General features: G+C 43.0%; 2 protein-coding genes across 4 annotated transcripts; both read right to left on the reverse strand.

Moving 5' to 3' along the window:
- Positions 1–1,341: 1,341 nt before the first annotated feature.
- MMD (monocyte to macrophage differentiation associated) lies at positions 1,342–28,531 on the reverse strand. 3 transcript variants are annotated; one of them, XM_083727824.1, is made up of 7 exons: positions 28,059–28,531; positions 14,225–14,306; positions 10,883–11,043; positions 9,221–9,295; positions 8,044–8,145; positions 6,751–6,820; positions 1,342–4,180 (listed from the first exon to the last, which is right to left on the reverse strand). In XM_083727824.1, exons 2-7 carry the CDS (start codon positions 14,300–14,302, stop codon positions 3,980–3,982), a joined length of 687 nt encoding a protein of 228 aa, XP_083583950.1. In that variant the 5' UTR covers positions 14,303–14,306; positions 28,059–28,531; the 3' UTR covers positions 1,342–3,979. The 3 variants fall into 3 exon arrangements, with proteins under 3 accessions (XP_083583950.1, XP_083583948.1, XP_083583949.1); XM_083727822.1 differs by having other exon boundaries at positions 28,233–28,528; XM_083727823.1 differs by lacking the exon at positions 28,059–28,531 and adding an exon at positions 22,204–22,600.
- Positions 28,532–66,414: 37,883 nt separating this feature from the next.
- Positions 66,415–67,139, reverse strand: SMIM36 (small integral membrane protein 36). The gene has a single exon (XM_083717848.1). The coding sequence runs from the start codon at positions 66,851–66,853 to the stop codon at positions 66,569–66,571; it is 285 nt and encodes a 94-aa protein (XP_083573974.1). The 5' UTR covers positions 66,854–67,139; the 3' UTR covers positions 66,415–66,568.
- Positions 67,140–72,089: the final 4,950 nt, after the last annotated feature.

Consider the following 72,089-nt stretch of genomic DNA (forward strand, 5'->3'; position numbering starts at 1 on the left):
GAGGGAGGGTGGCATGATTTAAAAATGAACCCTTCATTAAGATCATTGCACATTCAATTCTAAAACCTCCACCCAAGCTAACTACCTGTTGAAGAGGTGGGAGAGCCTCTGGTCCTCCAGATGTTCCTGGACTCCAGCTTCCATTGGCCCCAGCACACATGACTGCTGGTCAAGGATGATGGGAGTTGTAGTTCAACAACATCTAGAAGACTAGAGGTTGACCCCTCCTTTTATGGGACTATTTTGGTGGCTTTAAATAGAGATTAGAGTAGCCTTTCTTAACCTTGGGTCCCCAGATGTTGTTGGGACTAAAACTCCCATCATCCCTTCTCACTAGGGATGATGGGAGTTGTAGTCCATCAACATCTGGGGACCCAAGGCTGAGAAAGACTGCTATGGAGCCTCATTTCCCCCCCTAGTACCATTGACTTAGCCGGTCTAGTTTATCTTAAAAAATTCTGTGTAATTAGAATACAGCTATACATAGGCTGCATCGAGACAGAATCCCACCCACAAAATAAGAGATCACTACATCAGATTCCCCAACTAAAGTGGATTCTCTCCACCCCACCTAGCAATTTTGTGGGAAGGAAAGTGACAGGAAAGTGTTCTGGAAAGTGTGGGATACTATCACTTGGTAAGTCACTGGTTTAATAATGAGAGGGACATTCAAACACACACTTTTAATAAGCACTTGAGACTTAAATTGAATGAGGGCAGCAAGCATCCTTTCCTGAGGTTAAACAAATAACTGTTTTGGTTACCATAAACACAGTGCCATCATGCCTGATACTGTATAGAACAGAGGCAACACAACCCAGGATCTTAAAAATCTATGAAAATGGGTTTTTAAAAGAAACTGAAATGATCTGAAGACAATATAGCAAGACTATATTGGCCCAGAACCGACAATGGTGGATAAATCTTTTTAGTGAAGGGATTTAGAGGGGATGTAGGCTAGCTTAATGACCATAGGGTAAGGTTGCTTTGAATTTTTTGGGGTGCAATTAGGGAAACAGCTGCAAGATGTTTTCAGTGGGGAGAATAGGGAGAAGCAGCAATTTGCCATATTGTACCGAAGTACTGGTGAAAACAGGTTTCTTCCCTTTAGAGGGGTTATCTGTACATTCAAAAAAATTAGACTTTGCACCTGCATAGATATTTTTGAATTTTCTAGAGCTAGTCTAGTGGTTGTGATCTTCATCACAAAACTAGTCAGACTGTGTATATGAAGTTGCATGGCTGTCTAGACTGGCCACAATCTTGATCAGGATGTATTCACCATGAGGAAAGAGCAGCAGTGAAGCCTTTTGTGACCCAATTTAACAAGGACAATACAGATTTCCAAATTGCACAAAATGTTTATTTGCATTCATCTAGTTACATTTAAACTTGTAGGAGCTAGACTGGATTCAAAGTTTTTTTTTGGCGAGTTCAGTTCTTTTTCTTCTTTTTTTTAACCAAAACACTTTCCACTCGTAAAAACAAACACATTAAAAAGACCACAAGAAATCATCATGAAGATAGCGGAATTAATTGGAGCAAGTTTCATAGTTTCTGACAAAAAACCAGAGCTTGAACACATTTCAGTGGTCTCAACAGTACTGCACTTGGACAGAATACAAGAACTCACAAAAAGTGAATATATTAAAGTCAGACACATCAGTTGAAACAAGAAAATAAGACGACAACAAAGACAACTGAGGCATTCAGATGTTCCAGGGCTGTCACAGAAAATATATTTTCTGTTTTGCTGTTTCGTTTGCATGCTGCTCAGAAGATATGCGTGGTCTACTCCAATTCAGGGATTCCAATATCCACATGAGATCTTTGTGTCAACTTCTCCATTCTCTTGCAATGATGCGGAACCTTACAATACTGACCAGAGAGGCACACAACAACCACTTTGCCAGAGCCAGATGCAAATCCTGGAGCCCTGAAGAATTTTGGAAGTGTCCCTGATGTGGGACAATTTTGTAGTAATCCACTAATACTGTGTGGAAGCCAAGCTTCCAACGCCCCACTTTAATCTGAGCATTTGCCCCTTCTTGCAAATTGTATACAAGTGCACCCAATTCTAATATATGTAACAACGCACCAGCAGATCTAGAAGAGAATTACATATTACCTTGGGGAGGAAGCCCCCATCCCCAGAGTACATATCTACTGGTCCAACAGACAAAATATCCAGATAAAATCTGAAAAAGGCAACATGTTCCGTTTTAGTTTTTAAAACACTGATATGAAAAAGAGCAAGTTAGAAAAAAAGAATAAATTCAATCTTAATATAAGACATTCATAATACAGTGGGACATGCTACAGTAACTGGACAGCAATCATCACAACGGAGATTCTAACATCTTGTTACTTAATACACAAGCTCTACAATCAAATTGCTACCACAGTTCATTGATCCAGATGCAGCAGCACATTTAAAGCCCAGTTTCGCTACCAAGTCCCTGACCGATGAGACCTATCTAGTTCTTCAAGCTTCCCTCCCTGAAAAGGCCATTTGGGTGTGTGATGAACCACTATTAATACTCAAAAGTTTATAAACAACTGTTAATAGGATAACTTTTAGAAAATGAGAGAAAGAGCAAGGTATTTGCTTCCCACAGTCTTCCTCTGGGAGTCATTTGCCTCAACTTGCAATCCCGAACACACTTGCTAGGGAGAAAGCCCCACTGAACACAATGAGATTTACTCTCAGCTTAATATGCAAATGGACTGCTCTGTAAGCCTCATTATTTAAGCACCAGTCTCTTAGGCACCTCCCAAAATTACCAACGCTTTACGAGTAATTTCTTTTTTTTTACTGCTAATTGCTAATCACCTGTATTACAAGAGCAAATTATTTCCAGAGTGCTTTCACATAAACACATGCATCTATGTCTAGAAATGGCACTGTGGGATGGGTTTTTTGTATTAGTTAGCACTATTTGTTTTTTTGGTTTTTTTAAATAAATCCAAATCTGATAATTAAATTAAATGTGGAGGGTAGCAGGTTGTTAGGTAAGAGCTTGCAATTTTGAACTTCATAATGATCATTCACACACTTTTAATAAAAAGCTTTGGAAGAGGTATATAAGGTCAGGACAGTATGTGGAATGTAGTTGTTTTCTTGCAAAGTTTCACTGCAGCTGCAACTGCACAACAGCAGCTGCATATACTTTTAAAATTATTTTTAAAAAACATTTTTATATAAAAAGTCGTATCAGTACAAGTGGTGGGGGGAGGAGGAAGCTTAAACTTATCTCTCCATGATTTGCGTTTTATTAAATTGTTTGTGAAAAAGTGGTAGAAAGCAACTTTAAAAAAGAAAAGAATTAAGTATTTGCTGTTACATCAACTTCCCCAATTCAAAACTGTCATTTCAAAAAGTTTATGCAGTTTAAAAACCGAAGAAATTAAACCCATTAAATACATCTTTAAAAAAAAAAAGAATTTGTAAACATCAGGCCACCAACCATTTTTACACTGTTTTCCCTGTTAATGTAGAATGGACTATTAATAATGCAGCATGGTGTTTTAAACCACAAACCAAAGTTAGGCATGCTTACACCCAATTGGCTTAAGTGCACTAAACTTTGTGTGCTGGAGTGCAGCTTCTGCTGACCGACAGCAGATGCAATACAAAAGGGAAATGTTTCTGTGGAAACCCCAGCTGAAAAGAATGGGCTTTGTACAGTGATTTTGCGCTTTTCCCATTCATTCCACAAGGGGCTTCCACAGGAAAAATGCTTGTGGGGACTGTGTGCCCAGGACTTGATATATGAACAGCGATTCAAGGACACATTTTTGTCACTTTAGTTCACAGTAAATGTGTTTGAAAAACTATCAGTCAGTGCATTCCCACCCACGCCCCCCCTGCCCTGTGCAATATTTTCCCCACTTCCCCAGAATTTCTTTTTTTACCCAAGTAATACTGAGTCGGAGGCATAGTGCAGCTCGAAGGTGTGCGTGTCTTGTGTATTTAATATCATAAGTGACGGATGATTTCTGCAGGACTTTTGTAAAGGTACTTCCAGATAGCGTAGTAATGAACTGCAGCAGCCGTGGCGACAAACAGATGCCAGATGGCGTGGGCAAATGGAATGATCCCATCGCTCTTGAAGAAGATCACTCCCATACAATAAATTAAGCCTCCCCAAGCAAGTTCTTGAAGTCCATCGGTGTTGTTCTGTGGATTAATAAAGATTTTATTTTTTAAGCACTCTTTGTGAGAGAATAAGGCTGGTCATAACATTCGACCCCCCCTACTGCAATATCACGCCTGCTGAGACTGTATACACAGACAAGCATTAGCTGTCAAACTATTAAGGAGTGTTAGCACAGAGCAGTTCCTGCAGCTTCAGGCGGAGTTGCCATGTAGTCCTGCATCCCGTTCCCACGGCAGCTGGCAAAAGACTTCTGGAAAGGCTACAAGCAGGCCTTGAACACAACAGCTTATCCTGCTATACCAGCAAACTGGTATTTGCTGGCATGCGGGCTCTGAACATGCAGGTTCCATTTAGCTATCATGGCCTTTAGAAAAATTCCAGAAGAACTGGCCTTACCCACTTTTAAAACCCATCTAATCCAGGAACCATCATCTCACCTAGCAGTAGAAAATTCCACAAATGAATCCTGCACTTTGAAAAGTAATTTTGTTTGTCTCTCCTAAATCTATTGCAAATATTGCTGGGTGACTCAAAGTCGTAATGCAATGGAGATAGAAGCACCACTTTATCCAGCCTCCACTGTATTAATTGAGGCTTATAAAGACTATTAAGTTGTTCCCTGTCTTTGTTCTCTCTTCCTTCCCCCACACTATGCCAAAATAATAAGATTCTATTGCTTTAACATTTTCTCTAAAAGAAGGTGTACCAACATTTTGACAGTGTTGCTTGCCTTTATGCATCTTTTCCAACCTGGATATCCATTTTTATATAGGGTAACTAGAGCAGTAGATAGTATTCAAAGTGCAGCTACATCCTAACTGTACAGAAAGGCATTGCAATATTGGCAATTTCACTTTTCATTTTCTTACTAATACCACTTGACACATAATTGGCCTTTCCCCCTGTCAGCATAGACTCAGTTGCTCTCACCATTAAACTATCTACCACTGTACCAAGATTCTTTTTCTGGAGAATGACGTCAACTCAGATCATATCAGTGCATATGTTAAGTTGGGATATATTGCTCTAGTGTGTACCTTTTTATATTTAGTTATATCAAATCTCATCTGCCAATTGGTTGACCATTCACTCAGGCTGAAGAGACCAAGTGGCAACTCTTCACATGCAAACATCTTTGGCGTGAAGCCACACACTGGGGGTGGGGATGGAATATTCCAACCTTTTTTCATGTCTACAATTTATATATATTGCACCAGTTTGCTACCCTTCTTGGCTGCACTTCCAGCAACATCTATTCTTAATCACATCCTTCTTATCCCAAGGCTTATAAGCCAAGCCAAACTGAAACCATTTCCAAAAGGGTAGCTGTGTTAGTCCAAATAATATTCCGTACGTGAATGTAATGGAAGTTTAATTGAATGGATATAAGAAAGTGAAATTAATTGCATCCGCTTTGTGTATCTGACCAAGAGTAATTTATCAATATACTGCTTAAAGGCCAATGAAAAAACATTACATGCTGCTCCATCAAACAAAAACCATTTCAATCTGCTAAGCGCACAAGAGTGGCATTGCTGGTTTATCTAGGCTATAGCAGCATAGTCGTACCTTGGTTGTCAAACGCCCTGGAACTCATATATTCTGGCTCCCGAACCCCGCAAACCCAGAAGTGATTGTTCTAGTTTGCGAATGTTCTTTTGGAACTCGAACGTCCGACGGGGTTTCTGCGGCTTCCGATTGGCTGCCAGAGCTTACTGCAGCCAATCAGAAGCCGCAATTTTGTTTTCAGACATTTTGGAAGTCGAACAGACTTCCAGAATGGATTCCGTTTGACTTCCAAGGTACGACTGTATATCCCAAATTCCATTGCCTTTACTGACAATACAGTGGTACCTAGGGTTACAGACACTTCAGGTTACAGACTCCACTAACCCAGAAATAGTACCTCAAGTTAAGAACTTTGCTCCAGGATGAGAACAGAAATTGTGCGGCGGCGGCGTGGCGGTAGCAGGAGGCCCCATTAGCTAAAGTGGTACCTCAGGTTAAGAACGGACCTTCAGAACGGATTAAGTTCTTAACCCGAGGTACCACTGTACTGCATATGTGGGTCAACACTGTTAATCTATAGACATTTGGATGGTGCCATATATAATCATTCTGCTATGTTAAACAGGATGCCTTAAGTTGGTGCCTGCTTCACTGGAGAATACATTTGCCAGCAGTGGTGGGATGGAGCCATGGTGTTATCTTCCCTACACCAATGTCACTGTAGCTTACCGAGGAGGGTCTGGGGCAAGGTTGGGGCTGCATGAACGAACCTGCATCTGATTGGTTCTGCCAGGGCATTAATGCGACCCCAACCTCGCTGCTGCTAGTTGGCCCCATCCAGGTAAGTTGCAGAGATACTGGGGTTGGGATGGCAGCTCCACGTCCACCACAGTGGGTGCTGCTACTAGTGTTGTTCTTAAGAGTTTTTTTTTAAATGGAGGGGAAAAGAAAAAGTTAGGCAACAGAAACACAGCAAAGATCTAAATGAATACAGAAGTCTTTTTTAAAAACAAACCTATAATAAGTATTAATAATAGCTCCCAAGAGTTAGATTTTAAAATTCTTTAGCAAGCATACTTACCATGGAGGTCACGACTAGAGCAGGAGAAAAGCCCATTGCTAGATAGAAGAAGAGCTCCACAATTTTATACCTACAAAAATAAAGTAAAGTAAGCCTGCAACCAAGCAAAAGAAACATGCATTCCCGCCTCAAAAAGACAGCAGTTTTCACTTGCATACATTTATCTCTCTCAGCAATACATTGCCAATTTTAGTGGCACATCTTTTGTTATACCCTCTACTGCACTGGGCTTCCACAGAATGGAAATAATTTTTTTTCGTTCAGCATTCCATTATCTGGAAAAACAAATGTCCAACAGATATCAAAAAGGAAGGCTTTATCCTTTGACGACCCAGTGTGTCCCTGCATTGGAAAGATATCCTCCAGAGAAAACAGAGATCTTTCGTGCAGCCAAAAGCAAAAAAGCTGGGAGGTGGGACGAGGAAATTTGGGTGACGTGAAAAGGAGCAGGGACATACGTTAAGAGAATCTGCCTTCCTCTTGTTGATGTGGCTAGAATTTTTACACCTATTAATCTTACTAGAAAATGATAAATATCAAATATCAGAAGCAGACAGTCTGTCTCCACTCGGTGGAATAGAAGATGGATTGCACCCAGAGTTTCTATTTCTTTGATAGAAATCCAGGTTCTTTTCACCCACTCATATTGAATTATTTATCAAAAAGAAATCTCACAAGTGAAAGGGAGTAATTTTCTACACTCTGGTGATGTGCCTGGTGCCAACATGTAATAAGACTGCCTGGCTATTAATTCAGCCTTTTCAGTCTGTGTTTCTCAAAAGAGATAAGAGAATACACTTATGTTAAAATTGTTTTGTTTTTCATTAAATAAAAATAAGCAAGATGACTATCTGTTCCAATTTTTCTTACACCACGTATAAAATAAATACACAAAGAAGAGGTGTCACTCCAAATGTAGAATGTTCCTTCACAAGTCACGATACCCTTCCATTTATGTATTTTTCCCATTTTCAAAATCGTAAGTTAAGTACACATATTAGAGTTCTGTGTTGACAACGTTTTAACCATGGTTCAGAAATCAGAAGCAGGCTAATGGGGATAAGGGTTCCAGTCTTCCTCTCTTCTATACTGCTTCAAAATTATGCCTGATCATTGCTAAACTCAGTTAAACATGTCCTAACTCTACTTATGGGAATGCTGGATTTCCAGCTCACAACCTTGGCCTTAACTTGAACTGGTCACAGTTCCAAAAACCAGGACTAATATTTACATCTGCACAGATTCCAAGTCTACGAAATGCCAATTCAAATACGAATCACAATGTTGTCTTACTTCTCATGGTAGAGAAACACATAAATGGCTCCACCAGCAGCCATCAACCAGATAAACCATCGCATATGGGAGGCCAGAGGTCCAAGCTCACGAAGATTTAACCTAAAAAAAATTAAGGTGATCAAATGAAATGCAGAACTGACGGCAGATCAAATCAAAGACGATTTGTATTCCACGTGCAGATATAACAAAAGGATTAAAACTACTCAGACAGAGATATTCATTTCTACACCATTCAATTCATGAAGTATTTTTTTCCAAATTAGTTCAGTAAATTTAAAATACTGATGTGTGCAAAGATGATACCTATGAAGTTTTTACATTTTACAGCAAATATTTCGTTTTAACCATCAGCTTGACAGCAATTTTTTTTATTTTTTACTCTTGACACTTGAGGTGGCTTACAACAACTTTAAAGAATTTACTAATAAAACAATTTGCAACAACTTTAAGGAATTTATTGCAACCATTATGCCCTCAGATATCCCACTGGTGCCTCCCCTGCACCCCGGGTTCTCGGTGTTTTGGTCCCTTTTGGGGTTGTTTTCTGGGTTGTTATTTTTTTTGGGGGGGGTTGCCGCCTGCTTTTTGTTTTTAGTTTTATTTGCTGTGGAGTGTCATAGGCTTTTTGTTTGTATGATGGCAGGGTTAGGTCCTGAGTATTGCCAGTTTTCCTTGTGTGAAATGGGTAATTTGTGGTGCCCACAACAATTACTTTGATTTTCAAATGCACCCCAGGCCCCAAAAGGCCGGGCCCTCCTACTGTAAGCAATACAAATGAGTAACTCCCTACATGCTATAAATCCTATTTAGATCACTGGTGTTTTGGGAGAGCAGAACTGAAAAGCAGTATCAGTTACTATAGTCATATATGAAACATCCAGGCCCCTGTACATCTGCAACACACCGTTTTCCATGCAGTTACCAAGAATGCAGTTGATGACTAAGGAGAAGCCTCCTTATGTATGCACGTTGTCCTTGATGGATCAGAACAGCTTTGTCAAAAATGCAAAGCCCTTATTTATTAAATGGAAAAAGGATTGCACTGCCCTGCTTCTAACTCTCAGCAGATTAGGCCATGAGCAATTAGTCAACCAATCCATTAAGTGGAAGCTGTCACTGATAATATGTCATCACCATTTCGTCCTATCAGTAAGTACACATTTTTAATCCTTACCATGGTGCATATGATGCTGCAATGAAGATATAGATCATCACTCTGTCACACATATGAAAGCAGTGCTCCATTGTCCTAAATGGAAAGGCAAACAAGGGAACAGATCACTTTTAAAAAATCGGTATGTTACTAGAAACATTCCCCAATATGAAACATTAATTCTAAAAAATCTAAAAGTAGGATGGTAGGCATGCCATAGAGTTCCTTTCCTCAGGAACAGGTAGCCCTAAATCTTAGTTTTACTGAAGGTACCGTATTTTTCGCACCATAGGACACACCGGACAATAGGACGCACCTTGTTTTAGAGGGGGGAGAACAAGGGGGAAAAATTCTTCCGCTCTCTGCCCAGCGCCCCTTCAACGAAGCGGCAGGAAGCGCTGCACAGAGAGTGGGAGAATTTTCCCCCTGTTTTCCCGCTCTAAAACAAGGTGCCGTTTAAGGTGCGTTCAGGCACCTTGGAAGCCTGGAGAGCGAGATGGGTCGGTGCGCACCGACCCCTCTCGCTCTCCAGGCTTCAGGTTCCTTTCGACCTGCTCTTTGGGGCTGATGGGGGGAAGCCCACCACCAGCCCCAAAGAGCAGGTCAGGGAGCAGCGGAAAGGTGCAGCGGAGAGGCTGCTGCCATAGTCATGCGTCATAGTCACGCTGGGAGAGGATCGCGGGGCTATGGCTTCTTTAGCCCCGCGCGCGCTCTCCTAGCTGGAGAGGTGACATGCGGCTATGGAGGCTCCTGCCATAGCCGCGCGTCACCTCTCCAGCCGGGAGAGGGTCACGGGGCTATGGTGTCTTCGCTCCATAGGACACAAACATTTCCCCCCTTCATTTTTGAAGGGGAAAAAGTGCGTCCTATAGAGCGAAAATACGGTATTTTGCTGTTCACCTAAGCCTAAAGAAGCCAATCACAATCCCAACATATCACATGATAGATATGTATGTAGATAGATAAGTCAGATAGACAGACACTTAGAAAGTCAGGGAATCCTGTGCAAATACAGTTTGCGTTCAGCTACACTTGTGAAGAAGTACAGAAACAGTGTGTGGGAGAGGAAGGAAGGGATGCACTACCTGCTGCTGCATTACCTGTGCTGAAGCAGCAAAGGTAGTGCATCCCTTCCTTCTTCTCCTGTACCTGTGCAGCAGATTGGATACAGATGCCTTAAATAAATGTTTTGTGGTCTGTGGCTATACTGTAAAAGTAGCAGCACAACGACAAATCTTTTTCATCTTGTGTCTTTCACTATTCTACTCTGAAACTTTATACACGTAACATTTTTAAGACCAATAATGCGCAAAATTCAGTAGAATCCTCAAGCAGGAAAACTCTTATTACCCAGAGTGACTACGGTAAATCATCCCAACCTCCTTTGGGCAAGGAGGGTTACATCCAATGGCCCAGAGGTGGCAATCTATTCCTGCAACAGGACTTCCCTTTCTTCTCCCTGCGTGGCCTTCACCTCTGCTCTAACTCTCTGGAGTAGTTTTTGAGGGTGCACGCAGGGCTGCAAGGGATGGGAGAGGAAGTTCTGCTGCTCAAGCAGATGTCTGTTGCATGAGCAGAACGGCAGTGATAGCTGCAACACGGATAAATCACAACCTAATTTACAAGCAGCAAGTTGTGTGCACGGCAGCATGAATGAACCCCAAATGAATACCTGATTTATACCTTAAATGACTCTTTTTCCAGGAAATTATATGAAACACTGTGGAAACGATGAACAGCGCACAGAGACCAATCCCATACATCCATGCTGTTATCTTTTCCCATCGATCATCAGAGAGCCTATGGAGCAGGGCACTACCCACAATGGCTGGAACAATGAGAAACTAGGGAAACAACAGAACATGTTTATTTGCTAGCCTACCAATCCTCATTTAACATTCTACTTGCTATGCCTAGGCCTCAATCACCTACTATCTACCCTTTGCTTCAAAGAGGAGTAAAAAGAACCAGTGGTTTTTATAAGTTGTCTATTATACCCAGGTTTGTTACAGTTGAAAAGACATTGTTGTTTCTGCCTTTATCATGGAAAAGAGAGACATCTCTACATCAGAGACATCAGTAAGACTTTTTAAGAATTTGCTTAGGCTGAAGGTCACAGAACTGCTGTGTCACCCACCCATCCCATCCCAACGCTGTGCCAAAATGTCAGAAGGTATATTGTATCTAGGATTAAAATATGCTGGAAGTAACACTTTGTTAAAGTTAACTGTGCAAGCAAAAACTGCAAGGTGCTTAGAGAAGGACTAACACAAATGCAGACACACTGATGTATAAATAATGTCCTGATTTACTCCCCGCCCTTTAAAACACTCAAACAACAACTTGTTATACAAGTCAACCTCAATGCTACTTCCAAGGTCAACAGCAGCTGCAGCAATTCGAATTTCAAAATAATGAAAGCTACTAAAATAGGAAGTGGAAATGGAGAAACTGCATGACTGGGATAAGGAAGGCCTTTCAAGTTGCAGATTTTACAGAAGATATTTTTATTATGAGATCAGGGTTCCTCTTCTGCTACCCCTTTGTGCTTCATTTTAATCAGAAGCCTTTTCAATAATCGAAGAGTATTTTCTAGCCTTATTACTGAAGGCTGGAATTTTTACAAGTTCTCCAGACAAACCTACTCACTCTTAGGTACTTACTGTATTTTCCCCTCTATAAGACACACTTTTTCCCTCCTAAAAAGTAAGGGGAACTGTGTGTGCGTCTTATGGAGCGAATGCAGGCTGCGCAGCTATCCCAGAAGCCACAACAGCAAGAGGGATCATTGCTTTCACTGTGCAGCAATCCCTCTTGCTGTTCTGGCTTCTGGGATTCAGAATTTTTTCCCCCTCTTGTTTTCCTCCTCCAAAAACTAGATGCATCTTATGTTCTGATGCATCTTATAGAGCGAAAAATACGGTAAATTGTTCCTACTTTTTAAAATTACAGCTAGGAATTTCTTTTAAGGAAAATTATGAACCAAGGCATGACCCTTAGAAATACCACCAAGTTTTCAGTTTAAGAGGGAGCTTGGAAAGTAATGATGGATGCGGTGTTAAAAAGTCTGAGCTACAAATCAGGAAGTCCTTGTCTGAATTTCTCCTCTACTGTGAACTCACTAGTTGAGACCACCTAGCCTCTTTCTCAGTCTCATCCAGCCCCTCACACCCTGCATTAAGCACAATAATATTGGCTTACCTTAAAGGGTTGTTGTGAGGATCACAACTAGATATTGTCGGTGAGGTGTGACTACTTGAAAGTCTAAAGTACTGGTATTACTATTGCTATCTTTATGATTTGTTGCAACTGTTTGATTGATTTCAAACTACAAAGTGAGACTTCCAAAATATTTCAACATCTTGCCCAATATGTACCTGCTTGATGGTTTTCCAGCCCAATGAATCATTTTGCTTTTTGAATCACCAATGTAACAGTTTATTAAATACTCTAAAACTGAGGAAGAGCTGCAGTATCTAGTGATCCATGGCACACACCCAAGGTAAAACTTTCTGCGCACTGTGATGCCAGGAGGTGATTTCAGATGCCTTCTTAATGCCAATATACAAACATTGCAGATGTTGTAAACTATCAGCTTTATAGCAGGAAAGCGATCCATTTGACAGCAAGGTAAAAGTAATTCATCTCTTAATGTCCCGGGCCTTTTAATTTTAAGAAAAGCTGGTATGCATTATGCTATTGAAATATTATCTGCTTGATACTAGTTTAAAAGAATCAGCTGGTTCAGAGCAGCCCCACTTCCTGTGAGAGTGAACACTGGGAGCACATTATGAAACCACATGGACTGACTTCCGCTGTAGTGCTTCTATGAAACCTGACATTTAAACATACAAATGTACAGTGGTACCTTGGTTTATGAACTTAATCCGTTCCGGAAGTCCGTTCTTTAACCAAGGCATGCTTTCCCATAGCAGTGGGGACTCAATTTACACTCAACAGGAAGCAGAACATGTTCTGCTTCCAAAGCACAGTTCACAAACCAAAACACCTACTTCTGGGTTTGCAGCGTTCTTAATCTAAGTTGTTCATAAACTGAGCTGTTCTTAAACCAAGGTACCACTGTATTTGCATTTTACTGATGTCTGTGGCCCACTGGAAACTGACAAACATCACCAAGGCTGTATTAGGAATAAACCACACATTTCACCATGAGCTAGCAAAGAATGAATCAATGCTACTAAATGAAACAAAAAACAAAACATAAAACTCAGACAAAGTAGAAACAACAATCAAAAGACCAAGTTCTTTCTGGCAATAATTTAATCATTACCTTTATCCTGAAAGCCCAACAAACTAGAACTTTTAAATAGCAAAACATAAGCAAAAAACTCTGGTATAATATGTTGTGCACAACAGTTAAGGCAGCCTAGTTTGAAAGATTAATCAGTTTTGTTCAGCAGAAAGCCTGGAGAGAAATAAATAATTCCATTTTAGGGACTGGATAAGAAAGCTTTATAAGAATTTGTGCTTTTTCTTTTTTAGGCCACGGATTACTAACAGTATGCATGGGCTGCAAGACTAGTAAATATTTTGTTTGTGGGATAATACTTTAGGCAGCCTTAGAAGCCACTTTGAGATGGAACATATGCTTCAATTTAAAATGCCACTGCTGTCTTATTTTTTAAAAAGAGTGCCAAAACATTTTTGAAATAAATCTCTCTAGATCCTCCAAAGTGGGAGAAAAATCTTTAAGCAATTATTAGTTTAGGGAAAGTAGATCCTCGTGAGGCTTTAGCGAACTGTTGATTCCTAAACATGGAGCAGAATGGAAAAAGATTGTATGTGTTATGTATGAGCGAATGAATGAATGAATGAATGAGCAATCAATGGAATATGTGGACTCTGCTGTTGTACCAGAACATTTACTTATTGCAGCAGTCTCAACTGTATTAACGACAATTCAGCAGTACCAGCCTGTATTCAAACTATGAATAAAACAAAATCTTACACAGATGGGAATTAGAATTACTTTTGATTGTGCTGCCAATAGATCAATTTACTTACCGCATGAGTGTAACAGTTAGCAGCATGCTCATAGCAGGTAGGTTTGTAACGGCTATTTGCTGGAGCTGGGTGGTTCATGAATCTGTTGAGACAAGCAAAGCATACCGCTGATGCAAACCGTTAATTTAAAAGGATGTAGAGGAACAAGCTCAGAAAGCTCAGCAATAGCAGTTTGTGACCTAGACCAAGGTTAATTGGGAGGTGAAGAAATGTAATGCATCATTTGGAAGCACTGTGTTCCACACTTTTCCCTACAGTACAAAAAGCAGCAGTATTTTCTTTACTCGTGACAAGAAAAGTAAGTCAGATTTTGACGTCAAGGGACCTACTTCTCAATTAGCTGCCTACGTGAATTACGAATAAAATAAAAATCTCAACATACACATCACATCCTCCAACCACAGGCATCTTTTTTTTTTTAAAAAAAAGTTTTTGTAAGCCCTAGGACTTCAACGGACTGCCACAAGTTTTTTATTTATTCATATACCACCATGGACTTATTTGGGTTTACAAAAATGGAAGGGATGAAAGAGAACAATGACTAAATGCAGTTGCAGATACTTTGTCTTTGTTTCCACAAAGCATATGAGAAACTGGTTTCATCTGTTGTCTTGGTATCACACCACCAACACAAGCTTTTACAGTTACCAGGATCCTTTATTATCAGCATACTATTGTCCAATTGTCAACTGACTTTCAGCAAATGCTGGAAGCTTACAGACACTTTTGAAACTACTAAGCAGGCCATTCTGTTTTTATGAACCCAATAAGGATACTTTAACAAGTAACACCCCAAATGATAAAATTAAGAAATTATGTGTGGCACTTACAACACCACGATGATCAGGATACATTGAAGCTCTCATACCAGTAACTTTCCTTTTTTAAAAAATTGCACAACTCTGAAGTATTTATCAAACAAATGCTGCAACACTGCTTTTGCTCCGTCTGGTTTTATGACTTCTGCTGCCACCGTGAGGGCTGGAAGAAAGACCTGCTTCCCGTTGCAAGGCCTGTTTCCACCTGGCCTAGGGGGTAGGGTCCAGACTCACCCTGAATAGCTAAAGGGCTCCTGGGAGGCCGGAGGGACATTGCTGGAACAACTCTTAGGTTGGGGCAACTAGCTAAAATGTTTTAAACGGTTCTAATTTTGGTTCCTCTGTTTTGTTTTTATTGGGTTGATTAAATGATTAGTTGGGGTTGGCAGATATTTTAATTTGAGCATAACTGTAAACTGTTTATTATTGTTGTTGTTACTGTTATTATTAGTTTCTATTGATTTATTGGTTTGTTGGTTTGTTGCTTTTATAGGTTATTTGGTTTTTTACTGCTGGAGATTTTGTTGCATTTTTATGTATGTTGTAAGCCGCTCAGAATGGCTGGGAAAACCCAGCCAGATGGGTGGGATATAAATTTTAAAAGAAGAAGAAGAAGAAGAAGAAGAAGAAGAAGAAGAAGAAGACGACGACGACAAACTGGAGTAGTCTGGTAAGATTACACCACAGCAACAGTAGTTAAGTGCAGTGTTTAAGAGATCTCACTTGCTCCTGGACCCTTTTTTCAAAATGGGGGTAGGGGGCAAGTTCATACGTTAACATGTAATTTATAACTATCTCCTGAAAATACACACCAACTTTAATTCTAATATCTCACTCACCAGTGCATATATTACGTCATGAGCTTACAATCTATTTTGTTTTATTCATGGTCCCTTTCAAAAATAGACATAGGATAAAACTATGGTTTGTACACAAAATGTAGAGAGCTGTCCTGATACGCACACCAGCTTCCCTGATGTCTCAATCTTCAAGGGAGTTGCCACATTGAACATTCAATATGGTGTCCTTCAAAACCCGTACAAGGGTTGAGATTTGAAACTGAAATATCCAACTGTGTTTTGGATGTATGCAACCCATTCCATTCCACGGAATTATTCCATTGCAAATAAGCAAACAGACTAGTTAAACCCCAAAGCCTAACTTTGCTTGGACTACTGGGAAGTACATCTAGCTTAACCAAATTACACTGAGGCTCATCTAGAAGGTTTGTAGACTGAAATAGTATGAATGTTTCTAACTATACTCTTCAGTACTGCTGCCTGTCCTACTGTGGCTATGCAAATACCATTTGCTATGAACAGGAATAACTTTGCATCTGAATATAAAATTTTATGCAGATCTCTCTATTGTTTCTAGGTTATCTTGTTTCTGTTTCTCAGTGCCCCGCCTGTACAATATGAAAATACTATTTTCCTACCTTACTGGGTGACCAAATAATTACAAGCTTCATAATACATACTAGTTGCATATACTAGTGAGCCAAAGTCTATATATTTTTATTTACTCCCAAAACATGCATAAAATTTTGTGCTAATCTATATAAACATCTATAGTGCCAGTGCCACTTGGTAAATTTCATGCTAGAAACTGCATTACTGAAGTGATGATTTTAAAGTAGTAAATGGATAGCTGTTTGCACTAAAATTGTTTGCTTTCAAAAATTATATTGTCACAGTGTAGATAATACACACCAGACTGTTTTAGTCCATCTGAAATCTGCAGCTATATCAGCAGAGGACCACAGAATCAATCTAGCAGTTTGGCAACAAAACTCATATGGCTGCAAACACCAACAATTATTAAAAACCTATCATCTTATCTCCAAAGAAACATGTATAGGACTGTGCTTTAAGTCCCACTGCATTCAGTAGGGCCTGCTCCCTAGCTAATGTGTTTAGGACTGCAGCCTTAACAAATAATTTGTTTAAAGAAACTCTTTGAACTTTGTGGGGACAGACAATATCCTGTTTCCACTCATAACAATAGTTTGTTTTGCAGAGCTATACACACTTTATTTTTTGAAAGACAGTCTCTGCTCACAGGCTCACCATCTAAGAAAGACACAAAATAAAATAAAATCTAGAAGTAACACACAAAAGAGATGGGGAAATGGGTATTCATACAAGTTCTTTTATGCTGCGCCAGTAAAGTCACTTACAGGAGTTTATATAACACATTGCTCAGTGTCCATGCTAAAAAGAAAGGAGTCAATTTTTAAATAGCCTTGGAAGGAAGGGGAAGATATGGTTTTGCTAAATTGCTTTTTGTAACAGCCTCAGGTTGTGAGGGCAATATCAACTGTGCTATACATTTAGCCTGCTGTTTCTTAATTTGGAAAGCTGATGAGGGGGGAAAAAGAATCTGATGGCCTAAATACACAGGATCTTATATATCAAGAATTTATTCTCCAGGCTACACCCAGCTGCCAAAAGCCTCATCTGAGGATATAGAGGGCTCATTCAGACTTGAACTTGTCCCGTGCACAGGTCTAAGAGGTTTTTGCCCTGGAAAACCTTCTCTTTAGTGATAAATCTGGGCAATTGTCAATCTGGAGAAAATCCCGATTTAGGGGTTTTCATTCTGCAAATATGGCTCCAGATACAGGTATTAAATTACACATGCTCAGGCTTCTACAGTTCTGTCAATGCCACTCTTACCATGGAAAGTGTGACAAGTGATCAGCCTTACTCCCGACTTTGAAGTGCCTCTCAAGACCACACCACACCCAGGCCACACCCCTGCCCCAGACACACACCCTATGCTTCACCCTCTCCTTGAGTGCTCTTGCCTAACTCAGGCAACGCCTCTTCCTTGCTTGGATGGGGGATACAACAGGCTATGCAAGTGTGCGTAGAAAACAAGCCGACTGTGCAATGGCAAATTTGCATTCACTACTTTGTTCACTTGTGCACCTGGCCGCACCCAGCACTGGCGAATGTGGCCCTCAGGTAGAAAAATATTCCCCACTCTAAGCTAAATATCTTCCATTTCCCTCCATTGTGATTAACATTCTTTGTGAGGGTCAAAACATTGGAAAAATTGCAGTGTTTTATCCATTGCCACACCACCACCAAGATTTTTGCTGCCTGACACAAAGGTACAGCTGCTCAAAGACGTCTTTGGCTGTGCAGACTGAATAACTCAATATTGCAGCCTGGCAACATCCCTCTGCCAGAAGGCACAACTTTGCATCTCTCTCCTTACAGATTCAAACATGTCTTTAAACCTATAAACTCATATGGATTAGTGCCTGCCTATCTATAAAAGGGGCAACAATTACTAGATAAAAATATAGTATTTTTTATTTTTTTTAGGTCAATGTTCAGAGGTTAGATTAGTTAACTTCTGAAAGCAGTTCTGCCTGCAATTCAAAGTACGAATCTCAGTTGCCCTTGTGTCCAGCTGTAAGGATAACTGAAACAGATTGGAAAGCTCATATTGTTATAACTTGGTGCCCAAGTTGTGTTATGAGCTTTTTGAGGCATTATGGCTAGAGTGTGCTAGTTGTGTTGGTAAAAGCTTCTAGCAAGTACCACAGCCAACGACACTTAAGAACCACTTAGTTTTCTCCAAGGCTGGTACAAAGAAAATTTATATTGGCCCCAAGAATTTGGATGCTGGAACGTATATACAGGCAATGACCATTTTATGCTTGTCCAATATGTGCGCAACCACACAAACACACACATCAGTGCAACCCAGAAGTGTCTGGAAAAGGGGCGAGGCGGTGGCAAAGCAGACTTATGCATGCTCCACCAACATGTGTGGGGGTCAGGAAAATAACCCCCATGCAAAATGGTTGTTGCCTGTACCTGAAAGGTGATTCTGGCTTTAGCCAAAAACATTCTGACAAAGAGTCAAATTCAATGTTAACCATACATGAGAGTAGACCCATTGAATTCAATGGGAATAACTAACTTAACTCCATTTATTTCAATGAATCTACTTTTGAGTAGAATTTAGTTGGCTACAACTCAGAGGATGTATCAAAGTGAAATGAAATAGATAAAATATAACACTGCTATACCTCTTTACCCGAGCCCAAATTTGACCATAGTCAACAGTTCCAGGGTCATACAAGTAAAGAGGAAAGGTCTGTTCAAAGAAAGAATGAAAAGCTAGGAAACCAAGAGGAAAAAGGCAGCCATTGCTTCAGTATGCCTCATGTGTAAAACAGATGGAGGCAAGCTTATCAATATGAGGATGAACCTTGTACAAAACTGGCTCAATCAGTAAACTACACCTCCCTCCTTCCCCCATGCTTCTATTATTCCTTTCCTTTTAAAAAATAAATAGATGTATTTTGCAAGCAATGAAGTAGCAATACTGTACAAATGGAAAGGATAAATATCATAAACATCTAAATTCCAGATATTAGCCTCTTTATGCAATACAAACATTCCTACTGACATCTTAATTCCATTTATGAACCAACACATTGCTGGACAGAAATGACCTAATTTGAGCAAGAATCTATTTCTGCCCCTTTTTAATGATTTCCAAATTGTTTTTACATTCTTTGCTGCCCCTCTTTCCCAGTTCTAGACTGTAACATAGCCAAAACAAACAGATGAATCCTGTCTCACTACAGTCAATCACTCAAAAGAGAGAGGAGAAAAATGCTGAAAATCCTCTCTAACAGCCATACGTGAAGGAGAAGCTTAGTTCAACCAACATGAGTATGACAAACACCGGATATATGAACTTTCACCCACTTCCAGAAGATGGAAAAGCCTCATCTTTCACTGTGATCTATTTCCTTTCTAAAAGCAGAACAGTATACTGTACTCACCTCTTCTCTCAGTCATCAGATGCCTACCCACCTTTTGAAGAGAGAAAATTGTGCAAACAAGACTTCCACTTGCATATAAAGTTTTAAGAGCTCAGTAAACAACAGCAATGTGCAGTACTGGATACCCACATTCTCTGAAAATCCCAGAAGCCCAGCTCTTATTCTCAAAAAGTTTATCTTAACTCTGTTTGCTTTACCCTTATGGTAAAGCGGTAGGAGGTGTCATGAAAACCACAGATGAACAGGAAAATACAGAATCATGGGAAGAATTGGAGAGAAGCGAGAGCATGAAATTAGTGCAGGGGGTTGAATTTCAGATGCCTTTCATACCCAGCCTTGAGCCAGGAACACTTGCCTCCCTGAGATCAGTGCTAACATTCTCAGGAAGAATGGCAGTAAAGGAGGTACAGTACTATAAGACTACTCTGAGCAAACATTAGTTGAATATGACCCAATAGGGTCAAGGCAAGTGTTATATCTGGGGTAAATGTGTTGTTGCTTCAAGGGATTAATCTTGGAGGTGACTTCTTTCTGGTCAGATGCACGAAAACAACCTTCCTGCTTTGCTCATACAAGAACAATGCATGTTACTACAGTACAGGAATGCACAAATTCCACTGGCTTTTGCAAGTAAATATGTGAGATGTTTTTCCCCCTCTAGAAAATAAAAGAATTTTGCCAGAGCATTCCCACTTTAAGAATGTGATTTTAAGTGTGACTTTCTGAACAGTGCAATATGGGGAAGAGCCCTGGGAGAGTTAAAAGGATCTGTACCCCATCAATGAAGGTACAACAGGAACATGTAGGAGATGCAAAATGATGCAGAAAATTCACTACATTATAAACTACAATAAGATCTCTCTTAAGGAAAATTTAGCTGAAAAGCAGCTCATTTTCCCTTTCCACACCATCTTGGAGAAGTCCTATTTGAATTATCCAATTCCACTGCTCTCTCTCACTATTGATTTTCACCCAGCACACGTATTCCCAAACCTGTTTGTACTTAGTCCTATTCAGCTGCTCTTTTGCACAAACACTGTTATGAGAATGTTTTATAGATGGAGACCAAAGCACTTTCCAAGACAAGAAATATCAAATCCGTATCAACTACGGAAATTCCTACTGATTTCTTAAGCCAAGGCCCTCATGAGTGTCCAAGCAAACAAGTCAAATAAACAGGAAACAAAGGATTGCATGCTACACCCTTTTACTTTACATCAACCAAAGGAAACTACTTCCAGCACCTTCCCTGGTGCCACATACACACTTTACTTCATTCACAGCACTCCCTCAGTTTTAACTCATTCATAATATTTACCACCACTCAATTCTGTTGTCGTAATCTCTCCATGACCCACACAATCACACTTTGCTTTGTTTAGGCAAGGTCTACCCTGTGTGGAATTAAGATCTGTGATAGTATCACAACAGGCTAAGGGACATAGGAGCCAACTTCTAGATGCCAAGGTCCTTTTGCCCCCCATAAAATATTTGAGGGGGGACGCCCCCCAAAAAGTTGCCATTGCGCATTGCCATTCAAATGGTGTATCATGCAATTATGTGATGCTTACCTACCCCTTCCTCCCCAGCCCCAATATTTTATTCAAGTTTGTACCCTTGCCAAGGGATAAACTAACCTAGGCGGCAGCATCTTGGGGTTCTGCAAAAGCACCAGGGCAGCCTCCCCAAATGCATTCGCAGAAAACGTAAGAAACTACGGTGTGGGTGTAGGAGAAGAGGGTTCAATAGACTAGACTTGCAGGAATGGCCAAACTTGGCCCTCCAGATGTTTTGGGACTACAATTCCCATCATCCCTGACCACTGGTCCTGTTAGCTAGGCATGGGAGTTTTCATCCCGAAACATCTGGAGGGCCAGGTTTGGTCATGCCTGGCACACCTGTGGGTCCCCAGATGTTGTTGGACTACAACTCCCATCATCCCTGAGCTCTGGCCTTGCTAGCTAGAGGTGATGGAAGTTGTAGTTCAACAACATCTGGGGACCCACAGGTTGAGAAAGGCTGCGACTAGAGACAAGGAATGTGGGTTTAACACCCCATGTTAAAAGTGGGGGGGGGGGAGCGGATATCATGTCTGCATTAAGTGATCTGGATGCCCGTGCAAACGGGAGGAGACGATCGCAGGGGGGGGAGGGGATCCCCAAGAGTGGGCGGAGCTTCCCCGGGCGAGATCAAAGGCTTCGGAGGGAAATCCACTAGAAGAATCCGCCTCGTCCCTAAGCGGAGAAAAATATCATCCCGGGAAGAGAACCCTGAATACTGTATATCCCAAGAAATGAAATCTGTCGCTCGCACACATACGCCCAGGCGCGCGCGCGCGCGCGCCTCACCTCCTGAATTTCTCCTGGAGGCGCCGCATGGGGGTCCAGCGCAGCCGCCTCACGTCGAGCCAGGCGAGCTGGGGGTCGGCACGGGGGACTCCCGGCGGCTCCTGAGGCGGCGAGGGCCGGAGTCCGGGCCCTCATTGGCTTGCCAGCCCCGAGCGGAGGTAGCTGGAGGAGGCGAGGCGAGGCGAAGCCAGGCCCGGGGCTGCTGCTGCTGCTGCCGTTGCCTTGGGGTCGCGCGCGGAGTCGAGAGAAGCAGCCGGCCGGTGGCGGGGCTCCCGCTTTTTAAAGCGGCGCCGTCGGCTCTCGCGCCGCGCGCTCCTGCCCTCGGCTCGGACCCGCCCCCTCCGCGCGCGCCGGTTGTCAGGTCGGGTCGGGTGCTGAGGCCGTATCGGGAAGCCCCGCCCACGCCCGACCGCCGGAGACGCCGATTGGTTGGGAAGGAAGAAGGGGTGGGAGGGGAGAGGGAGAGGGAGGGTAGCGGCGGGAGAACAATGGGCGGTTGGCGGGGAGCGCGCGCGGGGTGGGCGGGAAAAGGGAGGCGGCGGGCGGTGAGGTAAAAAGGAGGGTGGTTCGATTTGAACGCGGTTTAGAAGCGGGGGCGAGGATGAGTCAGGGCAGCGGCTGCTTCTCCTCTCTAAGGGGAATCCTCCTCAGAAAGGGAAGGAGGAGTCCTCTGGCTCCCTGAGTTTATTTTCATCCATTTTTCTAGAAATAAAACTCAGGACTCCAAACTTGTTGAGCTCTTTCTCTCTTTTTAAAGGAAACTCTAAAGTCGTTCAGCTTCTTCTTCTTTTTAAGGCAATCGACCTCAACAACAGAATCAGAAGAATCTTTTTAAAAAAAACTTTTATTAAACAAACATTACATCCAAAAAAGAAAACAAAAAACCCACAAACTAATCTTACGTAGTTATTACAGTTGTCAAGCATCTAGAATAAATGTGTATTATATAAAATAATATATAAAAGAAATAAAAAGAGGGAAGAAAAAAATGCATGATGATAAAACCGAAAAATTAGCAAAACAAACTATCAAACAAAAAGCAGTATTTAGTTAATTCAAACCAGTACCAGGGTATAATCAGAAGAATCTTTATTTGCATCAGCCACTAGCCATAGGGATAAAATAAAAATGTACTGAAGATAGATGTTTAAAACATAACAATAGAAAATACATTTTGGTTTACAACCATAATCAAATATAGATCTTATTCTCATCGCCCCCCATTAAAAAACCTTGCAGTTTTTGCTGTCACCTAATCATCTTGATCTGCTAAAAGAAAGGACACTAGTAATGGTTGGGCACCCCCAGCGTGGACAATAATAAAGGGGTAAAAACCTCACTCCTCAAATCTTTATAAATAGAGTGCAAGCCAGAAGGACACGAGCCACTGACTCAATATTGCCATCTCCACAGGGACCTCAACATCCCAGACACTGTTGCCCATTTTCCAAAAGTTCCCCAGAAGCCAGTTAAATCCTGGATGTGTCCAGAAAATTTGGGACGTGTAGGAACCCCCCTAGGGGGCTTGTTGCGTTCCCTTCTCATGAAAACAGGGACATCTTATTCAATAATAATAATAATGGAAAACAGGCTTTGTTTCACCTGAGTCAAAGACCCAGTTTGGCACCCCCCTCCTCCTCCTCCTCCTCCTCCTTCTTCTTCTTCTTCTTCTTCTTCTTCTTCTTCTTCTTCTTCTTCTTCTTCTTCTTCTTTTTAACCTGCCCATCTGACTGGGTTGCCCCAGCCACTCTGAGCGGCTTCCAACATAATAAACATTAAACAATTTCCCTATACAGGCCTGCTTTCCTGTGTCTTCTAAAGGCTGTATAGTTACTTATCTCCTTGGTTCGGGGGCCGGATAACTGCTATCCCCTCCAACATTTCTCCAATGAAAATAGGGACATCCTAGGGAAAAGCGGGACATTCCAGGATCAAAGTCAGAAACGGGACGGCTTCTCTAAATCAGGGACTGGCTCTGGAATAGAGGGTCTTCTTGGAAGGAGCTGTTCTGTTCTGACCTTCCATGGTTGAAAATGGGGTCGGTTCTTGAAGGCCACCTCCAGTCTTGTTGACCCAAACACAAAGAAGCACCTCTAAAGAGCCCCCAAAAGAAAGAACTATTGAGTCCAAAAGAGGTGTTTCTCGAGGGCCTTTCTGTGCCAATCCTGTTCTCGCCCCGCTCAGCGCATCTCCCTCAAGAGAGATGCTCCGCTTGTAATTCTCACATTGGGTGCGTGAAGAAAAAGAGAACAGTGTGATGCAAGACACTTGCGCTTCTCCACAGAAGAGGCTGCCCTGTGCTTCTCTTCATGAGTCACTGCTCTGGACCTTCAACCTCTGCTGGGAGCCAGTGGTTTTGGCATGCTATTGGGTTGTTTGAGTTGGAGATGAAGCAGGACCATAAACTGACTTCAGTATTGCGTCTCTGCATGAGTCGCCGGCCTGGGCTTACCTCTTTTCGGTCAGGATTCACACTTAGACACCCACAGCATTATGCATTGCTGAACGCCTTTCTCTGCCTCTCTGTAACAATTTGCAATGGCTGAGCTGTTCCGACTTGTGAAATAGGTGTGTTGGTAAACTGACCATAGAAATTCTTTTGAGCCTCTGCTGAAGAAGAGGTTGCAGAATCGCAGCCTAGAATTGCAAGCAGTGAGGGAGAAAGAGGTAGGAGTTTAGGATGCTTGTCAACTGGCAGGTCAGGTGCTGCAGAAGCTGTGGTCCCTACCACCAGCCAAATACTAATAGATGTTCTTCCAGTTGCATGAGAGTCACTGATTTGCAAACGGAAGAATGTTTGAAAGAACTAACAGCATGAGAACCCAGTTGCATGGATCTTTATCATATAACTGGGACGTGGGTGGTGCTGTGGTCTAAACACTGAGCCTCTTAGGCTTGCCGATGAGAAGGTCAGCGGTTCGAATCCGCACAACCGGGTGAGCTCCCGTTGTTCGGTCCCAGCTCCTGCCAACTTAGCAGTTCAAAAGCACGCAGTGCAAGTAGATAAATAGGTACCGCTCTGGCGGGAAGGTAAATGGCGTTTCGGTGTGCTTCTCTGGTTTCGCCAGAAGTGGCTTAGTCATGCTGGCCACATGACCTGGAAAAACTGTCTGCGGAAGTGGACAAATGCCTGCTCCCTCAGCCTGTAAAGCGAGATGAGCGCCACAACCCCAGAGTCTTTCGTGACTGGACTTAATTGTCAGGGGTCGCTTTACCTTTACCTTTATCATATAACAGGCATCCTTCACGGTTTCCATTATGTCTGAAAGACTCATGGAATCAAACACTGCCCTCTTAGCTGAGTCATTTAAACATTCAGTAGTGAGGGAGCTGCTCTGCGATTGTTAGCCAAAGTAGCAACTTCTAATGATGTTTTATGCGTCACTACTATTGTTTCGAAACACATTTATTTCTCTTTTCCTCTTAAAGCTCATAATTTCTTTTCCATGTGAGGCGCAGCTAAATACAGTTCACTTTGTCCTACGAAGTACATAGCCTTGCAGTTGAAACCAAGCAGAAGTGTCCTTTTAAAGAAAAAGAATTACCAGGCTGGCAAGCAAACTGAATTTCCTTCAAATTACAGCGGAAAGACAGCACCTCCCCCACTTGGCCCTTTGTGTGTAACTGAGGCTTAAAAACAAAGGCCGTATTCAAAGCACATCAACTGCAGCTGGACATAAAGAAGTAACAAAGCTGGGGGGAAGTTTTGTTATCAAAGAGGTGTTATGGGGAAGAAGAATGCAAGAACAAAAAGGAATTACTTTGAAAAAGGCTAGCAATAGCAAAATGATAGCAAAGAGGGAAATGATTGATGAGGAAAGTATCATGAATGATTGTTGTCAACCTGCATTGTTGCCAAGCACCCAAAAATTATAGATCAGAATAACATCCTTTAAGTCTGCAGTTTAAAAAACACTTAGATGCATTCAAGCCAGCTTGCGCCACATTCCCAAAGCTGCTTTTCACATTGTCCCATTATTTTGACTCGGACTGACAGCTTGATCCTATGGATGTGAGACTTGCAAAGGAGTAATGCTGTGCCAGTCACTGAAGCAGTGCAAACTGATTCAAACATTACATTTTTAGGTACACGCCTAAGCTTTAAGTGCGCATCTAAAAATATAGTACAAATGAGACAAATGTGTTTGGGAAACACAAATCATGGACATGTGTAAGTGAGGCAGGATTGGCTGCAGATCCCTTTCTCAGGGTAGAATTAGACACCAGGGGGATAGCTATACCTGCGCCTAGTTCTTGTTCACCTAACGAAAAAAGAAAAGAAATTCCCTGTGTAATGAGATCCCATTAAATTGTGGGGTTCACGCAGACCCTATTCCAGGCTTCCTCAAACTCGGCCCTCCAGATGTTTTGAGACTACAATTCCCATCATCCCTGACCACTGGTCCTGCTAGCTAGGGATCATGGGAGTTGTAGGCCAAAAACATCTAGAGGGCAGAGGTTGAGGAAGTCTGCCCTATTCCATTTCACTGGCTCCCACTAGCAGGGGCAAGGAAACTTACAGCATGATGTCACATTGATGTCACATTGTGCAGAAAGTTGGACCAGATCTTTGGGGGACAGGGTATAGATATGCCACTTTTGGCTGTAACCTGGGTTCTACCTACCATCCAGTGGGCCTGCTGCCAAATAAAGCATAGAACAGCCTCGTCACTGGTATGGGTCAAGTACTAGCATGTCATCCCCACTACTTTTCTGCTTCAGGGACATAAAGGGTCAAACTCTGGAGTCAACCCATAACAAACAAACAATGAAGTCATACTCAAAGTAGTATCATAGAAATCAATGGGTTGTTCATTATATCTAACCTATATTTATATCAGCGGCTTACAACAAAATATCTTCAAAAATTACAATATATAAATAACTCTTGAATGTGTTTATGGCAATCTCTTCTAATCTCCGGCTGCTGCTATTATGTTCCAGGCTTTTCCTTCTAAGGGGAGGTTATAGTAGATGCTGTAAATGGGAAGCTTTAAATGCAAGAAATGCCAGTTTGAATTGTCTGTTGAATATAACCCATACTATCTCTTCCTGGCTTTACTATTTCTTTTCTAGGTATTTAAATATTTGGATTACACCAAAAATCAAAAAGCACAATCTGAATACCCGTTGGATTGCCATTTTCCTCCTGAATAGCGTGGTAACATAGTGTATATATAATCATAGGTGGTGCCTTCTGAAGGCTATTTAGTAAATTTAGGGAGCTGCCATTAAAAACTAAACTTGCATCATTCCTGGTAGAGACTCAAATTACAAAATGCAACTTCTCATCATTGCCAATATCTGTTCCAGCAGCAACTCACCAGGGTGAATTTAACAAGCACAGATTATTTTCTTAGAAGACTCCAGTGTTGTCATTTTAATCTCTGATATACAAAGGTTTCCTCTGCAGCAGCCCCCTACCCTCATGCATATCACAGTCACTTTGAATTATATGTGCATATTGTTCATTTTGAGAGACAGAAACCTAGCAGAGTGACAGGTCAGAAACAAGGTGCTTGCAGTTCTTCGAACAGCTGCCTTTTTGATCTTCATTTTATAACCAAATCAAATCCTTCATACCACAGATTGCTCAAGCCAAATGACAGGAACCTCAACCAAGACGAAAAAGGACATACTCGAAAGCTTCCAGTGTTGTGAGCCAACACTACATGGTAAGTCTAAAGGTTAGTACTAGCAGTGAGTAAGTCCCTGCACAGAACCATTTGATAACAATATAGATCTGTAAATTCATGCCATGGTGCTGTCATAATGACCACACACATTCCATGGCTCAACCGAAACACGGCTCAGCTGAAATCAGTCAGACATAAGATTATGCATAAGAAACTTACAAGTCTCAGAGCAAACATTGGGATAGGGGTGGAGAATGGAAGCAAGATCAGTCAACTTTTGATGTAGCAGATGTTGAGTGCTAGTTTCAGTGAGCGCAGCATGGAACTGCTGCTGCTACGTTCAGAGGCAGATGTTACCTGCTAGTTCTGACTTGTTCCCCAGAGAATACTCACTTTTCTGGGTTTTTAGTAGTCTCAAATGAATCCTTGTTGGTCAAAGATTTCCCTTTTTTGTCCCATGAGCTGTTGGACATTCTTTAACACCAAAGTCCTCCTAAGTAACAGAAGAGTAATCAGGCAGGAATCCTGGCTTCCTCCTGGTGTATGTTGATTTCGTTTGTTCAGTCTTCTTGAAGAGTGAGAATGGAAAAAAAAAAGTTGGGATTGGCATACTTAAAAACTAGTCCGCCCACCACATGGGTATGGAGTAAGAGATTAGCAAGTCTTACTCATGCGACTGTTTGGACAAGTAGTAGTCTTGCAGAATTTCAGAACAGAGCTTTTGTTTACAAAGTATGATGGAGAATGACCTAGAGAGCAAAGGTTGGCCTTTCCCCCCCCAACCAAATGGTGTGAAGCCCAAATACCTGCCAAAATGAAGCACACAAATGTGTTGTTTCTTTCAGGTGAAGCCAGTGGAATTGCTTTAAGTATTAGGCTGTGTACAAGCCATACATTTAAAGCACTCTGCCCCCAAGAATCTTGGAAACTGTCGTTTGCCTCTCACAGAGCTACAATTCCCAGCACGCTTAACAAGCTACAGTTCCCAGGATTTGGGGAGAGATGTACTCTAAATGTGCTTTAAATGTATGGTGTGTACACATATTGCGAGAAGCAAAGCTACAGGGAACCAGGCAGAGGGCCTTCTCAGTAGTGGTGCCCACCCTGTGGAACGCCCTCCCATCAGATGTCAAAGAGATAAACAACTACCTGACATACAGAAGACATCTTAAGGCGGCTCTTTTCAGGGAAGTTTTTAATGTATGACATATTAGTGTATTTTTGGTCTTTGTGGAAGCCACCCAGAGTGGCTGGGGAAGCCCAGCCAGATGGGCGGGCTACAAATAATAAATTATTATTATTATTATTATTATTATTATTATTATTATTATTATTACACAGCCTTAGATGCTTTTATACATAGGAGCCAAAGGGGTCTTTGGGGCCCCCAATAAAATATTTGAGGGGTTGAGGGGGCCAGGCCCCCCAAAGCTGATGAGCATTGCCATTCAAATGGTGTGCATGCACCATACCATGTGATCGATTAAGTGGGGTGGGGCTTACCTGCCCCCCATATTTTATTTGAGTTGGTACCCCTGCTTGAGTTGGTACCCCTGCCAGCAATTTACAGAGCTAAGACCATAGAAAGCTAATGCATACAAATCCTGCTTTTCCTTTCCTACTGCAAAGTAATCAAGAATGATTTAACACTTCATCCAGAGTCTGTGCAGAACAAAATTATCAGAGAAAGTTTCCATTGCATAGTTTATGCTGTGCATCTTAAGCAAATCTTTCCCTCTCTGCCAACTTTTAAGGAAAGGTCATTGCATTAAATCTGTTAACTTTTAAGGTGCCACATGACTCTTTGCTGTTGTTGCATTAAAGTAGATTTACAGAGGTTTATGACTGGCTTGCACAAGTTCTGATAAACTCAACTCCTGGCAGTTTTTCCAGACTAACAGATGTACTGAAGGGAGGACAACAGCTTGGCACAGATGCCCACTTGCTATGGAAGCAATTTTTCAGGCACCTTCTGTTGTACTGCTTGTTGTCAGCCTTGAATTTCAATGACATTGCAGAATTCATTGACTAATGTAATATTACCAATTTGTTTCTGGGAAAGACAAGATGTATCAGAGACTTGGCTTGTCTTCAACGATCAAGCTTTAAAATGTGTCAGGTTTATTTATTGTTTAAATGCTTGCTACAATTTCGGGACATGCTTTACATTTCATGATTAATTCCCAAGGTTTGGCACTGACATTGAGTAATCTATCCTGGGGCCTGACCCAAAACTAATTGAAATACTTGTCTTTTCATTAATCTTTGGAGTGATTTGTTTTAAGCAATCTGGTCAGCTCCTGTTCCCCATGTATCCTCTCCCATCTAGTCAAAGGAGCTGTGGGAAGCCGAACCTCCAACCAACTTTCAATGTCTGTTTGCAGTGCTGCAAATCTTGCATCCTGTCAACCCCCTAAACCATACCAGCAAGATCCCTGGGTCTTGTTGGGTTTTGTTGCGTTGGCAATGGAGCAAAGGTTCTTGTCAACAGCGATTCAGCTGCTCACACCCTCTACCATCCCTGTTTCTGAGGCAACTATTGCCAGTTGAGATGCTGTGCTGGCAGCTGGCCAGTTTTTCCTTGGGGGTTCAGGTCCAGAATGTCATGCAGGGTGGTATTCTGGACTCATTTGATCTATTTAGCCAAATATAATAATTCACCTACTCAGCCGGGACCATCTGCCATTTTGGTTCCAACTCTTCTGAAACTGCGTTTTGTTGGGAGCTATTCCACCAGACTGCAGCAGAGGCTTTGGTGAGACAGAATGACATCCTTCATTAGCTCAACTGGGACCAGGAATCTGGGAACTCAACTCAAAGGAGTAGGTGTGCAGCCTGGGAGTCATTTTGGACTCACAGCTGACCATGGAGGCGCAGGTCAATTCTGTGTCCAAGGCAGCTGTCTACCAGCTCCATCTGGTGCGCAGACTGAGACCTTACCTGCCCACGGACTGTCTCGCCAGAGTGGTGCATGCTTTAGTTATCTCCCGCTTGGACTACTGCAATGTGCTCTACATGGGGCTACCTTTGAAGGTGACCCAGAAACTACAACTAATCCAGAATGCGGCAGCTAGACTGGTGACTGGGAGCAGCCACTGAGACCACATAACACCGGTCTTGAAAGACCTACATTGGCTCCCAGTACATATCCAAGCACAATTCAAAGTGCTGGTGCTTACATTTAAAGCCCTAAACGGCCTCGGGCCAGTATACCTGAAGAAGCGTCTCCACCCCCATCATTCTGCCTGGACACTGAGGTCCAGCACTGAGGGCCTTCTGGCAGTTCCCTCACTGCGAGAAGCAAAGTTACAGGGAACCAGGCAGAGGACCTTCTCAGTAGTGGCGCCTGCCCTGTGGAATGCCCTCCTATCAGATGTCAAAGAAATAAACAACTATCTGATGTTTAGAAGACATCTGAAGGCAGCCTTGTTTAGGGAAGTATTTAATGACTGATGTTTTAATGTGTTTTTAATCTCATCTTGGAAGCCGCCCAGAGTGGCTGGGGAAACCCAGCCAACTGAGCAAGGTATAAGTAATAAATTATCATCATCATCATCATCATCATCATCATCATGATTAAATCCCTGCCAGTGGCGTAGCGTGGGTTGTCAGCATCCGGGGCAAGGCAAGTAATTTGCGCCCCCTAACCCGTGGATTTTAGCACTCGAGTGTGAGCGCCCCCCCCGATGTTGTGCCCGGTGCGGCCGGCCCCCCCTGCACCCCCCACGCTACGCCACTGATCCCTGCTCAGGCTTGAAGCTCACTGTATAGTCTTGTGCAATGCACAGTATCTCAAATTTTAATCATAGGGCCAAATCTTATATAATGACCAATTCCTCCTTTCCTGCTTTGCCAGTTCAGGTGGGAGAGGTACAATCTGAAAGCTGAGAGTGATGGGGAAAACAGCCTTTTACTTTGGAGAGAGCCCCCTCATTCCCCATCAGTACTGGGAACATGGGGATAGCATAGCTTTCTCTTGGAAGACATTAGTGCTTACCACCCATCATTTCACAGCTGAAAAAAGGGACATGGCTGTTTTACACCAGCCTTTCACCAACCTGGTGACCTCCAGATGATTTGGACTGCAGCTTCCATCAGCCCCAACCAGCAATCCAAAACAACTGGAGGGCACCAGGTTGGTGAAGCCTGTCTCACATCAAAAATCTCTGCCTGGCATCAGTCTTCTCACACCCACCCTGTTCCGTCTTGTTGAAGGCTGTTTGTTTGTTTTGGCAGGTTATGTTCTGTTAATAAACTGACCACAATCTTTTTATTTTATCCTGTTTTATTTTCAACCTCCAACCCCCACCCCCCGCGCAACTCAATTACATGGAACTTACTATCTAGAGAGGCATCCATATCCAACTTCATCTAGAAACTTGAGATTCTCTAGAGATTTAACCTCTTGCAAGTTGAAGCAGAAGCCTCAATACTGGGAATTCTAGTGGTCGAGGAGAACCAAGTACATCACCTTAAACTCATGGGAGGTTATAAATGTAACAAATAACAAAATAGTGCATTTGTATGTATACCTTTTTTAAAAGAAGAAAAGGCAGCTCCCGCTGGCTTGATCTGCCCCAAAGGTAAAATGAGGACACCTTAAGCACAGTGATTAATTAGGAACAGAACCATTTCCTATTGAGTGGAACCTGGACATGGTAAATCATAGACAGCTGGAATGTATGTCAGTGCCTTTGTGAAATCAGAAACTAGTGTTCTAATCCTCACCCTCAGCTCTGACCCATTTGCATGCCTAGCAACCAATTCATTTTGTGCTAAGGCAAGGGGAAAAGATTGCCAGGCTTAGCAGGAGTAGAAGCAAAGAGTCAACAATACATTTGAACATACACATGTGAACCACCACCACCATGGGTACCACCTAGGGCTGTGTACACATGACCATTTACTCTGGCTCCAGTGCGCTCCCACTGCTGCCATTTGAATAATAACAATAAAAAAATATTATTTATACCCCACCCATCTGGCTGAGTTTCCCCAGCCATGCACACAATCCACATCTATCCTGTAGTTTCTTGAGAAACACTGCTGTTTAATATAGGTAAAGGTAAAGGGACCCCTGACCATTAGGTCCAGTCATGACCAACTCTGGGGTTGCGGCGCTCATCTCGCTTTATTTGCCGAGGGAGCCGGCATACAGCTTCCGGGTCATGTGGCCAGCATGACTAAGCCGCTTCTGGCGAACCAGAGCAGCGCACGGAAATGCCATTTACCTTCCTGCTAGAGTGGTACCTATTTATCTACTTGCACTTTGATGTGCTTTCGAACTGCTAGGTTGGCAGGAGCTGGGACCGAGCAACGGGAGCTCACCCCGTCGCGGGGATTCGAACCGCCGATCTTCTGATCGGCAAGTCCTAGGCTCTGTGGTTTAACCCACAGCACCACCCGCGTCCCTCACTGTTTAATATATTTTCCCTCAAACCAGGTTCCTTCCAATTTGAAAAGATAAGCCACATTTCCCTCACAGTTAATCCGAGACGTGTACATTTAAGGCAGCCACTGTCCCTGTGCATATGGAAGCTTAATGAACAGGAGTTGAGTGGTGGGAGCTGGTTTGCATGAAGACACCCCCCCCCCCAACTTTGGTGTGCACAACAGCATGCGAATGCAACTTGAAGCACAGCAGGGGGAGATGGCTTCACTGTGGTTGAAGCTGCTAATGGGTAAATGGCCTAAGATCTAGAGAAGCTGGAGCATGTCCTCCAAGATTTAAAAACGTTGCTGAACGTTTAATTCGTCGGACCGCAAGAATGCTCTGCAGCAGAAGAGAAATGAAAGGGAAGTGCAGATGAGGAAATGGCAGATGTGAGAATCTGAAGTGATGGAAGAAACAGCAACAAAGGAATGGAAAGATGGAGTTGGGTTGATACTTGCTCACCCCTTACCAGCCCTTCTTTATGGCCACATTTCCAAACACATTCCCAGCATTGGTTGAACATTTTGCCAGTTGATTGTAAAATGTATTAACATTAAAGTCACTGTTCAATGACAGATCAGGACGAGGTGAGTCATTTCCTAAAGGTTTATGTGTCTCTCTTGCTGCTTTATGTTTCATATGCTTGATTCTTTTGGCTCATGTCTGCAGTTGTCTTAAATCACATTGGCTTACTTTTCCAGTTCCTTTTCGAAAGACTTTAGTGTGCTTTCATGAGTTATACACTTGCAAATATAAGCAAATGCAACCTGAGTTCTGTGTCGTGGAAGACTTGAAAGGACAGTAATATTATTATCTCTCTTGGGCAAGAAAAGAGGAGCAGGAAACCACTGACTCTACCCAGATACAACCAAATCTGGTGCTGCCTAATGACTAAATCATGCTGACTACGCTCTTTGCTGTGGAGCGAGACCTAAACAAAGACTATCTTCACCTGGTCCATCCCCAGAGCCATGCCTTTCAGAAAGACCCTGATTGGCCAATTCAAATTTAGATTTTGGTGGGAAATCTCATTGACTCCTGCAACTGGCTGAGGACAGTGATGGAGTCAGCTGGCCATACAAGAAGGAATCCTTGCCCACCATGGTTCTCTCATGTCCTCAGTGGGCTGCAATCACTGCTGCCAACAAAAATTGTAAGGTGGGCCACCCCACCTTGGCTCATTCTGGTCCTGTGTCTTATCTCCTATTGCCATTCTCACTCCCAGTTTTCCTTTTCCTCTGAAGAAGAAGAAGAAAAGCAGTTCTTGCAGGTTTGATGTAGCTGCTGGCTTAGCACCGCTTTGATCTGCTGCTCTTTGTGTGTCCCCAGGAAATCTCAAACTCTAGTATGGTTTTGCACTTTTTGAAAAAGTTCAGAGTGTTGTTGTTTTAACCCAATAAAGGTGATGAAAGAATGGATCCGTGTTAGTTCAGATCTTTTAGAAATGAAGGAAGGCAAACAAACAGCTTAAAGCATTATGAAAGGGCGTGACAAATGATTAATCCAGCATTTGATTCATTAGAATGTACTCCTGTCATTTCAGTTGCCAAGCTGGGCTCATAATGAAGAATTCATTATGATGTACTTTACTTTATTAGTAGTATTTGTTTGTTGCTTCATAGTAAAGTTTTCTAGGCAGCTTTGATATAAAATCATTTAAATTCAAAATAAAACATAAACCTATAAACTCAAAAGCAACATAAATATAAGAAAACAAAACTCATTGCAACCCCAAAGTTAAAACACAGGTTTGAGAACTGGAAGGACAAGTTATTTAAAAGCCTTGGGTGAAGAGAAATATGAAAAGGCCATAAGGATAGTGCTGCTGCTGCTGCTGGTGGTAATAATAATGATAATGATAATAATAATAATAATAATAATAATAATAATAATTCAGTGTGCTTTTAGTGTTCAATTTACGTTCGTGATTCTGCTGTTATATGCTTTTAATCTGACTGCTGTTTTTAACTGTCTACCTTTTATTTTATTTGTAATCCACTTCATCAGTTTTTAAAGAGAAAAGTGAGATATAAATAATAAAAAATTCATATCCACCCCCCACTTCCTCTAAGGGCCCAGGACGGTATACTTGGATTTCTGACCCCCACCTCCCATGTGGTAGTGATTGGTCCAAGGTCACTCTGTAAACTTCATGGCTGAGAGGGGATTCTGACATGGGTCTAATCCATCTCTAACCATGCCCTGCAAATGAGACAATGGCTCCTGGTGTGACCAGGTGGCTGATCAGATTAGAGAAGTAAGTGCAGGCAGTTCCAGTTGGGGCATTCAGATAACAGTCCACAATCTTCCTGGCCTAGGAAATCAGGTAACCCTTGAAGACCAACCAGATTCCACCAGCTGATATAAAGATTCCCAAGATCCACTACCTTTCCTCAGTTTGGGCAATATCACTGAGATAGGACACCAAGTCTTCCAGGGCCACCAGATAATGTCCTTCACCCCTTGCTGGCTGCCTCTTGCCTAAAGTACTCTTCTATCTCTTGAGCAACATCAGCACAAGCTGCTCTGTGCACAATGGTACTGCTATTACAACCTGAGATGCTTAATCAATCCAACAAACTCAGCTTCCTCAATATTCTTAAAAATGTCCAGCACCCTGACCCTTTGTAAGCCAGATGAAGGCAACAACATTTTTACCAAGTACATACTGACAAAATACTGATCCTAGCACTGATTTCACGTACACACTACACTGATATATGCATTATAGCGCTTAGGAACCAGGAAGTTCCTCTTTGAATCTCTGCTGTAAACTTACTAGGTGACATTAGGTAAGCCACTCTGTCTGCTTCATTATTACAGTGTTGCTATTATATAGTCTTGGTCTGGAGGACAGGACTCAAACCAATGGCTTCAAGTTACAAGAAAGGAGAGTCTGGCTAAACATCAGGAAGAAGTTTCTGACAGTAAGATCTGTTTGATAGTGGAATGGTCTCCCCTGGGTGATGGTGGACTCCTCTTTCCATCTCTGGGCTAATGGCATCTGTGTGGCTGTCGTTGCGAACGTAAAAAGTCTTTTCTACTGCACATAGATCTAGTTTAAACACATGTGTTTGGGGCTTGCGTGGCAAACCGTAGCGTTGAGAATTCTCACTGGGATGACTGAAAGCCTTAACCTGTTGGAACCCCAAGCAATTGCTAAGTCAGCCACCCCCAGCCTGTTCTCCTTCAGATGTTTAGGACCTTGTTTTCTCCTGCTCTGGAAGGTAGGACTTGAACCAGTGGCTTCAAGCTCCAAGAAGAGAGAGTCCGAGTAAACATCAGGAAAAACCTTCTGACAGTAAGAGCTGTTCATTGGTAGAATGGTCTCCCTCTGGAGGTTGTGAACTCTCCTTCCTTCCAACTCTACAGTTCTGTGATTCTATGATTCTGTGTTCTACACATGAAGGATAATTGAGGCAATGAATAAGTTAATAAAGTGAATGGATCAATAAAACCTCATGATGATGCAGAATTCGCCTCTTCAGGAGAAACCATTTCTTGCTGTGACGGTTTTCTACTTGCAGAGGGGTGTGTGTGTTTAATGTATGGGACATTTATAAATGTGATTCTCTTACCTGTAGGGTGAAATGGTCCATTCAACTACATCATACATGGCCCCCTTCACTTGCTTGTTTGTATAGAACAGGCCGTAGAGAATGCTAGGTAATTAAGTATTGTAACTCTTCATAAATTATCATAATTATCTAGTTATTTGTTTGCTGCTTTCCTTGTTCTCCAATTTCTGTATTTACAAATAAAATATTATAAAATTGATAATGTATTTTGTGGTTTTATATTCTGATTTTATTCTGTGAACTGCCCTGAGACCTCCTAGTTTAGGGCAGCATACAAAGTCAATAAATAATAATAATAATCCAAACAAGACTTAATCCTACAGCAGTACCCCATATTCCTGCATTGAAATAGAACTGTGTTTCCCAAAGTTGGGTCTCCAGCTGTTTTTGGACTACAACTCCCATCATCCCTAGTGTTATGTACTGAGTTGAATAGGATCCAAACTGCAGCAGTCTGATTGGTCCTAGAACAATAGGATTCAGAATGCAGCAGTCTGATTGGTCCTAGAACAATGCAGCAGTATGATTGGTTGGCAGGAACCACCCAATCATGCTCCAGATAGAAGTGAATCCACAACCTGATTGGCTTACAGTAGAATTCCGGAATTAGCCAATCATGTGCAGCCCATTGTGTAAATAATGTATATAAAGCAGATACTTTGAGGGGACTTTCATTCATTCCTCCTCACCACTATGAGCTGAATAAAGAGCATGAAATCACTTTGCGACTCTGAGTATATTTCACCTAGCTAGCAAGACCATTGGTCAGAGATGAAGGGAACTGTAGTCCAAAGTAGTTGAATTACAATTCTAAGATTTTATGAACCTCTCACTGCTCAAGAAACTGGGGAAAGCATAACAGTTCTTAGAATTGCAGCTGTGTACATCCTCTGCCTGTCTACAAAGCACTGGGAATCCTCTGGTGTAAGCAGTCATATCACTCTAGCTTTAAAAACAAGAGAGACTCTGCAAGTGCATTTAGAACATCACCATCATGTCTTCTGTGATATGCAACTTATTTTCTTTCTTTCTTTCTTTCTTTCTTTCTTTCTTTCTTTCTTTCTTTCTTTTAAAAAAGGATGTTCAGAATGACTCAAAGATAAGCTGTTTGGCTTCTAAGATGTAAAAGCTCTGTTCCGATGATATTTCCCCCTCTTCTAAACTGATGGGCCCCTTTATCAGGAATGGTTTAGGAGGTCCTGGTGTTTGTCACTGTATCTCTTTGCTTATGCAAGCCCCCATCAATAATGTATCTGACTTTGTTTCCATTTTAGGAGCCTGTTACAAAGGGTTGTTAGACATAGCTCACTTGCTCGTCAGCTTTCCACAGCTGTCCATTTGGTTATCTTGTTTACCAGGGCAATTTCTTCCTAAGAGATTATTTTAGCTTGGCTTTTGTAGGAAGGATTCGGGGGGGGGGGGAGGAGAGATCCCACACTACAGTGGTACCTCGGGTTACATACGCTTCAGGTTACAGACTCCACTAACCTAGAAATAGTACCTTGGGTTAAGAACTTTGCTTCAGAATGAGAACAAAAATCGTGCTCTGGCGGCGCGGTGGCAACAGGAGGCCCCATTAGCTAAAGTGGTGCTTCGGGTTAAGAACAGTTTCAGGTTAAGAACGGACCTCCGGAACGAATTAAGTAGTTAACCCGAGATACCACTGTAATTGTCTTTTTGGACTGTAGTGGTAGAGCACACATTTGCTTCTAAGTGGGGCTGTTCATTTGCAAAAAGGGGTTCTATATATGTGAAAGAACTGCAGCCGAAAATCCAAAGGGGGATACACTGACCAAAGGAGATGTGAAATGTGCATTGCATTTCTCGTGCAGATTTGAATTAACCAGCCAATCATTTTAGGTCAATTTCTAGCGCTGTTATGATCCCAGGAGAAATTAGTCAGAGTAAACAGCCCCTTTAACTACTTTACCACCATAATTTGTAGACACTTGGCGTGGAAGAGCTTTACAGAAATATTTGTATACACTCAAACGGGATGTAACGTCCGTTGAACTTACTGCAACTTATTCTTCTCTAAACATGTTTGAATGCTACTGTTTGTGATCCCATTGCCCCTTGCAGATCCAGGGTGCAACACAGGTCAGATCCTGCACATGGCATCTAGTTACTTGAGCCACTTGTCAAGCACTATTATTAGACTCAAGTAGCTACTGAAGTTAGTTAGACCAAACTGCCTCCTGGCTGCACTCTTTCATTGTACTAGGGGGCATAGGAAAGTCCTGTGCGGCCAAGTTTATGGGCTTTCAGGTACTTAGTCCAGTTTTGTACAAAGCTGGTATACATGTAATGTTTCTTCTACAGTGGTTACATACGCTTCAGGTTACATGCGCTTCAGGTTACAGACTCCGCTAACCCAGTAATAGTGCTTCAGGTTAAGAACTTTGCTTCAGGATGAGAACAGAAATGGTGCTCCGGCGGCGCGGCAGCAACAGGAGGCCCCATTAGTTAAAGTGGTGCTTTGGGTTAAGAACAGTTTCAGGTTAAGAACGGACCTCCGGAACAAGTTAAGTGCTTAACCTGAGGTACCACTGTATTCTGATGTGATCTAGACAGTTTCCTAGAAGCACAAAATGATGCCGTTGGCAAATTTGGCCCCAACACATCTGCTCTAAAAGCAGAAAGAAATTTCCTTAGGTGTATTTGATCCTGAGGAGGCAAAGCACATGCTGCTCTTTGCCACCAAGACAGAGCTATTTAAGGATGCTGATCCTCTTAAATCTCCAGCTTACCTCTGCTTTAAAAAAGAAAAGAGCCATTGTCAGTGATTTTGCACATTTCCTCAAGTCAAAGTGCTCTTGAAACTCTACTGCCCAACCAAAAAAACCTTTGCGATGGTGTAATATAACCTCAGAAAGTGGTTTGTCAGTTTTACTTTAGAACACAATTAGAATTCTAGAAATGTGTAACAAATGTTCAAAAAGGGGAGGAAATGGGTTGCTGCAAACCTAAGTACAAGGAAGCAAGTCTTGAAGTCTCTTGCTCCTCAAGGATGATCTTTCATAGGCTGTTGCCAGCAAAGTGAATGAAGCAGGATGATGCCCAAAAACAGATTAGGAAAAGGAAGAAGAATGTTGGCTTCAAATCACATGATACCAGTTCGTAAATCTCACTAGAAATGGAAGTTGAAGGATGGCAAGGAATTAACTAACTTGGTGTTAAACCACAGTAGTAGCAGGAGTGTATGTACTGTATATTGGCTGTCCACAGTCAGGTGCACAGGACTTAAGCACATTGAATTCCTGGTTGGCTTGTGGTCAGTGACTTGAGTCATAACAGTGGAAAGCAGAGTGATTCCAAGCAGTCTGGCTACACTTGTTCCAGGAACCCATATTTCTAAGAGGCAGAAAGGCAGGGCTGAGAGCCTCTTATGAGAGCTAAGACAAGAGGTTTCAGGGAAGAAGCTGGAATATGCGAGACAGACAGACAGACAGAGAGAGAGAGAGAGAGAGAGAGAGAGAGAGAGAGAGAGAGAGAGAGAGAGAGATTTGCAGTCCTGGTGACTCTTCATCTCACTTTTTCATACATCACAACACAATTTGGCTGCAGTGCTTTACTCAGCTGTGACCTGAAGGTTACTAAACCTCTGGTATTTCAGATACAAAACAAACTGAGCCTACAATTTGTAGTTGATCAATTCCTTTGGGCCATTGACAACAGCCTTTAACCATTGATCTATGCATTACATGAACTGTTAGGGAACCAGGAATTAGTATTCTCCCACTTTGTCTAATGAAGGGCTTTGTGCTACTCAAAAGCTTCAATGCCCCTCTGCCAAGAATCATAGAAGGGACCCAAGGGTCATCTAGTCCAACCAATGGACTATGCAGGAATCTCAGCTAAAGCATCCATGACAGATGGCCAGACAACCTCTACTTAAAAACTTCCAAGGAAGGAGAGTCTGCAACCTCCTGAGGGAGTCCATTCCACTGTTGAACAGCTCTTTCTGTCAGGAAGTTTTCCCTGATGTTTAGTCGGAATCTCCTTTCCTGTAACTTGAAGCCCTTGGTTTGAATCCTACTCTCTGGAGCTGGAGAAAACAAGCTTGTTCCCTCTTCCATGTGACAGCCCTTAAGATATTTGAAGATGGCTATCGTATCTCCTCTTGGTCTCCTCTTTTCCAGGCTGAACATACCCAGATCCTTCAACTGTTCCTCATCAGGCTTGATTTCCAGACCACTGATCATCTCTGTTGCCCTCCTCTGCACACGTTCCAGCTTGTCAACATCCTTCTTAAATTGTGGTGCCCAGAATTGGACACAGTATTCCAGGTGTGGTCTGACCACGCCCGAATAGAGTGGTTCTATGACTTCCCTTGATACTACTGTTGATTCAGCCTACAATAGCATTAGCTTTTCCTTGCTAATTGGCATGATAGCTGCCATCTTGTATTCTTCAAAGGGTTAAGTTTCAGTGGGCAACACTTTAGTAAGAGGAGTGGTTTTCTCACAGAACGTTTTAAAGTAAAAATAAATAAAGGCGATTTTGCACAGGGAAACACGCAAGAATGGCAAACAAATGGAACTTACGCTCCACTGCTTTTACAGTAAGGAAGGCAAGTGAATTTCTGGCACAAAGGGAGGAACAGAAAGCCTGTAATGAAAGCCAAATTGTATTTAATTGTCGAGTCTTTTGTTGCACATGAATGGAACTTTAGGAGGGGGAGTCTTGAGAACATGTTCTTTCTGCTAAGGAGCAAAGTTACAAAGTTTATAAAACAACCTGTACTTAGGGCCACCTCACTGCCATCTGCAATTAAAGACTGTCCAAAACCTCTGTATAATCCCAAACTCTGGGAGAAAGGATTTTCAGTACCTTTAATATATGACAGATCAAATAGGATAACAAGCTCTACATTTCAGCATCCCCAAGAAGGGAAAAAATAAACACCCAAAGTTTTGCAATTCTGAAATCCAAGCTCACTTATCAGAGTACAGTGGTACCTCGGGTTAAGTACTTAATTCGTTCCAGGGGTCCATTCTTAACCTGAAACTGTTCTTAACCTGGAGCACCACTTTAGCTAATGGGGTCTCCTGCTGCCGTCACACCGCCGGAGCCCGATTTCTGTTCTCATCCTGAAGCAAAGTTCTTAACCCGAGGTACTATTTCTGGGTTAGCGGAGTCTGTAACCTGAAGCGTATGTAACCTGAAGTGTATGTAACCCGAGGTACCACTGTAACTCCTTTCATAACATTATTGATATGAAGAGGGGCATCATACAATTACTGAGAAGTGGACCGTATATTATACTATATTATGTAAATCGTACACCTTTGCATACATTTACTTCCAACTTCCACATTTGATTCTTGTTGCTTATATTTGCTTACAGTTGATGAAGTGCCATTTTAAGTGGCTGGAGGTCAGGGCTCCTAGGGGTTCACAGAGTTAGGAGATTGGGGCAAGAGTTCTGAGCTTGCAGGACAAGAATACAAATGCAACTTACGAGAACCAGGAATGCTGGCTAGTCAATGCTAGTAAAAGCAAGCGTGACATGGGTGATACTGGCCAAGTAGTTTTCCAGTAGTAGATTTTGGTGGCATGCCAGCCATAGCTGGTAAAAGGCACTATGGGCCATGCCCACAGATGCTATTTGGAACCCAACCTGGGTTTGGGAGAAATTCCAAATCTGGAAGGGAAGGAGTGGAATCCCAGGCATTTCCCCAATCAGCTGGTCTACTGAATCTCCCACCACTGTCTTGTCTGTCTTGCCTGGATTGAACTTAAGTTTATTCAGCACCTCTTGACTGAATGTCGTGCCTCCCTGACTCACATATGAAGCCAACTGGAAGGAAAGAGGCAGATGAAGAGGAGGGGCTATGTCTTGTGGCTCATACATATGATTGGTACAGAGCAAGAAAGATACAGCTCTCTTTAGACTCAGGGACTGGAGCCACCTATTAGGGTGGACTCTTAAATATTACAAGAGAGAGGGAATGAAGCAGTAAGAAAGAAGATGAAACAGATGGGGGGGGGATGTGCATGCTCATTTATTTGTATAGATGCAAGTGCAGAAACAATTAATATAATTTAAATCAAAATATATTTCTCACTATACCGGGGAAGACTGTGACCAGGTGTTCAGTCTGCTTTTTAAAAGCTAAAGGGACCCCTGACCATTAGGTCCAGTCGTGACCGACTCTGGGGTTGCGGCGCTCATCTCGCTTTATTGGCCGAGGGAGCCAAGGCCGAGGTTGGCAGGAGCAGGGACTGAACAACGGGAGCTCACCCCATTGCAGGGATTTGAACCACCAACCTTCTGATTGGCAAGTCCTAGGCTTTGATAGGAAATTTCAAGAGCCTGTTATCCCTTCTTTAGGGTGTTCTTTTTTTAAAAAAAAAGAATCTTTAAACCAGATTGGGTATGAACAGAGGACACCTTCAAATAGAGAGCTGTCCTCAGACAGCCTTCAAATAGAGAACTGCCTTCTATAAAACAGGGCACACAACCACCCCAGTCACTGCTGTCTGAGAGGAAGAGCACACAAGCCACTTGCACAAGCAAGTAGAGCACACAAGCCACTTGCACAAGCAAGTAGTCAGTGTCTCCAGAGACATGCTTTTGCCGAGTCAACTGAGAGAGAAGCCAGAGTCAAGCCTAATTTGGTCTTGAAATTTCCCCTGCTCTTCACCGTCCCTCGGATGTTCAAGTGGCAAAATTCCAGTTCCCATGGCAAAGCTGCCAAAGGAGAAAGGTCAGGGAAGGACTCCTGTGAAGGAGTTGCTTCTCTGATTCTTTCGCAACAGCATATAGACATCATCTCATTAAATACCCATTGCTCTGAAGCAGGTTGCCAAGGGTAGGAAAATCAGGTTTCCTAAGTCTCAGCTGCAGAAACAGAGTACAAACTGTGCATATGTAGAGTTGCCATATGTTTTCTTTGTCTGGACATGTCCTCTTTTTCAGGGGTATAATTTCTGTCCAGGCAAATTTTTAAAATTTGTCAAAATGTCTGGGTTTTGTTTCTCCCTTCCTACCAGGCTCCTTCTCCTTCTCCTTTGACAACATGATTGGGGTGGGGGTGGGGGGAGAGAAAAAGTAAAATTTATTCTGTGTGGGTTGGGGAGGGGACATGAATCAGCCAAGTTTCTCTTTCATGCCCTCTTATTGGATTTCGAGGTACCTGTTTGTATCAGAATATCAGCTTCTATAGCCTACATATAGTAAAGGTAAAGGGACCCCTGACCATTAGGTCCAGTCGTGACTGACTCTGGGGTTGCAGTGCACATCTTGCTTTACTGGCCGAGGGAGCCGGCGTACAGCTTCCGGGTCATGTGGCCAGCATGACTAAGCTGCTTTTGGCAAACCAGAGCAGCACACGGAAATGCCGTTTACCTTCCTGCCAGAGCGGTACCTATTTATCTACTTGCACTTTGACGTGCTTTCGAACTGCTAGGTTGGCAGGAGCTGGGACCGAGCAATGGGAGCTCACCCCATCGCGGGGATTCAAACTGCCGACCTTCTGATCGGCAAGCCCTAGGCTCAGTTTAACCCACAGCGCCACCCGCGTCCCTCCTACATATTGTAGGGGTGTTTAAAATGAGAGTCCTCACAGTGATTCATAGTTAAAAGGAGAAGTTGGCAAATGTGTCCTCTTTGCTCTTCAAAATATGGCGACCCTAGATGGCATGGGTAAATAAGGAGATATGGGTTCTACCATGCAAATGTTTTATCCAATATGACAAGTGTAAGTTCTGCCTACACATGGTTCATCAAAGTCATAACAGAGGGTACAAATGGAGTAAAAATAAGGCATTCAGAAGGTGATGCTGAAAATGTTCCTCACCTAGGGCACCACTTGGTTCAGGGACTATCCTCAAATGAGTCCACGTATTAATTTTCCTATGCCTTCAGCTCAACCGAAGATGGTGTGCATTTCTATTCAAGGAGCAACGAGGGTCTGGTCCACCTCGTACTTCTCCGCTCCAAAACAAAAGTGAGGAAGGTTCTAATCCGAGAGATGTTGTCTGCAGACAACACAGCCTTGACAGCACACTCTGGGGAGGCTCTACAGAGAGTCATCAACCACTTTGTCCAGGTCTGCAAGGAGTTTGGCCTTACCATCAGCCTGATGAAGGCCAAAATCCTGCATCAGGACGTTGGCAGCCCTTGACACATCAGCACTGGTGACCACACGTTTGAGGTGGTATACAAATTTGGTGGTGAGGGTCCTGTGTGAGTGCCTGGAAGCAGTTGGAGGGTGGATGGCAGCTAATGGATTGAGGTTAAATCCTGACAAGACAGAAGTACTGTTTTGGGGGGACGGGGTGCGTTGGTGTGGGAGACTCCCTGGTCCTAAATGGGGCAACTGTGCCCCTGAAGGACCAGGTGCACAGCCTGGGAGTCATTTTGGACTCACAGCTCTCATGGAGGCACAGGTCAATTCTGTGTCCAGGGCAGCTGTCTACCAGCTCCATCTGGTATGCAGGCTGAGACCCTACCTGCCCGCAGACTATCTCGCCAGAGTGGTGCATGCTCTAGTTATCTCCCGCTTGGAGTACTGCAATGTGCTCTACGTGGGGATACCTTTGAAGGTGACCCAGAAACTACAACTAATCCAGAATGCGGCGGCTAGACTGGTGACTGGGAGTGGCCGCCGAGACCACATAACACTGGTCTTGAAAGACCTACACTGGCTCCCAGTACGTTTCTGAGCACAATTCAAAGTGTTGGTGCTGATCTCTAAAGCCCTAAATGGCCTTGGCTCAGTATACCTTATGGAGTGTCTCCACCCCCATCGTTCTGCTCAGACACTGAGGTCCAGTGCTGAGGACCTTCTGGCAGTTCCCTCACTGCAAGAAGCTAAGTTACAGGGAACCAGGCAGAGGGCCTTCTCGGTAGTGGCGCCCACCTTGTTGAACGCCCTCCAGGTGTCAAAGAAATAAACAACTATATGACATTTAGAACATATCTGAAGGCAGCCCTGTTTAGGGAAGTTTTTAATGACTGATGCTTTAATGTATTTTTAATCTTTTGTTGGAAGCCACCCAGAGTGGCTGGGGAAACCCAGCCAGATGGGTGGAGTAGAAATAATAAATTATTATCATTATTATTTCCTGGGCTACACCATAACCAGCAAGTTCTCCCATCAATGCTGAGCTGGGCAAGTGTACAGTGGTACCTTGGGTTAAGAACGTAATTCCTTCTGGAGGTCCGCTCTTAACCTGAAACTGTTCTTAACCTGAGGTACCACTTTATCCAATGGGGCCTCCCGCTGCCACGCCATTTCTGTTCTCATCCTGAAACAAAGTTCTTAATCCGAGGTACTATTTCTAGGTTAGCGGAGTCTGTAACCTTAAGCGTCTGTAACCTGAAGCGTTGTAACCTGAGGTACCACTGTATTGGGAAGGTAGCGATTGCAATGGCTTGCCTCTCCCAAAGGATATGTTAAGGACCAATACCAAGATGAAGGTTTACCAGCTGACATGTTGAACATGCTGCTTTATGGAAGTGAGTCATGGACAACTCACACCTGCCAACAGCGACGACACAATGCATTTCATATGCGCTGTGTCAGAAAGATTTTGGACACTACATGGCAGGACAGCGTCTCAAAGAAAGATGTGCTCCCCCAAGCTCACAATCCCAGCATGTTCTCACTTCCGTCTCAGCTATATCTAAGCTGGCTTGGTCATGTACACAGAATGGAAGATGGCAGTATCCCCAAAGACATTGCTCTATGGGGAGCGGGCTTCAGGCACTAGGCCTGCTGGCAGACCAACTCTGTATTACAAAGATGTCTGCAAATGGGAGATGGAGGCTGGTAACATTAACCCTGCTGAGTGGGACTCATTTGCAGGGAACTTCTCTAAGAATCCCTTCCAACCTAAATCCAAGAGGCTTAACAACTTTTCACAACTTGATACTTAGTTCTGTTAGTTATAGGTCGGATCCTATGTATGCTTGGGATGCAGGTAGCGCTGTGGGTTAAACCACAGAGCCTAGGACTTGCCGATCAGAAGGTTGGTGGTTCAAATCCCCACCATGGGGTGAGCTCCCGTTGCTCAGTCCCTGCTCCTGGCAACCTAGCAGTTCAAAAGCACATCAAAGTGCAAGTAGATAAATAGGTACCACCCCAGCGGGAAGGTAAACGACATTTCCGTGCGCTGCTCTGGTTCACCAGAAGCGGCTTAGTCATGCTGGCCACATGACCTGGAAGCCGTACGCCGGCTCCCTTGGTCAATAAAGCAAGATGAGCGCTGCAACCCCAGAGTCGGTCACGACTGGACCTGATGGTCAGGGGTCCCTTTACCTTTATGTATGCTTACTTGGAAGTAAGGTCTACTGTGTTCATTGTGCTTAGCAGCGTAGTCTCACAGCTCGATCCTATGCATATTTACTCAGGCATAAGTCCCACTGAGTTCTGTAATGCTCACTTCCAGCTAAGTCTGCATAGGATTGCAGTCTCTGACTGTTTCTGAACCATGTATTGAATTGGTCCAATGCAACTGAATGTGGGTTTGCTGCAATTGTTAACATGTATTGTCACATTGCACATTATCTCCACCCTCTAGTCAAGCTCTGTGCCTAAGGACTTTCATTCACATCCCAAAATACTAGTTAAGTTAATTAGCTGGACAAATTAGTAGTTATGCTATGCTGTACAAAACAAACACAGAGCATGGAAATGAAAACACAAGGGAACTGCTCACCCAGGGGACGGGCTCATTGCCAACGTGGAACTATTTCCTAGGAAGCTGAGAAACAGGTGTTATTTGCAGCACTTTTAAAAGACTCCGACAGACCAAATGAATAAAAGGGAACACAAACATATTTAAAGCACAGGTGTGTGTATAACACACACACACGCACACACACACACACACGCACACACACACACCAGTTTTACTAAATGCCCTGTAAAAATAAACTGGCTTAAAGTGGTATCTGAGTAAATCACCAACAAGGCAATACATAAATGTATTGCAACAATTGCAATGCATATGTGTGTGTGTCAGTTTTACTAAATGCCCTTTCAAAAGTAACTCAGTTTAAAGTGGTATCTGAGTGAATCAACAACAAATGTATTTTACGAGTATGCTCACAGCGCCAACAGCAAATTATGTAGCCTTAAGCCTATTGAGTGATACAATCACAGAGAAGACCCAATGGACTTATGTAACTTGAGTCCATTTATTTCAGTGGGCTTACTTTGAGTTCGACTTAGTTGGAAATGACCTTTCTTGCCCTTCATTAGTATGTTGTTACAAAAAGCAAAAAAAAAAAAAAAAAAGTGATGGTATTTTCTAATTGGTTAGATGCTCATTTTCCAACCAGATTTTAATGACATCTGAATTAACTGGATTTAGGCCGTTTTGTGTCAGTGGAGTCACACTGCCTTAAATTAAAAGGCCCTCCTGCCCAACTTCACCAAGTAATTCAGATTTACTGTATTTTTTTCGCTCTATAGGATGCACCCGACCATAGGATGCACCTTGTTTTAGAGGGGGAGAACAAGAAAATAATAATTCTCCCCCTCTCTGCTCAACGCCCCTTCAGCGAAGCGGCAGGAGAAATGGAGCCCCTTCCATTTCTCCTCCCACTTGGCTGAAGGGGTGCTGTGCAGCTCTCCCTCTCTGCTAAAGTCAGGAGAGTCTTGCTCTCCTGGCTTCAGGAAAAGGAACCCGAAGCCTCCGGAGCGCAGCGCGACGTCCCGCTGCACTCCGGAGGCTTCGCGTTGCTTTCGCTGAAGCCGTGAGAGCAAGAGGAGTCGGTGCGCACCGCCCCCTCTCGCTCTCCAGGCTTCAGCGAAAGCAACACGAAGCCTCCGGAGCATGGAGGGAATGCTCCCACTGCGCTTCGGAGGCTTCAAGCTGCTATCGCTGAAGTCAAGGAGCCTGCATTCGCTCCGTAGGACGCACACACATTTCCCCTTAATTTTTGGAGGGGAAAAATTTTCCTATAGAGCGAAAAATACGGTACTTTGCTCGATGGGAAAGCATTCTGCCCAGCAATGCTGGAGATCTCACAATGCTGGTGACTTGAGTGATCGCAGAGATGCTGGAGCTTTTGGTTGGCACCTACAACCCGCAGCCCCTATAATCTCTCACAATTCCCACCATCTGCCTCTTTTTATGTTTGGGCGCAGCTTGCAGTTTGATGGGAGAACTGATTTTGTGTGACATGTGCTTGCAATTCTCAGGAAAGTGCATTGCAATATTAATAGGCATAGGCAGTCCTCAGCCAGGAGTCTCTGTTTCGCAACACCTCCCACAACTTTGCAAGAAGAAGTGATATAGTCAGTCGCTGTTTGTTTTCTCAAGCAGAATGTTCCTGTGGGTGAAATTGTGGCAATATTAACATCTGTGTAACAATAGCAAGAACACGGCAGAAAACCACTAGTTTTAATCTCTTTATTGTAAGAAGAAATAATGTGTTCCTGCTGTGCAGTTAGTAGCAGAGGACATATAGAATTCTCTTGAGAAATTCCAATGTTATCTTTTAGCTTCTCTTGAAATTCCTCAGATATTTTGCCCAAGGAACACTGGCATTCTTTTGAGTATTTTGCCCAAGCTTGTACCTCCAAATTTGCCTCAAATGTCATTGTACTCATAACTCATTAGTGACTCCTAAGAAGGAATGAATGAATATTGCAATTCATTTTCTCGCTTTCCCAATCTTAAGATTGTGCCAATTTCTCCTAATAGACACATTTATTGTTAGCAAATTTTCCTAATATACACATTTTGGAAAGCAATTTTCCTTAGCATAATTCACACTTGCATGTTATTTTCACTAATATATGCATTCATATGCACACCTTACCCTAGCATAATGGATTTTGGTACACATTGCTTTGCTAGAGATGGGTGCTGCAAAATTCAGAGAAGCTCTGCAGGATGTGTTTCGGTTCAACTATTGTTCCAGAATTTGGTAAGTTTGCCTTTAAATGCAATCACTATAAATTGCTGTGGTGATTCAAACGTTTAATCTGACATCAGGAAAAGCTTGACTTCAGTTTTGTGTTTGTTTCTGATAGCTTCTCCCTCTTACATCATGTTGGCAGATTGGATTTTGAAAAAGCAAAATGGCATTAGAACTGGAGCTGGCTGAGATGCACAAGGAAACCCGTGCTTTAAAGTCTTTGCAGATTTTTATATTATGGATGTGTGTTCTGCGTGATTTTATTAATTAAAAAAAGTAAAGGTAAAGGACCCCTGACAGTTAAGTCCAGTTGCAGACGACTCTGGGGTTGCGGCGCTCATCTTGCTTTACAGGACGAGGGAGCCAGCGTTTGTCCACAGACAGTTTTTCCAGGTCATGTGGCCAGCATGACTAAGCTGCTTCTGGCACAACAGAACACAGACACCAGAGCAGCGCATGGAAACACCGTTTACCTTCCCACCTATTTATCTACTTGTACTGGCGTGCTTTTGAACTGCTAGGTTGGCAGGAGCTGGGACCAAGCAACGGGAGCTGACCCGGTCGTAGGGATTCGATCCGCCGACCTTCTGATCGGCAAGCCCAAGAGGCTTAGACCACGGCACCACCTGCTTAATGCTTATTGCTTAATGCAAGTTTGTCATGGCCTTTGGCTCAAACAATAAACTTATGACCTGAACTGAACTTTAAATGCAGACTGAATAGAATGCTGCCCCTGGAAGTCATAAACCACAGAGTTTGCTGCTGTGGAACTATGGGACAGTGGTAGATCCTCTTTTGGATGGAATGTTCCTCCTTATCAGGGTGCCACATCTACAGAGGTTATCTCTTGTCACCATTTCAGATCCCCACCCACTTCCCTGAAGCACTAACTTTCTGAGTATAAAGGATGGTATGTGGGCAGGAGATTGCATGATAGTTTGTAGGGCTAGGAAGAAACTTGGAAATGCGTTCTTAAGAAAATTCTTCTTTTCTTAATCTTTTGGGTTCTTTTAGGAGTCTTCACTTGCCAATGCTCTCGGTGTTGCAGATACCACTGTATTATTATCATTGTTTTCAAATGCACCATTGATTTTTAAGAGAAGCTTGAGTTCAGGTTGAAGCAGACTGTGCCCTGGGCATTCAGCGTTTCTGACTTTCCCCATCTATGTCATAACAGTAATTCCATTCTTCCAGTCAGGTGAACCCATCCCCACAAGACATGCAAAGTCGGAACTGCTGGGGTAGACGCCAAGTCTGGCTCAGTGCTGAAGAGCTGAGCTCATTTGGTGCTGCCCTTTGAATAAAATAAAAGCACAGATTCTTCATTCGCAAAGATAGGCTTACGAGAAACAGTTTCACAAATTATAGAATCATAGATTTGGAAGGGGCTCCAAGTATCCTCTAGTCCAGGGGTCAGCAGCCTTTTTTAGCCGTGGGCCGGTCCACCGTCCCTCAGACCATGTGGTGGGCTGGAGTAAATTTTGGGGAAAAAATAAAAATGAACGAATTCCTATGCCCCACAAATAACCCAGAGATGCATTTTAAATAAAAAAAGCACATTCTACTCATGTAAAAACACCAGACAGGCCCCACAAATAACCCAGAGATGCATTTTAAATAAAAAAAGCACATTCTACTCATGTAAAAACACCAGACAGGCCCCACGAATAACCCAGAGATGCATTTTAAATAAAAGAACACATTCTACTCATGTAAAAACACACTGATTTTTGGACCATCCACGGACAGGATTTAGAAGGCGATTGGGCCGCATCCGGCCCCTGGGCCTTAGGTTACCTACTGCTGATTCTAGTCCAAACCCCTGCAATGCAGGAGTCTCAACTAAAGTGTCCTTGACAGGTGGCCATCCAACCTCTGCGTAAAAACCTCCAAGGAAGGAGAGTCCACCACCTTCTACTGTCGAACAGTCTTACAGTCAGAAAGTTTTCCCTGATGTCAGACTCTGTTTTCTTTTAAGTTGAATCCATTGGTTTGAGTCCCAGCCCCCATAGCAGGAGAAAACAAGTTTGTTCCACCTTCCATGGGATGGCCTTTTAGATATTTAAAGGTGGCTATCATATCTCCTCTTTTCCAGGGTGAACATACCCAACTTCCTTGACCATCTCTCATGACTTGGTTTCCAGACCCTTGGTCATCTTGGTTGCCCTCCTTTGCACATGTTCCAGCTTTTCAATATCCTTCTTAAATCTTGGTTCCCAGAACTGGACACAGGACTCCAGGTGTGGTCTGATCAAGGCAAAATAGAGTGGGACTATTCCTTACCTTGATCAGGACACTAGACTTCTGTTGATTCTGCCTAGAATAGCATTAGAAGAGTTGGTCCTGACCCAAACAGAACCACACAAAGTGATGCTACCTCCATCTTTTACATATAATTCCTGAGTCGAGATGTTAATCCTTTTTCTACAAATGGGACCTGCAGCAGTGGGCATCAGTATTTCAGTCCAATACATAGTCCAATCTGGATTACTCAAAATAAGCCTAAATTTATTTTAAAGTATTTATTCCCAAATAGGTGTTTTTTTTAGGATTAGGGATGGATTAATCTGGACATTTAAGTTCCTCATTCCTACCCCACCCCCAATTCCATTCTCAACATTTCTGAAGCAATTTGTGGGTTTTATTTTTATTTTTTTAAAAAAATTAAAGCTTGTAAAAATTTGTCAGCATCTTAGTGCAAATTTCTGCTAATAAACACATTTGTATGAAGTTTTTACTAATGCACAATTTCCCCTAATAAATTGGATTGTGTATGCTATTTTAACCCATTTATTCTTACGTGCACATCCCCCTAATATCTGTATTTTTATAAACATTTTTGGCTGGAGAACTACATTGCAGAATTTGGATTGGTGCACATTCTGAAGGCTCGTTGTTTATCGTTTGCAAGTTGATTTCAGACAGTACAGATTTGGTAGGTTCACCTTTTAAATGCAAACGGAATTGAATCCGTCCACTTTCAAAACTTAGGGCTGCAGCCTCAAGGTGATCACTCTATATGTTAATAATAATAATAATAATAATAATATACTATACATATCAACATACCTACACACCTACCCCACACGGACAGTATGTATAGTATAGGTAGGTATTATATAGAGTAATGTAAGTATGTTTTATGTTATGAAAATAAGGTAGTGTGTTGTGTAGGTGTATTGTATAAATGTATATGTATGTGTTTTATATGATGATGAAAATAAATAAATAAATAAATAAATAATGATTTATTACTTATACCCTGCCCACCTGGCTGGGTTTCCCCAGCGACTCTGGGCCGCTTCCAACAAGAGATTAAAAATACATTAACTATTGTAATTTCAGAGTTTATTCTGCAGGCACGCTATAGTTACGTAATACGAACAAATACGAACAAATTGGGAGTTGTGGGGGGTGCGAAGGAAAGATTGTGGGCAGCAGAAATGGGGGGGTCATAACGAGGGGGGCCTCGTCTCCTGATTCAGCAGTGAATTGAAAAGAAAAAGGAGAATCACTTGGCTGAAAACTGGCAACCTTTCTCCATCAGCCCGTGAACTCAGAATATCTAGGTGCAATTGTTAGCTTCATAAACTCACTCTTGCTCAGTAGCCAACCCAAGCCTACATAGGGGACGGGGAGGTGTAGAGCTGGGTTCTTTCCAATTGCCTAATGCTGGTGTTGCAATCATCCTCTGTGCAGACAAAGCCCCAGCTGTCTGGAAAACAGCCAGAGGATTTTAGTGTAATTGCTAGAGAGGCTGACCTATTTGTAGCATGGTTCGTTTGTTGAGCAGTGCACCTAAATGTCAGATGTGTGAATTGCACTGGGCTCCTGACCAGGGACAAAGTGGTTCATTTGTTGATGCAACAGGCATCAATCACTGTGCATATGGTGGAACTCGAGCTCAGGTGCACTCACCTGCCCCTGTGATGTGTTACACAAGCACACCTGATCTTCACAATCCTCCCACCTCCTTTCTTTGTGTGCTGGAAGGATTACGGAGGATCAGACACATTCATGTGTCAGACAAATCACACATTACATCATCCAGCAGCGGCGATCAAGAACACAACTGGTCCTTGGTGCCGTCCGATGAGTTGGCCAGTTGCATTAGTGTGTGAACTGGCTTGCCCGTGACCTAGTGGGACTCCACTTTTGTCTTGAAGGATTCTAAATAGCAGGCGCAATCGCTATTCACTTGTAAAATCAAGCCCACCTGTAGCCAATCTGACCTTTGGATTTAAGTGCTAACCTGATGTTTTGTCATGGCAGACGAAGGTGATTGACTACATGGGATTGGCGGAGATGACGGGCAGAATCCGTGACCAAGAAAAAGAGACGATGGAAGAAGATTGGAAGAAATTTAAAGTATATCTCAAGAACTGTTGTAAAATTAATGAGTGCTAAAATGTCAAGGGAAAGGAAAAAATATAGAATTACAGCTGTAATTGATTAAGTATGAGAAGAAGCTAAAAAAAAGAAAATGAGCAATTAGTTAAATTGGAGTGAGGGGTTGTTGAAGAAATTTTAAAACAGGGATGCAGAAAAGGGGAGGTAAGGGGAAGTCTGGGAAGCAAGGTCTATGAAAAGGAGGTTTTGAAATTATACATGTTTATATGTTTTGTTTGTCTATGTATTGTGTGTTGTTCTGTTTTCTAATTTGTGTTGGAAAATCAATAAAAATTATTATAAAAAAACCCCAGATGTTTTCTCTAAGGCTGCAGCCTGTGAGAATATCACTTGTTTGCTCCCTGATGCTGAAGGTGCACATTTTCAAACATGTCATTCTGCTGTTCATTGAGTTTGATTTATGCAACAGCGGAAGAAAGCTATTTGCCACAACAGTGAATAAATATGTTTGGGGCAGTGGTGGTAATGATAACCAGTGGTCCTGGGTCCATGTGTGCCGGTAGTTGCAACAATAAGCAATGGATGCTACTTATCGTTGGGGAGGATGCACCCAATGTAAGATTGCTTCATATATATTGGCATACTTGAATAGAAGTGTTGAATTGTTCCATCTCACTGTAACAGATGGAAAACTAAGCTCTACTTCAGTGTTGCCCACACAGGATAACTGTCAAAAAGCTGAGAGCTTAATGATCCATGTCTCCAGCTATCAGCCTCAGTGACATGACCAGTTATGTTGATGGTATGCTTCCATCTGCCAAAATGAACACCCACACTCCATTCATAGATAAAAGTACCTTTTTGGGTGGGGTAGGTGGGTGAGGATCTTGGTATTTAAAACAAATAAGTATCTAGCTCTTGTTGTCGCAGTGAAGAAAAAGAAGGAGGAGGAGGAGGAGGAGGAGGAGGAGGAGGAGGAGGAGTTTGGATTTGATATCCCGCTTTATCACTACCCGAAGGAGTCTCAAAGCGGCTAACATTCTCCTTTCCCTTCCTGCCCCACAACAAACACTCTGTGAGGTGAGTGGGGCTGAGAGACTTCAGAGAAGTGTGACTGGCCCAAGGTCACCCAGCAGCTGCATGTGGAGGAGCATGGAAGCGAACCCGGTTCCCCAGATTATGAGACTACCGCTCTTAACCACTACACTACACTGGCTCTGAGAGAAAAACAGGTACCGGAAGCATCCTCTCATTGAATCAACCAGACAGATAAGAAGTTTCATCCAAGTTAAAAAAAGACACGACTGTTTCCCAAGTTAAGTCCTGCATTAACTTTATCCAGAAGGATTTAGAATAAAGTTCAGGGGCAAAACAACCGACTTCTTCACAAGGAAATTTTCACTTACTTGCCTGTGAGCTGGCCAGCAGTTGCGGCTTGCTGGGACGTTGCCACCATCTTCCATCTTTCATGTGCCGGGCTCCCACGGCTGATGGGAGATGTAGCTGCCTCTTCCATTGGCTGGGGGAATTCAAACTGGCCCGCCTACAAATTGGCCAATCGCAGTCAGCCCCATGGGTGATACCATGGGAGAGGCAGAGCTGACAGGGACTCCAGACGGAAGTCTCACCCGGCAGTGTAGGTATCTTTCAGATCTCCCCCTCTCATCCTTTTGGTATTTGATTGACCTTGCTATAGATCACTTTGGTCGCCAGATTTGGGGCCAGTGAGGAATTTCACCCTCAGGCTAATTGGGCCTGTCTGGGTTTTATTTTTGTCTTCCTAATGGAAATTGTCACAACTTTGCCAGTTATGGCACTGAGTATAACCTGTAGTCTTGGTTGCATGTACAGATAGGTAGCCGTGTTGGTCTGCCATAGTCAAAACAAAAAAATTCCTTCCAGTAGCACCTTAAAGACCAACTAAGTCAGTTCTTGGTATGAGCTTTTGTGTGCATGCACACTTCTTCAGATACACTGAAACAGAAGTTTCCAGACCCTTCTATATAGAGTTGCATGGTGAGACATAGGCCTCATCCAAAACCCCTACATGGCAGCAGTGTAGCCTGTTGAAGAGATCCCAGGAGAGGAGCTTGTAGGGGCTGGGGGCAGTGTTGCTTTTGCAACACTGGGATGTTGAATCTAGTTATAACAAAATTATTGTGGCTGAAAGCTAGGGTAAGTATGAGGGAGCCTGTAAGATGCAACCCCATGGCAGCATGATCCACAACTCAAGATTTGCCCTGAAAAAGCAAAGCACTGCTAAGCATTCGGACCTGAGGAATTGTAGCGGAGAGAAATGGCCTTATTCTCCAACATTTTAAAAACAGCATTAGCCAAGTGAGATTGGTCGTTCCTGCCTTAGCAGGGGAGGCCTTAGATTGCAGTAAGAAGAATTGCTTGGTCTTAATGTTGCATAACTATAGGCCCTGGTCCCTTCACCCCAAATAAAATATTTAGGGGGCAGCCCCTCACATATTGGCCACAAGTTGGCGCCTCCCTCCCTCCCTTCCTTGGGTAGCCATCTCCCCACAACTGGGAGCTGCCCTTTCCCCCCATCTTGCCTCCCAAAAGTGGAGGAAGGTGTATTCTGCAGAAGTGTGGGGCGGGGTGTGCCCCCCATTTTCTAAAAAAAGTTATTGCCTATGTGCACAACTATATAATGGACAAAGTTCTACTCTTTCATTATTTTCAGAGCTCTCAGACAAATATTTGCCCACAATGATAGAGAGAGACTCTTCAAACACAAACAGTGATGTAGTTTGATAAGAGTCCAAACCTCTCCAAAAAATGTGCTCCACCTCAGCGTTGTAGGGACCAAACCTGGCAGCTGAATGAGGCTCATTATTTTATCCATGGTGTTTCAAAGCCAAGCCACCAAGGCAGTCAATTGTGGCATAGAAACAGTATGACATAGTGGTTAGAGGGTTGGACCTAGCAGATCAGGGTTCAAATCCCAAATCAACTATTAAGCTCTGTGGGTGACTTTGCGTAGGGCAGGTAGTCACAGTCTCTCAACCTAATCTACCTGACACGGCTGTTGTGAGAATAAGATGGTAACCGGTGGGGAGATGGGGCCATGAACACCACCTTGAGCCCCTTGGAGGAGAAAGGTGGGTTAAAATGTAAGGATAAAAATAAATAAGTTCAGGTTTGATGTGAGGTCAGTGTGTGGAGAAGCAAGCTTTGAGAAACAGGACGCTAGTTCAGATAACTGGTCTGATCACCCTGGGTTCTCTTAATATGTTCTTATAAGCGAAGGACAGGTAAGCAGTACCTGGGCAGGTAGGAACTGACTGAACCACAGGGGGAAATCTATTTTTTTGATTAGGAATGAGTGTGTGTAGGGGGGGTCATCTTCCCACGAATTCTGTTTCACCTTCTAGAACTGATTCAAGCATGCCTTAGCCTCCTGTGAATGCTTGTATTATCTTTCCCTTTAATTTGTATTTCTTTAAATACAAATTAAAATTAACATATGCTTTTAAATCTATGTTTTGAGGAGGCGCTGATATGAGAATTGCAGATTAATATGGAAACAGAACAGAATTATGGGCAGAAAAATGCTAAAATGACGCAGACTATGAAACCAAGGCAGATTCAGCCATCCTCAGTTTTTGTGCCATGTGTAAGAAATTGACGACAAGTATATAAACTAGGTAACCCTGCTTTCTTCTGAGTTGGTGAGCACAAAGAGTTGGTGAGCAGAAAGCTGGCTGAAGTGTGATAATAATAATAATAATAATAATAATAATAATAATAATAATAATAATAAAGAAGAAGAAGAAGAAGCAGCCATCCATCTGACTGGGTTGCCGCAGCCACTCTGCGCCGCTCCCAACAGAATATTAAAATCACAATGAAACATCAAACATCAACAACCTCCCAATATAATAGTAAGCTTTCTAACCATTTGTATCACTGATGTTCCCATAGCATTCTTCTCTTCACATATTCAGCTATGTTTTACTCAGCAGAAGACCCATTAGAAATAATGGACCTACCTTAGTCATGGGCATGCATTTCAGTGTGTCTACTCTGAGTAAAAAACACATAGCTGAATGCCATCCATGACAATCAGGGTAGAAATGCCTTCGTTCGGATAGCTACAGCTCTGTGCAAACAACGACAAAAAAGCACATCTAGTTCAGTGACCTCTGAAGCGTCAGGGCAAAGTCTCCCAAACTTCACCGCAAAACTGATCTCTGATTGATTAGCCCCCCCCCCCATTTCATCACTGTTTCCCTGTCAACAACAGTGAGATCAGGAGAGACAGAAGAGATACAGAGAGAGCCTCGTTTGCTCTTGCAAAATCCTTCTGTGTCAGGGCATGTTTGCCTCATAATTTGGGTGAGTGGAATGCTTGTCCCAGAACACTCCCTGTGTGTCTGCATGGCAATAGTGGGGAGTACAAGGGAGCTCACCTGCGTGATGTTCTGAGTTACCTTTGCATGCTCTAGCTCAGGGCCGGATTTAGGCTTGATGAGGCCCTAAGCTACTGAAGGTAATGGGACCCTTTATAGGTCCAGCTGCCCTTTGTCAACAACAGATTGTCGCTGTTTTATTTGTGTTGAATATATGCTATATGGTCATTTATGGACCTAATAGGTATCTAAAGCCATTTGCACATAACAAAATATGTATTTTAATCAAAGCAATTGTTGAACTGAAATACAATTTATTAAGAAGTAAATTAATAGTGAAATACAATTAAGAAAAAAGATATTAATAGTGAAATCATTATTAAGCTCTAACTTAAAATGATTTTTTATTCATAGCAAACTTAATAATGCAAACACATTGGCATTTGGCAATAACAAAAGTTCCTTTAGAAACACAATTTACAAAGCCTCATAAGCTAGTCTCTAGAAACTTGCTATAACATGAAATAAAAATAGGTATTATTATATGATGCAAACTACTAATAATTATAAATAGCAGAATGTAGCCACTCTATATATAGAAATGAGCAAACCAGTGATATTTTAGGGAGCAGGCTAGCAGGCGGGGCCCATTACTTACATCATAGGAGCCTACACAACACAAAACACTGTTGCTGTATGAAGGTTTTATTTTATTTGTTTTTTATCTTCTGGAAATGTACATCCAGTGTTTTTCCTGTAAATTTTTTTGGGGCCCCCAAGAGAGTGGGGCCCTAAGCTATTGCTTGTTTAGCTTATATGTAATTTCGGCACTGCTCTAGGTGCAGACATGGTTGAATGGCAAGAGAAGAGACTAGATCAGCTGTGCTCCAACCCAGCAGATGACTTTGAACTTGGACTCCTATTAACCCCACCCAGCATGGCCAATCGTCAAGGGTGACAGGAGCTGTAGTTCAGAAGTATCTGGAGAGCAACTGGCTGGGGAAGGCTGGCCTTGATTCATGGAAACAGAAGAAGCCCCCTCCCCTCCCCAGAAATAAAATAAAATCTAACTTGAAGACAGGACCATCTTCCCATGTCTCCTCCACCACCAGGGCTTCTGAAACTCCCCCCCCCCCAAGCATCTCATAGCTCAGTTGGTAGAGCATGGGACTCTTAATCTCAGTTTCAAGGGTTCAAGCCCCACGTTGTGCAAAAGATCCCTGCACTGCAGGGAGTTGGTCTAGATCAAGGGTAGGATCCGGCCCAATCGCCTTCTAAATCTGGCCCATGGACGGTCCGGGAATCAGCGTGTTTTTACATGAGTAGAATGTGTCCTTTTATTTAAAATGCATCTCTGGGTTATTTGTGGGGCATAGGAATTTGTTCATTCCCTTCAAAAAAATATAGTCCAGCCCCCCCCCCAAGGTCTGAGGGACAGGGACATTGGACCGGCCCCCTGCTGAAAAAGTTTGTTGATGCCTGGACTCTAGATGACCCTTGTGGTTCTATGATTCTATAGCCTCTCTGGCCTCCAGTCTGCACCAATCCTTTGGTCCAGAAGAGATTCCTGGATGTAGGAATCCTGGAGGCAGACAAAGAGTTGTGATTCAAGGACCCACCACCTACTTGAGAATAAGAAAGACACATGGACATGGTATATTAGGCTCAAAAAGGCCACAACTTTATTTATTACAGCATGTGAGAGGTATTGGCTTAGGCATTGGATAAAACAACAGAGCGTGACTCCACCCCCTCAGGGAGGAGTGAGTCTATCAAGGGTTAACCACTAGTGGGAGGAGCCAGTTGATGCAAATACAACTGGAAGCTCCCCCTGATGTCACTGGGGGTCGTGCCATGGCCCTAGCCACCAGCAAGGGCGTTGGACAGGATCCACGACCGCCAGATTCCTTTACTGGAATACCCATAAAGAGGAGGGGTAGGTGATGGCCACACCCTGCCCTCCAATCCACAAACATATTCCAATGCCTAACCGCTACCTGAGCCCAAAGAGGCTTGCTGCCAATACCCTTACAGCTGCAACCAATCCCTAAGGCTTCTGATGATGTCGGCCAGCCAAATATCATTGCCGAGATTTGAAAGGTGAATGCCGTCATCACGAAATAAAGAACATTCGCTGAACCAGATGTCAGCATGCAGGATCACATGGCCATTCATATAGCATAATTTGCGCGCCACCACACGATTTAAGAGTTTCCTGGATTTTTCAATGGCCATAGGGCTATGGGAGCCACGTCAAACCCTTCTCTTCAGAAGGTTAGACCAAAACAACATTGTCCCGGGAAAAAGAGCAGCCAGTTTGTCAAAATCCTTTTTTATGTTCCCTAGCAAGTCCACGCTCTTCCTGAAAGCCAAATCATTCAAAATAACACCTCTGACTCCACATGGGGAAGGGCCATTAGAAGGCAAAGGAGCAGTTTGTCTTGAGCTGCTTCTTCCCAACCATGTTGAGATTAGAGTGTCAGACCTGGGAGACCACAGTTCAAATCTGCACTTGGCCATGAAGCTCACCTGGGTGACCTTGGGCCTGGTACTACCTCTCAGCCTGACCTACCTCACAGGGTTCTTGTGTAGATTAAATCAGGAAGGGGAGAATCATGTGCAGCACTTCAAGCCTCTTGGAGGAAAAGCTGATAAATGTGATAGATAGATGATAGATAGATAGATAGATAGATAGATAGATAGATAGATAGAGATAGATGATAGATGATAGATAGATGGTGGGACATTGAATACAGGGGGGATCTGCCAATATTCAGTTGGGATTGTAGGGTGGAAGAATTGCCATAGGGTCCTATCCTCCCTGGGACTTTGTACCCCTCCTTCCAGATGGCCCATGCTTTAAATGTGACCTCTCACAGCCCTCCGCCAAACCGCAGACTTGCACAGCCGATGACCAGAAACAAAATTAACTCCTCCAGATAACATTCTGAAGGGTTTTCTTTGCCAACGTTCCCCTCCAATCAGAAGCTGTAGCCATCATCTCCAGCCTTGCAACTTCAAGGCCAGACTGCTTTCTCTAACATGACTAGTCTTAAAACGGGAAATAAAGAATGCATGCAGTACCCCTGAGCATGCACAGAATACCTTCCCTTCCAAAACACCCTCCAAATCATCAAAATCAGCTACCACCCAAGCCTGTGAGAAGGTCCAGGATGGGTGATAGGTTGAATTCCTTCATTTCAGAACTCAGTCTCTCTCTCTCTCTCTCTCTCTCTCTCTCTCTCTCTCTCTCTCTCTCTCTCTCTCTGTGTGTGTGTGTTTGTGTGTGTGTGTGTGTGTGTGTAAAACTACAGCATTTATTTTCAAATTTGGTGTAATTGACTGAGTCAAGTTTCTATAATGGCTGTTGAAGACTGATTCAATCACACACTAATACATTCTTCCAGGATATTTCAGCTCATGTCACCCAATGCTGCAATCTGACTCTGAAAAAGCATTTTTGCAGAGATTAGTAGTTATTCATAGAAATTCCCTCTGGCCGGCATGTGATCTGTGCATTGTCCTTACTGCGTCAACTATTGTTTAATGCTGAAAGCCACAAAGAGAATGAGGAAGTTTAGATGTATAAACTATCTGGTGTTTCCCTTCCCATCCCAAGGATGAAAAGTCAACATCAATCAGCTTATAATTATTTATTTTATTATATTTCTTACAGTTGTTGGTCACTTTATCCCAAAGCAACTTACAATCAACATAAATCATTTGTTGGCTGCAGTTTATGGTGTGAGCTTTCTGGCAGGTTCTTTCGAACCTTCTCCTCTGTAAAGTGATTTTGGTGTTAATTGCCCTGTTAGGGGGGCAGAAATGCATTGCCATTTCTTGACTGGCAAGAAACTTAAGATCCCCAATAATAACTGATCAGTATTAGCTGAACCAAATTGTTCTCTTTTATATCTAGAAGATCACATGTTTAGAAAGTGCCATATTTTAAGTGGCAAATCTGTTCAATGGCTAAATCATAGCCTTGCTATCAAACTCTGGACATTCCTGCCAATCAGTCTACTGTGCAATATTATTGCCGCACCTGGCCCTGGTCACAGTTTGAAGTGACTAGCCATAACTTGGATACAGTGCTCATTAGAAGAGCTGTAAGTCAGTGTCATTGCACCAAATTTGGATCTTCAACAAAGATGTCCATCTCTTGCATCCCTAGGTAAGGCAAGACTCCTTCAGACCTTCCAGGTGTCCCTGTTTTCCAGGGGCAGTCCTGGATTTACAGAAGCCATCCCGGTTTCTGATTTGATTCTGTAATGTCCCACTTTTCCTTAGGGTGTCTTTATTTTCATCGGAGAAATGTTGGAGGGTATGGAGTTATGCAGGTGGTGCTGTTGGTTAAACCATAGATCCTAGGGTTGCCAATCAGAAGGTCAGCAGTTTGAATCCCCGCAATGGGATGAGCTCCCGTTGCTTGGTCCCTGCTCCTGCCAACCTAGCAGTTCGAAAGCACGAAGTACAAGTAGATTAACAGGTACCACTCTGGTGGGAAGGTAAACGGCCTTTCCATGCATGGCTCTGGTTCGCCACATGCTGGCCACATGACCTGGAAGCTGTACACTGACTCCCTCGGCCAGTAAAGCGAGATGAGTGCCACAATCCCAGAGTCGTCTGCGACAGGACTTAACGGTCGGGGTGCCTTTACCTTTTATGGAGTTATGCAACCCCCAAGTCAAGGAGATAAGTAACTGTACAACCTTTAGAAGATATCTGAAGGCAGCCCTGTACAGCGGTACCTTGGTTCTCAAACGCCTTGGTACTCAAACAACTTGGAACCCAAACACAGCAAACACGGAAATAGGTGTTCCAGTTTGCGAACATTTTTCGGAAGCCGAACGTGCTCCGTTTTGAGTGTTACACTTCCGATTTGAGTGCCACACTTCTGATTTGAGTGCCACATTTCCATTTTGAGTGTTACGCTGTTTTGCTATTTATTTTGCATTTTTGTTTTTGCAGCTCCTTTTTTGTGACTGTGTAGAACCCAGTTCAGCTACTGATTGATTGATTGATTGATTGATTGATTGATTGATATTGTGTGACTGCAGTACATTGCTTATTGTTTTCATTCTATGGACCAATGGTCTCGTTAGATAGTAAAATTCATGTTAAATTGCTGTTTTAGGGGTTGTTTTTAAAAGTCTGGAACGGATTAATCTTTCTATGGGAAAGAGTGCTTAGTTTTGGAACGCTTTGGTTTTGGAACGGACTTCCAGAACGCATTAAGTTTGAGAACCAAGGTACCACTGTATAGGGAAGTTTTTTAAATGTTTAATTTTTGCATTATGTCTTTTTGTTGGAAGCCTCACAGAGTGGCTGGGGCAACTCAGTCAGATGGGCCGGGTCATAAATAGTAAAATGATCTTCATCACCATCATTATGGAATAGGACGTCCCTATTTTCATTAGAGAAATGTTGGAGGGTATGCTCCTGCCTGAAACCCAGGAGAGAGGCTACCTACCATCAATGTGGAGTGGACAAAACTAAGCTAGGTGGATCATGTTTCTAATGTCGTGAAGCTGATAGATTGAAAAAAGACACCTAGTAAGGCGAAAGAAGCCCTCCCAAAGGAAGTGGCTGGCATTCTCCCTGTGTAAGCATCCTAAAGCAAGGCAGAATTGGGAAGCAATTCAGAGACAGAATCAAATAAATAAACGTTGCCTGATGAGGAGCTGCAGAAACCAGTCAGGCATGGGTCTCTCTTTCCTTGCTGAGTATGTGTTTACCTTGCTGGGGAGGTGGGAGGGTTGGTCTTCTCCCAGTGGATTGGCCCTTCCCTAGAGAAATATTGCTGGTTTGGCAGGTGAGGGGGCAGGGTCTTTTCAGCTGTGGCACCAAGGTTCTGGTACACCCCCTTTAGGAAGGCTTGTATGGCTTTGTCACCATTCTATGTCTCCCACCCCTTTAGGGATGCAGAACAGATGGAACTTTTCTTTGTGTGTTCTGTTTACTGCTGATGAATTGGATTTTCTCTTACTGTAGTGGCCTGTTCTGACTGCTCATTTTATTATTATAGTATTTCATTATGTTTTGATTGGTGTGGGGTTTTTTTTCTATTTCCGTGCTGCTAGCCTTGTAAAACACAATAAAACAGCCGTAAGGAAAATTGCAGCAGAAATAAAAAGCCTGGGAGGAAAGATGGTCTTTGGCAAGCATCTAAAACAGGGGTCGGCAAGGCTTACTGGCCATGGGCTGGATCACTCCCACGGAGATCATCCCTGGGCCGGGCCGGCGCAGTGTGACGCTGGAAGTCGAGTCTGCACAGGTTCGCAGTGCTGAAACTTGCTTCTGTGCATGCCCAGATGCTGAAAATCGTGCCTGTCCAAACGCGATTTCTGGTATCTGCGCGTGGACAGATGCGATTTCTGGCACCGCTGGCAAGTCCCTGCACCGCGTCAGTTTAGCGCAGCTCACAGGGGACTCGCCAAGCAGGTGGCTCGGTTGGGGGGAGGCTCGGGGGCCGGTAAAACAGTCTTCGTGGGCTGCATCTGGCCCATGGGCCACATGTTGCCGACCCCTGATCTAAAATATAGGTGCCTGGCCATCATTAAACAAGCTGTCAGAAAGGTTGACTCCTGGGTTGACCATAACCCCCTTTTTAATGTAGTTTTCTATACATTATACCTAGTGTTAAACTTCCTAACTGTGAACGGGTGACACTTAGAGATGAGCGAATCTTGTCCATTTCATATTCTCTCACTTTTGTGTTTTCCCAACCCTGTGTTTGTTCTCCACGTTTCTACATCAGTTTTTTTTTCTTTTTTGGGGGGGAAGGGAAATCTTCATGACCTTTCATCAGCATCAAATTGTATGCAATTCCACCAAAAATACACATTTTTGCCAAGTGATTTTCCCGAATACAACACATTTTTTTGCAAGCTGTTTTCCCAAATATTTGCATTTTATTCAGAAGGCGACACATTTTTTGTAGACATCACATTTTGAAGTGTGAGTTTTGAAGGAAAGCTGCATTTTGGTTCCCACACTGAGGAAGTGAAAATTAAATAAGTTTGCCTTTCAGTGTGAACTTAGCGAAAAGTGTTCCCCTCCACTGCCCCTCCATCCCTAGCCCTAAGTTCCAGCTGCTTGTCAAAGAATGTCTATTTTTGTTGAAGTCACATTAGACCTGCAATCTTTGGCATCCTCAAAACTGACGAGTTTTGTGCTTATGCCTCTTCTCTGCACCCTTCCCGCCCAGCAGCAGAGAGAACAATTCCTGGAGAAAAGTTTATGTTTGCTTCCTTTAACTCTGTTGCCTGCATCTCTTTTTTTTATATCTTTGATGGGTCATTACTCTGTTTTGATATGATGTGCATGGCTGCCCAGTTTGGGTGGCTGATGCTTGCTTCTTCTTTTTTTACACACCTGCCAAAGAGGGGTGCCGTATGTGAAAATAAGAAATACTGTATTTTTTTTGCTCCATAAGACGCACCTTTTTCTTCCTAAAAAGTAAGGGGAAATGTCTGTGCGTCTTATGGAGTGAATGCCTCCTTTCTTTTAGCAAATGTTTTGTGCCACTGGGAAATGGTAATTCTGTATCGATCTGTTTTGGATGTTGTATGTGATGCCAATAAAGGTTTTACGATACGATATGATACAATACGATGTCCATGGCTACAGCCTGCCCCCCTCAAATCACACATCCACTGTTTCCTGGGGAGGCAATGGTGGAAAAATGTGGTTACAAAGCACAGATCCACATGGATCCTCAGGATCTTTGCATTGGGTCACCCCAAATTCACCATCAGTTCACATGTCTGTGGCCACAGCATGAACCACAAAAATCATACATCCGCTGTTTTGTTCAGAATATTTTTTTTCTTGTTTTCCTCCTCTAAAAACTAGATGTGCCTTATGGTCAGGTGCGTCTTATGGAGCGAAAAATACGGTAAATTGCATTCTGAATCAGATGAGGGTTAAAGCTACCTCTCTTTGTTGCCGCACGTGGGAACGAAAGTGAACTTAGGACAAAAGATCACCCCACTTTGCAGAGTACGCGAAAACCCAGATTGTCAGTTTGGACTTACCTTGCTGTGTTCCCCTTGTGCAAGCAGGATGTAAACATGGCACAGGTGAGGCAGTCTTGGAGCAGCACCCTGGAGCAATTGAATTTATACAATCGTAGTCCTTTTCCCTTGTGGGCCAGGAGGGTTTTCATAAGTGGGGAAAGGTCCTTTCGCCCAGCGGGTGTTGGGGTTCCCTTGCTGCATCACCACTAGCCGGATCGGAGGCTGGTTCTCCGTTGGGATCTCAGGAGCATATTCCTTACTCGGGTCTCTCCCTCGACAGTCATACATCACACAGGAAATCAGGAAAACCAAGAGCAGGATGACATAGCTAGCTACCAGGATGATCAGGTTCAAGGTAACTGGGTCAATTTCTAAATAAAAATCCATTGGATCCCATAATATTTAGCAGGATCTCTGTGAAAGGAGCTGCAGGTAGACATATGCACATACACTGTCTCGCACAGGCTAGCAGAGCAGTAGCTAACTGATAGATGTATTGGCTTTGCGGTAAAAATACTTTAATCCTGAGCACTCCTCTAGCAATAGGTCCTCCCCCCTTGAACTGCATGATTAAAGCTGCTCAGTTTAATAACTTAAGCTCCCTCTTTTAATACCCCATGGCCAACAGTGGCAGGAGCTGCATCTGAATGTTTCTTTGCAGTGCAATATTCAGATGGATGTTTTCTCCCCATCCCCCCATGACCTGGTGCTCAACCTTGGCAGACATGCGCTATTGGGGGGGGGGGGGAAAGACCCAGATTAACCATCATCAATTTTTCTCCTCCGGTTCTCCTCTTGTCTTGCAGTGGTACACAAACCAGGAAATGGGCAGTGGCTCATTTTGAGCTATGGGGAAACTTAGATTCTGAAGGGTTCTTAAGAGTGTATTACACTCAGGCCTGGCCTTACCATTGGGCAGAGTGAGATGGCTGCCTCAGGCAGCAGATGCCGTTGGAGCAGGGAGCAGTGGCATGGCGTGGGAGGACAGACATGTGTGTACCACAAAGCCTGCCCAGCATCTCTCGCCTGCTCTCCATGGTTATAGCAGAGGATGCTTTCGCGTATGGAGCGCTATCAGAAGCGAGACCTGTGTCAATGATGAGTTGTGTATTCAGTGCAGCAGGCCCAATTCCACAGAACTTCCTTCCACTAGATACCAGGCAGGCGCCGTTCCTGCTCAGCCACAGGTGCCGGGCTAAAACAGTTTTCATTTCAGGTCTCTGAATGTTGCTCTGATGTTTCTATTTTCTGAAATTTTAACCTGTTTTGAGTTTTGTTTATTATATGTTTTATTCCCTCCTTCCCCAGTCTGTCACACTGAGACATAGTGAAAAGCGGGATATGCATTCTTTAAATAAATTTTAAAAATGGAATATGGATGTGGGGAGATGACAACCACCTTGGCTTTTACCTCAGAGAGCAAAACGTCTTGGGCTGGCACTGTTTCTACTGCACATTTTATAACTACTTCCCTCAAAGGATCTTAGGAATTGTCCTTTTAAGAGGGAGAGTGCTGCATCTCTTTTCTTCAAGGTGCCCAGAACACTGTAGAACTACAATTCCCAGGCCGGGACATTTTTTAAAAGTTTGATTCAGGTTACAATCTGTAGAGTAGATATACAAAGAAGATCTTCTCCTTTTCTTCCTGGTCCTGCAATCGAATATACTTTTTGGAATATTGAATGGATGAAACCACTGGGCTACGAATCAGGCAATCCCAAGCTCAAATCTCAAATCTCTGAATTCACTAGGTGTCCTTTTCAAACTACTCTGTCTGCCTCAGTACTCCTGTCTGCAAAATGGGGGATAATGATAGTGACTTACATTGCTGGGTGCGGAACCTCAGTGTCAGAGGCCAAATGGGGCCCTCAAGCACTCTTTTGTTTCCTAATATATCATTTTTATTAATTTTTATGTTTTACAATTTAGAATATTCATTTAGACAACCTTAAAATATCAATGTCTTTCCTTTTTCTCTTTCCATGATTCATTTTGCATAACATAAATCCCTGCGTATTTTATATATAAACTAAACCATTCAGTATTCCATTATTACTTCCATCAAAACTTATTCACACAGTTTAATTTATCTTAATGCTGCCAACGTTTTCAAGTGTACACAATTTCCCCTCATATATTCAATAAACATTTCCCAATCTTCTTTAAACAAATGTTCTTCTTGTTCTCTTGTTCTGTAAGTTAGATCCACAAGCTGCGCATATTCCATCACTTTAAGTTGCCTCGCCGTAGTGGCATACATAAATAACCTTTGTTGACACCTGGGAATTTCCATCTGAATTATCCCCAACGAAAAGGACTCTGAGTGTGTTTTTAAAGGTGCTTTTAAACATTCCCCTCTCCCAATTCATTATAAATTATTTCCCAGTACTCTTTTACCCTTATGCAGGTCCACCACATATGAAATAATGTACCCTTGACCTCATTGCATCTCTAGATGCAATAAGGGCCCTCAAGAACTCTTTATCTGGCCCATGATGGGACTCTTCCCCAGGTCAATCCCCCTTTCCCCAGGCTGCATCCCTCACCGGCCCTGCTTTGCACCCTCCTTGCCTGGCTGAACTGTGTCCTTGAACTGTGGCAATGCCTCTTCCTTGCCTGGCTGGAGGATGGAGAAGGAAGTGTGAGTAAGTATAGAAGCTAGACAACCTCTGAGGAGGCCTTGTGCAAGTTGCCTTCTGTGCTCCCTCTCTGTCCCATCCTAGTGGCTTCTACAGCTCCTTCTCTGGGAGAGAATTGGTGCCAAAGAAGGATAGAACTTTTTTCATGTATGCTACGACAGCAGCAAGAATACTTATTGCAAAACATTGGAAGACACAAGATTTACCCACCTGGGAAGATTGGCAGATGAAGATGATCGACTATATGGAAATGGCAGAAATGACCAGCAGAATTCAAGACCAGGGAGAAGAGAAGGTGGAAGAAGATTGGAAGAAATTTAAAGAGTATTTACAGAAATACGGTAAAATTAAAGAAGTTTAGAAAGAGACTGGTATTAAACAATTTGACTTTTGCATAAGCTGTTTTTAAGATTGTGTGTAATATATTATTATGAAAAAGCAGGTAATGTTAAATCAGAAGGATTTGCTAAAACAACAAATTAAAATAGAATGCAAAAAGGGAGGCGAGAGGAAGTCAAAGGAACAAGTTAATGAAAGGACATTTTGGAAAGTGTAATTTTATGTGCTGTTGCTTTTTTCTTTTACGCGTTTGATTGTTCATCTTTCTTTCGTGTTTCGTATTTTTTTCTTTTTTGTATTTGTGTAGTGTGTAGTGGTTTTTGTTGCTATTGTTATTGTTGAGTCTATTGTTAAAACGTCAATAAATATAATTTTTTAAAAAATACAGATCCTTCTCTGGGTATTTCTCTGGTGCCTCTATCCCTGCTACTGCAGCAGTGGCAGACTTTAGGCTTTCAAATTTCAGCAGCACCCTGTGCAACACCAAAATTTGGTGCCCTCTGCCTCTCACCTCTTCTTGTTTGTCATTGTTGCAGTGCCCTTTTTGGCTCTGCATCTGGTATAGGCAAACCAGTCACACTCTGCCTGCAGCTCCAGTAGGCAGCAGTGATGTCAGGGACTGGCTGGATGAGGAAGGATGAGCCCCACCCACAGGCAGAGCACAGAAGATGACAACGTAGATCCTGGATCCTGGTGGTGCGGCACTGAAGATCAATCTGCAGAAGGGATGCCCAAGGCCATTCAAGAGTAACAAAGCTACTTTCCATTCCACTGCTGTGCTCTGCTGGGTGCTGCTCCACTGGAAAATGTTGATCACTTCTCCTACCTGGGCAGTTATCTTCCCACAAGGGCCTACATTGATGCCGAAATCCAGCATCGCTTGAGTTAAGAGCAGTAGACTCGTAATCTGGTGAACTGGGTTCGTGTCTCCGCTCCTCCACATGCAGCTGCTGAGTGACCTTGGGCTAGTCACACTTCTCTGAAGTCTCTCAGCCCCACTCACCTCACAGAGTGTTTGTTGTGGGGAAGGAAGGGAAAGGAGAATGTTAGCTGCTTTGAGACTCCTTTGGGTAGTGATAAAGCGGGATATCAAATCCAAACTTCTCCTCCCCCTCCTCCTCCTCCTCCTCCTCTTCTTCTTCTTCTTCTTCTTCTTCTTCTTCTTCTTCATGAGTGCAGCTTTCTCCCGATTGAAGTGTAGAGTGTTTGAGGACTGGGACATTCGCAGGGAAACCAAAATGCTTGTTGACAAAGCTATTGTACTACCAACCTTACTGAATGCTTGTGAAACTTGGACCCCTTATAAACTCCATCTCCAACTCCTCGAATGATTCCATCAACGGTGTCTCCGAAAGATTTTACACATCACCTGGGAAGACAGGCAAACTAATGCCAGTGTACTGGAAGAAGCAAAGATCACCAGTGTTGAAGCAATGATTCTTCAACATCAGCTTCATTGGACTGGTCATGTTGTGTGGATGCCTGATTATCATCTTCCAAAGCGACTACTCTATTCTGAACTTAAAAATGGAAAGCGTAATGCTGGTGGTCAACAAAAGAGGTTCAAAGACTCTCTCAAGGCAAATCTTTAAAAATGTAGTATAAACACTGACAACTGGAAAACACTGGCCTGCGAACATTCCAGTTGGAGAACAGCCTTTACCAAAGGTGTCATGGGCTTTGAAGACACTTGAACTCAGGACGAAAGGGAGACACGTGCTAAGAGGAAGGCACGCTTGGCAAACCCTTGCCGTGATCAACTCCCACCTGGAAACCTATGTTCCCACTGTGGAAGGACATGTGGATCCAGAATTGGCCTCCACAATCACTTACGGACTCACTGTTAAAACTGTTTTTATGGAAGATGATCTTACTCAGCTACGAGTGATCGCCAAAGAAGAAGAAGCTGCTCTGGCTGCTGCCATTATGTGCCCATGGGCCCTGGCATTTGCCCCACCATGCTGGGTGCTGATGCCCAGCCTGCAAATAACAGAATTGGGGTGGTTTGCATAGAATCGTTTCCTTGTCTCTGCCAGAGGTCATCAGGGGGCTCTGAAGCCGGTGTAAGTATAAGCTTCTTTGCAGTGCAAGGGCAGGGTCAGAGGAACTTAGTGAAATTGAGCATTAGGCGTAGGTTGTTTCAGGACGGAAAACGAAATGTTTGAGCCTCAAGCAATGCATCTCACAGTGAAAGGTGCTCCATTTGCCTCCAGAGGGACCTGCTTCCACAAAGGCTTATTTGTGGGCTGTCTCATTAGTTTGGTGCTGAATACAATTTAATTTGGAAATTACGAATCTTCTAATCAGAGCCTCTCAGACACCAGACAAAGGGACGAGGAGAAACAGGAGAATCTGACAAGTTTGGATTCTCTCAGCTTTTCAGTTTTCCAACCTTTAGTGCAGTTCCCCCACATTTTCACGTAAGATCCTTTTTTTTTAAAAAAAGTCCTCATGAAAACTCACCAATTTGTTCCAATATACAGGTATTCGTATTCATTTTTCCCCCTAATATACACATTTAGGCTATTTCCCCTAATATAGTGCTTTCTGTATGCTATTTTCACCAACATATGCCTTTTTATGCACCCTTTACCCTAGTGCAGGCATAGGCAAACTCGGCCCTCCAGATGTTTTGGGACTACAAC

This window comes from Podarcis gaigeae, assembly GCF_964106915.1.
Source record: "Podarcis gaigeae genome assembly, chromosome: 2".
NCBI classification, from domain to species: Eukaryota; Metazoa; Chordata; class Lepidosauria; order Squamata; family Lacertidae; genus Podarcis; species Podarcis gaigeae.

What these genes read in the sequence shown, in the direction of transcription:
- MMD (XM_083727822.1), bottom strand. Translation starts at nt 28,312, where the DNA reads ATGTCCAACAGCTCATGGGACAAAAAAGGGAAATCTTTGACCAACAAG. An exon ending in ACTACTAAAAACCCAGAAAA is followed by an intron (nt 14,307 to 28,232) that starts GTGAGTATTCTC and finishes TTGTCTCAACAG; the next exon opens with ATTCATGAACCACCCAGCTC. An exon ending in GCAGCATCATATGCACCATG is followed by an intron (nt 8,146 to 9,220) that starts GTAAGGATTAAA and finishes AATTTTTTTTAG; the next exon opens with GTTAAATCTTCGTGAGCTTG.
- SMIM36 (XM_083717848.1), bottom strand. Translation starts at nt 66,853, where the DNA reads ATGGATTTTTATTTAGAAATTGACCCAGTTACCTTGAACCTGATCATC.